The 72,089-nt window shown below is 36.5% G+C and overlaps 3 protein-coding genes, 1 non-coding gene and 3 pseudogenes across 5 annotated transcripts; 3 read left to right on the forward strand and 4 right to left on the reverse strand.

The window, feature by feature from the left end:
- The window catches only part of LOC116111108, a 7,548-nt pseudogene extending 7,001 nt beyond the window's left edge, over window positions 1–547 (reverse strand).
- Window positions 548–3,497: 2,950 nt separating this feature from the next.
- Window positions 3,498–10,987, reverse strand: LOC116111110 (annotated as a pseudogene).
- Window positions 10,988–32,081: 21,094 nt separating this feature from the next.
- LOC116111111 lies at window positions 32,082–35,537 on the forward strand (annotated as a pseudogene).
- A 5,037-nt stretch (window positions 35,538–40,574) lies between these two features.
- LOC116111116 (splicing factor U2af small subunit B-like) lies at window positions 40,575–43,813 on the reverse strand. Of its 2 annotated transcripts, XR_004125003.1 has the most exons (6): window positions 43,440–43,813; window positions 43,231–43,312; window positions 42,234–42,360; window positions 41,694–42,148; window positions 41,541–41,573; window positions 40,575–40,808 (listed from the first exon to the last, which is right to left on the reverse strand). XR_004125003.1 is itself a non-coding variant. In XM_031397316.1 (5 exons), exons 1-4 carry the CDS (start codon window positions 43,761–43,763, stop codon window positions 41,737–41,739), a joined length of 945 nt encoding a protein of 314 aa, XP_031253176.1. In that variant the 5' UTR covers window positions 43,764–43,813; the 3' UTR covers window positions 40,575–40,808; window positions 41,694–41,736. The 2 variants fall into 2 exon arrangements, 1 of the variants encoding a protein (XP_031253176.1); XM_031397316.1 differs by lacking the exon at window positions 41,541–41,573.
- Window positions 43,814–43,896: 83 nt separating this feature from the next.
- On the forward strand, window positions 43,897–43,979 carry TRNAL-UAA. Its single transcript has one exon. It is a non-coding gene; the product is annotated as a tRNA-Leu (tRNA).
- A 4,277-nt stretch (window positions 43,980–48,256) lies between these two features.
- Window positions 48,257–49,932, reverse strand: LOC116111112 (zinc finger BED domain-containing protein RICESLEEPER 2-like). The gene is made up of 4 exons (XM_031397313.1): window positions 49,613–49,932; window positions 49,306–49,555; window positions 48,988–49,224; window positions 48,257–48,901 (listed from the first exon to the last, which is right to left on the reverse strand). Exons 1-4 carry the CDS (start codon window positions 49,930–49,932, stop codon window positions 48,257–48,259), a joined length of 1,452 nt encoding a protein of 483 aa, XP_031253173.1.
- Window positions 49,933–53,700: 3,768 nt separating this feature from the next.
- Window positions 53,701–54,365, forward strand: LOC116111104. Its single transcript, XM_031397311.1, has one exon. The coding sequence runs from the start codon at window positions 53,886–53,888 to the stop codon at window positions 54,345–54,347; it is 462 nt and encodes a 153-aa protein (XP_031253171.1). The 5' UTR covers window positions 53,701–53,885; the 3' UTR covers window positions 54,348–54,365.
- Window positions 54,366–72,089: the final 17,724 nt, after the last annotated feature.

The raw sequence follows: 72,089 nt of genomic DNA on the forward strand, positions 1-72,089 counted from the left end.
TAATGTTTATTCACATCATACTATCCTATTTACAAATTATAAGATAATAAAACACACAGAGCCATAGTAATTTTAGGAATTGAAGACGATTATATATTACAAGCCAGTGGATAACACGGAGAAGCAAGTACTTCAGTAGGTGATATAATCCATCTGGGCACCAATTCCAATAGCGCAACCAACAATACAAGCAACAACAAACCTATTACAAACAGTTAACCCATTTGAAACATTTAAAAATCCAAAACATAACACATCAAAATTCTAAAGAACTTGAGCAAATGGTAAGCAAACAACTTATTAAACAACATTGCATCGATAATGAGTCAGTGCCATCTTGTATACAACCCCGTTAACACTTTACCAGGTAAAATAGATCCAGCAATTGCCAGTACAAAAATATGTAACTAAAACAGCAACCTGCGTACAATACACAAATGAGTTCTTGAAATATTTGGATTTACTGAATTTAACTTGTGTTAAAAAGACTAAGTACTTACCGGTTTACCGAAGGAATAAAAGCGTGTAAAGGAATAGCCAAATCCATCTTTGGCAATGTATAAGCAACGACAATAATAGTTTGGTCTCTACTGAAGCTGCAAAATTTGCAGTGGCTGGTGTGTTGCTTTTGTTTCAAAGTAGATGATTATGGACAAAATAGTGCACCTCACCACTGGTTCTTGAAACTAACACTGAGACTCCTGAAATAATTGAACATAGTTAAGTAAGCACCATCCCCTCTAAAATCACAAACTAAAATCACAATGCAGAATAAAAAGAAATCAAAACAAATATATAGGTGGGTTTTGTTTGGAAGTTTATTGGTGTCACCATGGAAGAGAGAGGAGTTTTTCTTCAACTTCGATCAAGATCGAGTTGTTTAAATGCTAGGATATAAACGCCTAAAACTAACAAGTCATTAATGGAATCTTTACTCTCAGAGTTTATACAAAGACAATAATACCCTCCGACTGAAACTGACCTAAATTTGACTGGAAAGAGTTTAAAAAAGAAATTAAAGAATTTGTCCGACAAAAACCTTAAAGGGGTTTTTGGTTCACAATTTTTCATTACTTTATTACCGATTCTATCCTAAATGTATATTTATTTTCTTATTTTTATAATATTATTCTATATTATTTAATTCTTTTAAACCCCCTAATTTGTATTCAATTTTTAAACTCTCTAGATTTGTTAATTTAACTAAACACCTCACAAAAAAATTTTAAAAATTAACAAAAACACCCCAGTAACCCACATTTGCTAGATTCCGACCACCACCATCAGAAGCTGGCCAAAATCTGGTATAATGACGCACTACCAGTTGGATCTGACCGATATTACGTCGATCTAGCCTTTTCTGGTTAGATCTATGATGAATTTGGCCGGAAAAGGCCAAATCTACAGCCAAAGATCTGGTCGTGGTCGTAGCTAATCGTTGACGACCAAATGCGACCAAATCTAACCGTAGATCTGGCTTTTTTCGGTTAGATCCATCGTGGATTTCACTGAAAAAGGTCATATAGACGCACAACCGATCAGATCCAGCTGGTCGTACGCCGATAAGGCGACTCCAACCACCCTTTAGCGGTAGTGACCGGCTGTCGGTATTTAATGGGTGGATGAGGGTGTTTTTATTAATTTTTAATATTTTATTATAAGAGTGTTTAGTAAATAAACAAACATATGAAAGTATTTTTGTTAATTTATAAATGGTAAATTATAATACCCATTTAATTTTATTTTTTTCAAAATATTATTATAAAAATATTAAAATAATGATATTGCACAGTCACCGCCAAATAGTCGTAAATTGCACGACAATCGCCATATATACAGAAGACAAGGCCATCGTCATGGTCGGAATTTTAAAAACCAACCATTTCACGTTACACAAAAAAGAAATTAAAATCTTTTAAAAATATTACAGTAACAAAAACCCGTACCCAACAAACCCATGTAAGCACCAGACTTTACGCCAGTAAACCAATTGGCTTGACAGTTCCAAGCGGTAGGTTTNTATAGTCTAATTGTTTTTGTTTTTCTCTTTTTGGAAAGTATGATTGTTAATTTGTGGTATTAGTGTTTAAGATTGATTTTTAGCTTTCTGATTAAGTCAACGCTCAACTTCTGCTTAGTTAGGTGCCGTTATGGGGCTTAATTGTTTTTTATTATTATTATTATTATAATATATATATTGTTAAATATGAGACTGATTTCATAATGTTGGGGTTGCATTTAGTTGTTAATTGAATATTTGAAATTAATTTATGATGTAGAAAGTAAAGCATTCACTCCCAACTGTATCCATCTTGAGCAGCTAAAATGGAATAAGCTTGCTTATAGGGTGATACCAGTCAAGTCATAAAGTACTTTTGAAACTGTCAACTGGTTTGTTCATTATGAGTTTTGTTGTTTGACCTTTACCTTTTTGGATTACAAATTTTGCCTGTGGATACTTAACTGTCAACATGCGTAGATGGTGGTGATGGTTATGATGATGATGATGGTGATGAATTTTGATGCTAGTGTGTGAAGCTCAATCAACATGGAGACAGATCAAAGAAAAAACACTTACATCAAATGTTTCGTTATTAATTAGTATGTATTTTGACATTTAATATATAAATACAACATCATGTTTGGATTTGAACTTTGAATTGTTGTCAAATACTTAAATTATGTTAGGATTGTTGTTGAATTTGAACTTTGAATCATATTGGATTGGACAGTAATTAAGTTACTATTGTCTCATTAAAAAATAGAAATCTTAAAAAAAAAAAAAAAGTTTTTTTAAAAATGTGTTGCCATCATCATGATGTGTGATGACATCACTAGTCCAACCGACGGTTCAACCAGTTGGACCGATTGAACCGTGACCCGATCATCAGAGCGGGTTGCCCTCCAATCCGGTTTTTAAAACAATGCTCACAACCAAACATATTAATATAACATATTCACAAATTTATTACAACCAATCAAACACATTTCCTTAAACATTCCCAATAATCTTTAAAGTAATCTAATTTTCTATTAATATAACATTCTTAGTAATATAACATTTTCTAAATCAAATACACCCTAAGAGTATGGAGCAAGTTAATGCCCATAAACAATGACCGTATAAAAAGGTACGAGATGAAGACAATGAGAAGAGAAAGATACTACCAAAGGAAAGAGAGAAATCTATATAGAAACCATCAATTACTGTCACTGTACTATTTTGTCTATGTTTCCAACATATACTCCATTCAGTCTTATACTTTTTATAACTAAACGGGAATACAATCCACCATCTTATTTTGAGCTAGTATAAATTTTGCTCAAACATATTGAATTATGACAGATCATAAACGGCAATTAGATTTTGGGTGTCTTTGTAAAGTTCTGAAAATCATGTGGATTATAGAGAATTGGTGATGGGAAACCCAAGGGGCAAAAATTCCCTCCCCCAGCAGAACTGAAAGCCTCCCAGCAGACATTCCACAACCCTTTTGCTAATAAGCATATGGTAATATTCTCCATGGAACAAGTCTACAGTATTCTGCCCATATTTCTCTATACTTCTCTGCACAGCGAACTTCATCTCTTCTCTCTCTCCATATTAGCAGAATAAGAAGATAAATAGGGTAAAAATAAGGAACCGCTGAACTGCAAAAGGAGTGAATTTCAGAGCGGAAATTGCATACTAGTTAAATCTATAAGACTGTCATTGTATAAAGTTAAAAAATTTGAAATTTACCTTATCCCACAAGGTAAAACGAAGGGACAACGCCAGCAAATAGTCCCCAAGGTAATTACAGTGCCTCGCCATTCCCTTCAAAAATTATCACAGTATATAATGCGGCATCAAGAACTTGGACTGTACCACCATTCAAGAGATATGAAAGGCTACCCTCTACAACGTGCCTAAAGTCAAACCTACGGATGTCTATATCCCTAAAGGTTATCTTCAAGTGGACTCCGTAGTCTTTCTAAACAGAGATCCAAGAAGGTGTCTCAGGTATCACAAAATAATGACACCTACATTCAATGTTAATACTTATATTTCATAGATTAGGAGATTTCGAGCATGGCCCATGGGTCTGCATTTCATCCATTTCTTATGTTGCAAGCAGGCATTAGACCTCTTAAGTTGAAGTGCACATTTACAATTTTTTCTGTATTTGATAGAAAACGCATGCCAAGCATTATGATCCATTTCCAAGAAAGGAATCCAACTCACTTGGGGGTAAAAGCCTGTAAGGTTAAGACACAGCTTTGCATCTAATTTGATCGGAAAGAGGAACTAAGCATTAAAGATGACTGGACTACTTCAAGCCCAATACAAGAGAAATGCTACCGAAAACACATATGACTAGGAGTCTTCAAGACAACCAACAATTTCCTAATATAGATAAGGGGAAAAAAATGTCTGTTGTCCCTTCTACCGATACCAATCCCTAACAAGGAGGAACTCTACATTGTTCAGAGAATCATTAGTACTGACACCAGATCCAACTTGCAAGCACGAGTTCCTAGCAGAAATGCCACAGCATTGAGCTGCCAACTCCATGCAAATGATAACTGTAAACAATAGAATAAGAATGCAGAACAGGATAAAATTGCAGGTTCACCATGAGAGAACAGACTTTGACCGTTTAAAATTCGATAAATTCTTGGTTCACATCCAAGTCCTTTAGAAAGATGCTCTAACCACGTCTTAAAGAGCCCCAATGGGTTAGCTTTCCACTCGGATTATGAAACTTTCATTGAGAATTATTTAACAACAACTAGCATTAAATGAAGTATCTAACTGCATTAACTCTTCATTCATTCCAATTTCTTTGATCCTTTCTGATTGCTGTTTAGACTCAATTAAAAAATTACTTTGGCTTTGATACCATTGATATTAAAAGATGAAATTACAAGGATGTATTGGAAACTCACCAATACCAGAAGCAAGCAACTTGCCCCCAATAACCTTTGGAGGCTTACCCAAATGTGTGCATTGGGATTCTTTTTGAAGATGTGTTTTTGCTTGTTAGCTCCTCTGAAACCAATATCTGCACAGTTTTAATATTAAAGCACAATCTTAGAAAAAAGTTAAGTCAGGTTGAAGCAACAAAGTATGAACTATACGTCATGATATTTACCCAATCAAAAACACTAAACAATTTGCTACAAACCACACAGTTGTAAGCTCCCCTGTTATGCAAAGCCACCAACACTGTAACAAGAAAAAGACATCAATTCATGGAAACCAATTGATATAATATGAAATAACCAGAGTCATATATATGGACACAATTATATTTGTACAAAACCATTCATGTTTCTTTGAGATTCTGGATTGACCATTATTAATAATTGCACAAGGAGCTCAAAAAAAAGTCTGACCAGGCTTAAATCAATGTCTAAGGTTACCATGAATGTGAATTGAGCTCTTACAGATAAATTCGATTGAGAGGCCTCTTCAATCACATTTTCAAGCAGAATTACTCCTGAACTCAACAGAAAGAGAAGTGAGTGATTGGATTGGCCCAAAAATTGATGCTGACATACAAGTTGGACCTGTATTACTCCAAATACTTTGGAAGGTATGGAATTGAGTCACTCCATTTCTGTTATTCTAAGGGAGTCCTAAATTAATGATATGAACTACAGTTCGCCCAGATGATATTATGGAGCCACATGATTTACAGTAACATGATAGACATAACAAACAAGATACTATAAGACACAATATTGCTCAATTTCTGATTTAGAGGATCTAACAAGAGTGGCAACTACCAACCATACTCATTGCAATGGAAACACTGATTAGGATAGAAATACAACACAGTTATATTCCAATGGAATAGGAAACCATCAATGGTGCCCGACAACACTTCAAGATCCCAATCTAGTGTTCTCTGACTGCTTGAAATCAAGTTCTAATCCTTACACCATGCCTCCCGTCTAGTTTTGCTAGTCCAATCCATCTTTTTGCAACTGAGGGGCAGCTAGTTGTTGACAAAATATGGCAATAATCTCAATAAAGCTGTTCCAATTCAAATCTTCAAGTTCACAGAGTTGGGGATTGGCTCTCACTGATCAATATCTACTTTGTTGCTTTGGAATCCCAAATTGTGGTAAGGAAGAGTTTGAAGAGTGTATACATAGTCTTCAAATAACTCTTTCATGGTTTCGCAATATGGCTTGTCTAGATACAACTGGTAGTGATCAACCATGCATATGAGCGGCCAACAAAATAATCTACATCTTGAGGCATAACCAATTGAACAGCTATTTCAAATACAATGTCTCTCCATGATTTCATCCAAGCATTGCACTTGAATACAACTACCATGGGAAAATTTTGAGTAGTAGAGAGCCAATAATTATATCTTGGTTTACCTAAGTGTTTCTAAGATCATTATGGTTTTCAAGGGATATGAGATCCAGAAGATGTCGGAACCTCTCTCTAGATGCCATTCCTGACTTGAAATGATTTCCAATTATTTGTTCTGTGGGTGTGTGTGTGCAGAGGGGAATCAATAGAGTAATCTACATAGAGTAAAAAATCCAGATCCTTCCTAGAAATTTTCAAATAACAATATATACTTATGCATTGATATTTTTACCACTGCAAGATATATGACGCAAAAGACTTTCAGTAGACATATCAGGACTTTAAAATAGTAATGACAAAGAGAATCAAGAAAATTTATGCCTAATTTGAGAAGTGATCTTTGTTTTGTGAAACAAAGGAGTCCATTTTATATTTGTAAATTTGCAATGCCCTTTGTTTATAATCAAAAGATTGATCAAGCATACAAAGAATATACAGTGCATATACATACGAGAAAGTCTTAAGAACTAAAATTTGAAATATAGATATAAAAGAGAGAGAGAGAGAGAGAGAGAGAGAGAGAGGAAGACGATGCTTTCATTCTCTATTTAACAGTTCATGCCTGGATGCTAAAGTGAAAGAAATCTAGACTAGATCAGAAGAACATACAAGAAAATATTAATAATTAAATTTTTCAAAAAAATAGAAAAGATAAAATGAAAGATGATGATTTCATGCTTTAGTTATAGTAACATGCCTGGATACTAAAAGTGAAAGGAATCCAGACTAGATCCCCAAATACCAACATGAAGCCTAATCTCTCAGCAATTATGTCCCACCTGTAAAAGCAACCATTTACAAACAGATCAGATATGTAACTTAAATCATATAAAAATGACCAGCCTACAACTTCAAAATATTCAATAGAACTTAACGGACTAGAATAGTGAAACTTCGCTTGTTGGATCTATAAGATGGATTTATCCAAATAAAGGAAAAAGATATTGCATTACTTGATTTACACTATATATTTTTTTAATTTCTTTTCTTTTTTCTTCTTTATTTACCCATTTATACTCCCTTATGATCATATGGCTGGCATAGCAAACCAGTAAATATTGATTGTAAGAGCAATAATTAATGCAGTAAAGCCTGCCAATTTCAAGAATATACAGCAACAGAAATCAAAATAAATAATTGTCATTACTGCTTCAATATATTGTCAAGCACATGAACGGCATACCATAATCAGAAGACAGAAGAAGAGTTTTCTATGATGAATATAGTAACCAACTATGTTCACTTTGAAACTACAGCTTGAAAATACTTTGATGATCACACCAAAGGGATACTAGTAATTCACTTACGTGGAGGTCATGTACTCTCATGAACAAAGTAGTCCAGGATGTACAACTGGAACAAAATATAGAAAGAACGGATACTTAACAACTACTAATGCATGTAAATATTGAAAAAGAAATGTGTATTACTTAGCATCACACAATTCCCCACAGAATAGCTGGTAGAGGATCATTGATTGAGATAAGGTGCCATTCTGTAAACTTTTGCCAGAACTGATAAATTGATAAGAGCCATCCCATCATTCCAGCTCTAACAAAGAAGAATCTACAGAGGATAACCATTATCATTAGAATTGAACAGCATGTCCAAATATATTTTACATCTCAATCAATAAAAGAGATTTAGAATGTTACAGTAACCATCGTCATAGGAATATCAAATACTTTAAACCATCCTAATCAAGTTTAGGAAATACGATAATTCTCATCTAACATTTAAGCAAAGGCCAAACTATCAATCTCTGCACTGCACTACAGAGTCACCATCCGTTTAATTTGAGAATATAGTCCAGCCTTCCAAAAGAAACTATAATCACATGAGTTCTCAAATTAAGGCTATGAAATAAAATTCTTATAGACAGATCAACAAAAGTTTCCTGAAAGTTGAAGAGGGATTACATACTTGAGATCAATGCCCTAAACTGAGGATTCAGCTGTATTCCAAACCACCTAAAGAAATTATACAAGGTAAAATATCAGGAATTTAAATAAGACGTTAAAAGTGACCAAAACAGACAGAAAGAAAGTATTTGACATGGACACTAACTTTCCATTTTCAGTTACACAAATTAATATTCAGTTAAAAAAAAAAAAAAAAAAAAAAAAAAAAAGGTTCTTTGAAAATGATTAAATTAAATGGGCAGTCGTTGTCTCAAAAACCAGATAGGATATATGATTCAGAGAAACATTTATATGCTTTAGAATATATGTGTAATTGTTAATTATCCAATACCAGTCATGTAAAAGGTTTCGTGACATGAGGCTTCAGGGAAAACACCTATTGTGTGACCTGCACCCAGTAACAAAGATACCCATGTCACCTGGAATAAAACAGAAAAGGCAAATGCAACAACTGATTAGGAAAGCAAAAGAAAGAAAATGTGATTTAATAATAATAAAATTAGAGGGAATCAATTTGGTAGACCCCATAATATTAGCTCAACTACAAGACTTACAGCCATGCAATTAAACTACATTAGGACCAAAATATTGAGTTCAACTAGACTATGAATTGAGAACTTTTTCAGTTAATATATATATATAAATCAGGGCAAAAAGAAATTATATACTGCATGATGTATGCATCTAAAAAGTCAAGAAAGAATACTTTTCCCTCTTAGTAATCAATTAATCAACATGATTGCAAACACAATGGAAGTCTGGTCTCCCAATGTTGAAATAGATAAAGACAGTAAACAAAAGAAACGAAAATTTGATGGTCTATACTGAAGTCATTTTTTCCCATGTCTCTTTAAAGATCAATGAGGCACTCTAGGGGTGTTCAAAAGTGGTTAACCGAACCGGTTAACTGCTTTCTTGAACCGAACCGGTTTAGGGGAAAACCGGTTTTTGGGTCAACCGAAAACCGGTTAACCGCTTTGAAAAACTGGTTAACCTGTTTTCCCCTTAAATTGGATTAAACTTTTTTTTTTTTTTTCCTGAATTATTGTAAACATCAACAACACATATCCAAATAAAAATTAAACATTCATACATATCCATGACCACAACTAACAATACATTAAAATTTGATACAAATAATTTAATTTTTATTTTTTTAATATATAATCCATAAGATTATTATTTTTTTTAATTTAATATAATAATATATTATATTAGTAAACCGTTTTGGTTACCGTTTGCATTTTCACCCAAACCGGAAACCAAACCAAATCCAGTTTTTTGAATTCTTTGAACCGTAACCGAACTGGTTTCTCGGTTCGGTTCGGTTTTTGAATTTTTTGAACACCCCTAGGCACTCAGCATTTTAAGTACCAGCAGAACTTTCTCAATCAACTCATTTTAGCAAAGCACGAATTAATCTTCATATGTTACAATCACCGGTTGAGGTTGGCTCTACGGAGACACCCCAAATTATAATTAAATGATTTGAGTCGGAATGCAAATTCAACCTTCAACAAGTTCATAACATATAATGCTATAAGTTATGATAAGGTAACTTGAAGAAAGATGCTGACACATAAGCATGCATGCACTCAAGAATAATGTTACCAATTAAATGCATAAGTATTTCATTCAACAACTACAAAACAGACAACCACATACCAAACTTCCAGGCACCAAAGAAGAAACTACATCACTTACAAGAAAACAAAACATTAAAGTTGTTGATAGCAGCTCAAGTCCTCTATCTGATATCACCTACAAGATCATCAAATTAGAGCACATGTCTGCACATACACACTTATGCACATATCAACTGAAGTAAACAATCAAAGATTAATTGTTGCCATTGAACTTTCTAGAATGCATTTCAAGTTCACATAAATGACAAATAATACAATAAACCTAATTTAATTAGAAAAAGGACAAAAATATGCACCATCAAAAGTCCAGTCCAATAGGACTGTCCAAACATTTCATTTATACTCAAATTTGAACCTATAATCTTAAGTTTATCACTTTGAAACTTTACCATTTCACCCGACACACCTACTCTGAGTTTCAAAAATACTCATGACACAGCATACAACATTTAAAAATCTGTATTTCAAGCCAGATACACTATCTAAATGTTTATTCACATCATACTATCCTATTTACAAATTATAAGATAATAAAACACACAGAGCCATAAGTAATTTTAGGAATTGAAGACGATTATATATTACAAGCCAGTGGATAAACACGGAGAAGCAAGTACTTACAGTAGGTGATATAATCCATCTGGGCACCAATTCCAAGTAGCGCAACCAACAATACAAGCAACAACAAACCTATTACAAAACAGTTAACCCATTTGAAACATTTAAAAATCCAAAACATAACACATCAAAATTCTAAAGAACTTGAGCAAATGGTAAGCAAACAACTTATTAAAACAAACCATTGCATCGATAATGAAGTCGAGTGCCATCTTGTAATACAACCCCGTTAAACACTTTACCAGGTAAAATAGATCCAGCAATTGCCAAGTACAAAAAATATGTAACTAAAACAGCAACCTGCGTACAATACACAAATGAGTTCTTGAAATAATTTGGATTTACTGAATTTAACTTGTGTTAAAAAGACTAAGTACTTACCGAGTTACCGAAGGAATAAAAGCGTGTAAAGGAATAGCCAAATCCATCTTTGGCAAATGTAGAAGCAACGACAATTAGTTTGGTCTCTACTGAGCTGCAAAATTTGCAGTGGCTGGTGTGTTGCTTTGTTTCAAAGTAGATGATTATGGCAAAATAGTGCACCTCACCACTGGTTCTTGAAACTAACACTGAGACTCCTGAAATAATTGAACATAGTTAAGTAAGCACCATCCCCTCTAAAATCACAAACTAAAATCACAATGCAGAATAAAAAGAAATCAAAACAAATATATAGGTGGGTTTTGTTTGAAGTTTATTGGTGTCACCATGGAAGAGAGAGGAGTTTTTCTTCAACTTCGATCAAGATCGAGTTGTTTAAATGCTAGGATATAACGCCTAAAACTAACAAGTCATTAATGGAATCTTTACTCTCAGAGTTTATACAAAGACAATAATACCCTCCGACTGAAACTGACCTAAATTTGACTGGAAAGAGTTTAAAAAGAAATTAAAGATTTGTCCGACAAAAACCTTAAAGGGGTTTTTGGTTCACAATTTTCATTATTTATTACCGATTCTATCCTAAATGTATTTATTTTCTTATTTTATAATATTATTCTATATTATTTAATTCTTAAACCCCCTAATTTGTATTCAATTTTTAAACTCTCTAGATTTGTTAATTTAACTAAACACCTCACAAAAAAATTTAAAAATTAACAAAAACACCCAGTAACCCACATTTGCTAGATTCCGACCACCACCATCAGAAGCTGGCCAAATCTGGTATAATGACGCACTACCAGTTGATCTGACCGATATTACGTCGATCTAGCCTTTTCTGGTTAGATCTATGATGAATTTGGCCGGAAAAGGCCAATCTACAGCCAAAGATCTGGTCGTGGTCGTAGCTAATCGTTGACGACCAAATGCGACCAAATCTAACCGTAGATCTGGCTTTTTTCGGTTAGATCCATCGTGGATTTCACTGAAAAAGGTCATATAGACGCACAACCGATCAGATCCACTGGTCGTACGCCGATAAGGCGACTCCAACCACCCTTAGCGGTAGTGACCGGCTGTCGGTATTTAATGGGTGGATGGTTGTTTTATTAATTTTTAATTATTTTTTAAAGAGTGTTTAGTAAATAACAAACATATGAAAGTATTTTGTTAATTTAAATGGTAAATTATATACCCATTTAATTTTATTTTTTTCAAATATTATTATAAAAAATTAAAATAATGATATTGCACAGTCACCGCCAAATAGTCGTAAATTGCACGACAATCGCCATATATACAGAAGACAAGGCCATCGTCATGGCGGAATTTTAAAAACCAACCATTTCACGTTACACAAAAAGAAATTAAAATCTTTTAAAAATATTACAGTAACAAAAACCCGTACCCAACAAACACGTAAGCACCAATTATACGCCAGTAAACCAACTGGCTTAAGAGTTCCGCGGTAGGTTTTAAACATCACTTTAACCTAATTTATTTTTCAATAATGCTACAGACACCGAAAAAACTACACCAAAATTGTGTACCGGCCTACGTGTAATACGTCTCTCATTTTTTTACAATTTTTTTCTAGTGAACGGCCTCATCAATTGGACGGCCATTCACTCACATGGACACCCGTCCTATTATATGGACGGGCGTCCATATACAAGGACGGGCGTCCCCATTTAAAGGACGCCCTCCATAATAAATTTTAAAAATAAAAAAAAAAAACTTTGGGGACGGCCGTCCATAATTATGAACGGCCGTCCCTTACGTTTGGACGGGCGTCATTCCTAATGGATGCCCGTCCATACTTAAAAAAAAAAAAAAAAAATGTTTGGACGGGCGTCCATTTCTAATGGACGCCCGTCATTATTTTAGTCTTCCATGAAAGTAGTCTTTCACTTCTTTTTCCATGAATATTTGTTGAACTGTACTATACTGGCAATGTGTTTGAAGTTTTCACTTCTTTTTCCATGAATATTCGTTGAACTGTACTATACTGGCAATGTGTTTGAAAGTCTAAGTCAATGTTTTGAAAGTCTACATGTTAAATCAAAATGGATGCAATAAGTTTCCATGGAGGCAAGTGAAGAAGGTGCAGAACTTCGCTCGTCTACTTCTTCGTCTTCATTCACTGTGTTTTTTTGGGGAGGCAAAAGTTTAGATTTTTGGGGAAGTCAGCAGCGATGAAGAGAATAAGGATAGCTACAGAACTCCAACCAGGATGCAAACTACTATACTGGGCCGGAGGACGTCAAAAAGTTGGCTGATGATGTGCAGGAGATACTGCATGAGATTGCTATCACTGGAAAAATTTTACAAAAACATAAGTAATGGACGGGCGTCCATTCCTTACAGACGCCTGTCCCATCCAAAGTTTTTCTTTAATTTGTAGAAACTAAAATAATGGACGGGCGTCCATTTCTAATGGACGCCCATCCAAACATTTTTTTTTTTTTTTAAGTATGGACGGGCGTCCATTAGGAATGGACGCCCGTCCAAACGTAAGGGACGGCCGTCCATAATTTATGGACGATCGTCCCCAAAGTTTTTTTTTTTTATTTTCAAAATTTATTTATGGACGGGCGTCCTTTAAATAGGGACGCCCGTCCCTTGTATATATGGACGCCCGTCCATGTGAGTGAATGGCCGTCCAAATTTGATGGACGGCCGTTCACTAGAAAAAAATTATAAAAAAAATAAGAGACGTGTTACACGTAGGCCGGTACACGATTTCGGTGTAATTTTTTCGGTGTCCGTAGCATTATTGTTTATTTTTCCCCTTGTCATTAAATGCTAAATTTTTTCCTCTTGATTTATTAAAAAAAAAATATATTTCTTTTATAATATTTACAATTTTGACCTTATTTAAATTCATATTGAATCCACTTAAATTTAAAAAAAAAAAATGTCCATATTATGTAATATTTATATTTTAAACCCATTTAATTTCATATCGATCTTATAAAATTTTGTTGTAAATTTATTAACTTAAATATTTTGAACCCACGAAAAATCCTGTCTACGCCCCGTTTATAAATGCAAAATATAAAAATGTTGAGGAATTCTTTGCACTATATAGAGGAATGAGATTTCACTTATCAGATTGGAAAGATGGATGTGCACCTGGAAACAAAGAGGAATTTTTCAATATGAAACATTCATCTGCAAGGAATGTTATTGAGTGATGTTTTGGTTTACTTAAGAATCAATGGGCTATTCTACGTAGTCCATCTTGTTATCCAAAAAACACACAATGCCGCATAATATTAATTATTGTGTGTTGTCTACTGCATAATCTTATTAGAAGAGTAGACCCATTAGAGAATGAAGTTATTGAACAATGAAACTAATAATGAGGATACCATAGGCACAATTGAATCTTCTGATAAGTGGACAAATTGGAGGAATGATTTGGCAGAGAACATGCTTAATGAATGGCGTGGGAAGATGGGTTCATAGAATTTAGGATTTGGCATATTATTAATTGTTATTAGTTTAGAGTTTCAAGTGTTCAATAATCTTTTCTCAACGTTATCTTGTTATTAACTTATGGATTGTGATTACTTTTTAATGAATTAGTTGCTTTCCTCATGTTTCTTTTTGGTTTTGATATATCGGTTATTATTCTAGTTTCAAGTGTGGTCGATCGTTGATAGTGATTATGTTTGGGATGTAAATTTAGTTACAATCTCTTTACTTAATAATTTATTAAATATTCTTTAACTTGGGGAAATATTGCAGTCCCACATGGAGACTAAAAAATGGAGAAACAAGTCATGCCCCATATCCTTATAAGAGTTTAGTTAATATATTTGGAACTGATTGTGCAACTGGATGTGGGCAGCAACCTCGGGTGATATGGTTAAATAAATACGGAAAAGCCTAATGATGTATGATCTTGAGGTTGATGATGATTGTTCTCCAATGTCAATCACCAAACCTGGTAGTTCCCGAAGACCAACGAGGAAGATCAAGTAACAACCTCATTGTTGGAATGGAAAAGGCTGTAACGTCTTTATGCTTAGTTGAACCACCTGGACAAGCAAACTGTTTAGAGGTGTTATGCCTAAAAAATCAGGACTAATGTAAGCTTACATCAGCGAGCATCAATCAGAGTTCATGAAAGCTTTGCACCATTCAAGAGCTGTCACGTCGCCCCAAGACTGATAGGATACGGCTGTCACCAACCCAACAGATCCAGGTTTTGTCTACAAGTAAATGGGGACCACACACCTGTCCAAACCCTAAATAATTTTAGGATATTTCCTAAGTTATCAGTCAATGGGAGGCAAGAAAGGAATTGCACGACACCTAACCACTTGTAGATTTGTAATCATTACCTTGAATTCAACAGCTATAAATAAAGGACTCCCCCTCACAAAATCGAGATCGATCATTCTCTGATTTTCACAATATTCAACAGCAAAGACAACCTACGGGAAAGAGACTGACTTGATATTCTCTGTATTCAGTCATTGTACCTATGTTCGTTGTTCGTTGTTCGCTATACATGACCTCTTATAACACTTATATATAAAAGAAACAGTAGATATAGGAATTGCTTTAAGCATCTGAACCACTATAAAAATCCTCTGTCTTATTTATTATTCAGTCTTTGCATTCAATAGTATTGTCCAACCTTGCCCCAACTCTAAAATCATATCACGCGTAATTTCTAAGGCCAACTTAGCACTTTGCACGTGCGAGGTCGTTGGTGTCAAAATCAAGCATCAACAGTTTGGCGCTAGAAGGAGGGCTCGATTTCACATCAGCTCTTCATCTAGTATTCTAATCAATCAGTTCTATCTACGAACTTATGGCTCAAGGTCTTGAAACTGAGTGTACTAGCACCAATAACTAGGAGACCTCCCGAGTACAGAAGATTACTCCTCTCGAAGTAACTCCACCTCCCCAAAGTACTGCGGTGGGCAACCCCTCGACCTCTCAACTAGATTCGATTGTTATGGATTATTTGGAAAGGTTTAACAACACCCTCCAAACGATGAGCCAAAGGCAAGGTCGTTTCGATCAGGTCGTGCCGCCTAATTCTAATAAGACGGTGTCGCCTCCAAAAATGCATGTAGCTCGCACTAAAGCGCAAAAACGAGCAAAAGCTCATACTATACGCATTACAGCGTGTAAAGATGAGGGAAAGCAGTGAAAGATGGAATGCATAGAGAATGATGCATGTGATACTATAACATGTATATTCATATTTTGCAAAAATTTTCAATCAAATTAAAAAACAAGTAAGGTATAACTTGTTACCTTAAGTCCTTAGCAACCTTGGAGATTTTTAATTTCAAGAGAAATTAAACAAAAGAGTATCCACACTAAGGTAAAAGAAGAATTAGGCCAAGAGAGATATTTAGGGTTCTTAGAAATTTTGATCTCTATCTTAAAATTGGTATGTCATTTTCTTTATATATGTAGCCTTGTAAACAGTTCAATAATTATTTTGGACTTCCTTAAACAATTCTATAATTGTTTTGGAGTTGTAAATAATTCTATAATTATTATAAAGTTATTAAACTTCTTTAAATAATAACATTGGATTAATATTTAATACGATTAACAATTTAACTCTTAAATTGTTTATATAACAATTTAACCCTTAAAATGTTCATATGTTTACAATTACAACTCATTGTTAAATTCAATTTAATATAAAGAAAATCATTAATTATGAATTAGAATTCCATTTAATTCCAATTAGCAATTTAACTCTTAAATTATTCATAATAACTAATATAACCCTCCATTGAATCTAATTCAATGATAATAATATAAATAACTTTATTACCCTTGGTAGGTGCTAGCCAACCTTGGATAATCAACTCTCTTTGGCTATTTCTCCATTCTCCTTAGTTTTTATGTGTGACCTCTTAAGTTCACTGTCGCCTAGCCGTAGGCCCAATCTCATAGTCTATTCTGATATGTTTTGTCATAACTCTTTATGAACAAAACCTTCATCGATTATGGTAGGCATCTAGTAATGCTCCATAACCCCTAAGTCACAATGAAGATATACTCCAACGAACCCTTTTATAATCATACGTGCTGTTTAATCAAATCCTTCTGTTGTCTAATCCCAATTAAGAATGGACTCATGGTATGTCAAAATCCTTATCTTAATTTTATATCAAATTGACGATTAATACATATGGAACATGTCACCATGAAACAACCTTTTAGGTAACATTTTATATACCTCGGTCGGAGATTTCTCTTTTCCAACGTATCTTGACATTTGTCTAGGAAATTGATATCAATCTATACCAAGTCAACGGATCCCATCTTGACTATCACTTGTCCTCACACATAAACAACACATGGCCAAATCGGCTTATGAACACATGGCATAATTAGCCTCGTGTTTATACACCATATGAACCATATGCGTTTATGCAGAATCCAACCGTGATATCTTAGGTCTAAGGATTAATAATACACTAGTACGATCTTATGATGAATCATTGACTACATTTTAAATGTCCATGTGATTTATCATAAATGGTCATATTCGATAAACAGTTCACTAACCGCTTATCTATCCTAATGCCCTTGTGATATAACTTTTATAATCACCCACACTAATGTCATCACATGATATTCTATGGAGGCATTCAGTATGTCAGCTATGTAATATTATTGCCTAATTAATATTACCTATGTAAGGAATACTTAGATGATTTTGATCTTTTAAAGATTTGTATCATCCAGACATTTCACATGTAATACATATATATAAATGAAGCAATAAACCACATGTGAAATAAGAATACTTTCTTCTATTGATAAGATAAAAAAAAAATATATACAAAATATATACACTAACATATATATACAAAACATAATACCTTGGAACTGAAGACATGATTGGTTTCTAAAGCATACACTAACAAGCAGGTGGCTGAGTATGAGCCAAAAGGCTCTAAAGGGCCAGCAAATACTGGTTACGAAACAAGGAGAATACCTGTATGTAATACTTTCTTTCTATCTAGTATACTCATAAAATAATCAATAAAACTCATTAAAAATATATATAAGAAAATACACATATAAACGAGTAATAAAGTATGGACCCATATTTAATTTTTCTCTATATACAAATATTTACAAAATATACTCAAAACAGCAACTTGACAGTTTAGCCCATCCCTTCCACCACGTGACGCTCTGAGTAACCGCAACTCACCTATTACCTGCAAAAACATTGAAAACAACGGAGTGAGCACTAATTGCTCAGTAATTAAATCCGCTATGCTACCCTTCTCTCTCCATTGCTTATATCCTGAATTTTCTTTCCTTACAACTCATTTCCCGAGTATTCTCTATTCTTTCTCTGTTCTTCTCTCTGTTCTTTCTCTATTCTTTCTCATCCTTTCTCTGTTTGCTCACTGTTTTTCTCTCAATTTTCTAATTTTTCACTACTCACGATAATGAGTATGGTATTATGCATATTTATGATGCAAATGCACAAATGGATAGATTATGCATTTTCTTTTCTATTTTTCTTATTCTGTTTTCTGTTTCTTATTCTTTATTCCTTTCTTTCTTTTCTAATCTTTCTTTATATTCTTTCCTTTCTTTCTTTCTTTCTTTTCTATTCTTTCTTTCTTTCTTTCTTTCTTTCTTTCTATATTTTCTTTCTTGACGATCGAACTCGGTTGAGGCATGGATTTGGAGCTTTGGCCGTGTGAGTGAATTTTCTAATTCTAGGTACAGTCCTCATCCACACGCACTTCTAACGGACTGTACAATTCTTTTATTCTGAGGCCGCTCACTAAAGGCGGCGTGCATGTGAGACTATGTCACTTACGGGCTCCCCATCGTAACAACCTTCTCTTCTTTTTATCTTTTTATACTTCTTTAACTAAAATTTCATATTTGAATATCTTAATATTCTCATTTCTTTCTATTTTCTCTTTAACATATTTTAGTGCTTTTTCATGCCCTTATGGAGATATATACATGTAGATAGTTTCATGCTTATAATTCTAAATGCAAATGTTTAAATGCAAGGATGCCATGTAGCATAAAAAAAAAAAAAAGTTTCTCTCTACCATCTACACACTCATATCAATTCATAAATGAATAAAACTCATGCATACACTTCTCTTGGACATTTCATCAAACATATTGCATGCATAATCAAACTCTAATTTGACTACAATTATATCTCTTTCTCAAGCCACCAATATTTGGAGTAAAACTCCCTTAAACAATTACAAAACCTGTCCAAAACAATACACTCCCAAAAATTCTACTCAACTCTTTCTAACTTCAACCAAACTTCAATTAATCATCATACAACCAAAACCACTTCTCATGGTTAAATTCTATTCATCAATAATAATCAAACTCATCAATAATTCACCAATTTCATCAACAATTCTCAAAATCATAAGTATATACATATATGTAAAATCTTTACACACTTGATTTCTCAAATCATAACTTGGGTGGGATTTACTTACCTTTGATATGAGCAATCCAACCCTTTAAGAATCTTCTTTGATCAAACTCTCTTCTTCTTAAATCCTATGAGCACGAACCATCAAAATTCAACACTTTAAAAATGAAATCACTTCTTAGTGCAAGGATCTTACCTAAAGTTGCTTGGGATTGAAAATCCACTCAAAAATACCCAAAATCTATGAATTTCTTTTGAAAAAGAAGTGAAGAAATTGAGAGGATTTAGAGGAGAAGTGGCATGAAAATGGGTTGAAGAGTGGCTACAGTTTCACTCTTCAATCCTTGATATAACATAAAATTATATATAGTTTCCCATTTTGCCCTTGCACTTTCTTTAAAATTCCATCTATGTCCCTTAGTCAATTACCATAATGCCCTCATTTTTATTGCATTCTCCATGAAATTATATCTCTTTTCACTCTCCACTTTTTCAACTAATTTTGATTGAAAAGATCATTTTATCCTTAATGCAAGTTTAAGGCATTTTCTTCACATTTTCTTAAAAATAACTTTAGTAAAAATCAACTAAAGGTATAAGAGCATAAATTAAATTACGTACCTCTATGTGGGCATTACACTGTAGCTTTGCAACTTGGTGGTATGTCGTATGGTGAGTCATCTCACGCCACATCGCAAGGGCACCCCCACAAGAGTGCTCGGCAAGGAGATTCCCACTATCGCTACAATGATGGTTCCAACTATCACCGCGAGAGAAATACTTACTGTCCGTAGGTTGGTTCTGACCATTGCGGAGGTCGGGAGAACTCCCCAAGCCATTCAATGCTTCACAGGGCTCCAGCTAGCATGGGTCAAGGTATGCCGAAGGCTCTGGCCAAGGCAGGAAAGAGTCAGATCTGCGGTCTTTCCTTAATCACAATTATGGGGAGCACACCCACATTGCAGAGAGTGATCCTCAAGTGGCTTCGCTTCCTTAGACAGAGGAATTATAGTGAGCTCTAGATCAACTTAGGGCTCAGAAAAATGAGCAAGGGCAGGTCGCTGAGACATCTCCCTTTTCTCCAACAGTTTTGACTGCTCCTCTCCCGTCAAGATTTAGAATGCTTGACATGAGAGCATTTGATGGGAATTCTGATCTACGGGATCATCTCTATGAGGTTAACGATCTCATGGAGCTTCACCAAGTTTCCAACTTCACGAAATGTCGCTGCCTAGTAGTGACTCTGACTGCCGATGCTAAACATTGGTTCAGATCACTTCCACTATGGTCTATCAACTCATGGTAGCAGATGAGTTTGTTATTCTTAAGACACTTCCAAGCCAATCGAAAGATCTCAATGCCGTTCAGCTACCTCAGCAACATACGGTAGGAGAGGAATGAGTCCATCTAGTCCTATATTGACAGGTTCCACAGGGAGCTGAATAAGGTGGCTAATACAATTGAGGATTCAGTTCGAACTTTCATTATTGCTGGAGTTCGCCCGCAAACAAACCTGTGGAAGAAACCGCAATTTGAGGATGATATTTCCCTCACTCGCGTCTACAACCTCACAGAGAAATATCTCAGAATAAAGAATTCAGTGGTTGTTTTGAATCACCACAACCCCAGTCCATCGACCAACACTCCCAGTCAGAGGGAGGAAAACCGGGGAGAGAGTAGTAGAAGATCTTATCGCAAATGGGCTAATGACGATCAGAGGAAGGGAAAGAAACAATGGTTTAAGCCTAAGAAATCCTATGCTCAAGTTCCTCGTCGCAATCACGATCAGAATTTGTATACTCCACTTAATGCATTGGTTTCAGCTATTCAAGACAATTCAGAAGAAATGAATCTACTCGGAGAGCCAAAGCCAATGAAAAATCCCACTTCTAAAAGAAACAACAAGAAGTATTGATGCTATCATTGGGATAATGGGCACCATACTGATGAATGTTGAGCTCTTAAGCAGGCTATTGAAGACCTCATTCAAAAAGGGCACTTCAAGGAGTATATTTATGGTTCAACTCCCACTTGGGAAAAGGACCAAAAGGGCAATGGAAATAAACGTCGTGGTCGCAAGGGTCTCCATCTAGTAGGGACTATCTTTGAGGGACTGCATATCATGGGAAACTCCCGAGGTGCTCAGGAAAAGTACGCTTGAGAGGCTCAACATGATCCCATGAGTGTCCTAAGCACGGTGCAGCGACCTGCTAAGGTGCGCAGAGAGAAGGAGATTAATTTCTCTGAGAAAGACGTGTATGATTACATCACCCTCATGAGGATGCATTCGTCATCACGGCTAAAATGGGGAGGTGTGAAGTCCACAGAATGTTGGTGGATAATAGGAGTGCCATGAACATCCTGTTTCAGCAAGCATTTGAGGAAATGCAGTTAGAGAAGACATATCTGAAGCCTATCTCTATCCCCCTTTATGGCTTTACGGGGGATCATCTTATTCCTAGAGAAACAATTACACATCCTGTCACTTTGGGTGAGACCCACAAAGTGACTAAGATGACAGAATTTATGGTAGTAGACTATCCATCAGCTTTCAACGGCATCTTGGGATAACCTCTACTACGAAACTTTAAAGCTATCATCTATATCTACTATCTGAAGATGAAGTTTCCTACTCCAATAAGGCATGTGGAAGTTAAGGGGTCTTAGCGTGAATCTCGCGAATACTGTGTTAGAGTAGTGCAGATGGCATGCAAAGGGAAATGGAAGTCTATGGGCATTCCTGAACAAGCAATGGCGATCAGTAGGATCGAACCACAACCCGATCCAGTGGAAGACAGTATTGATCCTCATATTCAAGAGGAGCATTCTGAAAGCATTATGCACAATCATAAAACTTAGAATTAAATGCTCAATACGAATTAACAACAAATTAAATCAAGACATATTCATAAATTGGCTACATCTTAGCCCTAGAAAAGAAAGTTAGTTCATAATGAAAATAACAAACCCATCATTCTCATCAATGACATCAATTCAAGAAAAAGATAAACTTCTCTAATCGGTGAACGAGAGCTTTCAGGATCTCGATCTCCAACTTGGTAGCCGTCTTCCTCTCCTTCCAAAAGTCCCCTTTTATTTCTTCAAAAATCTCTTTTATATCCCTGGGGTTCTTGGTCGTTCTTAGAAAAAAGATTAGAAAACTTAACCCATTCAGATTCGGATTAGGGTAATGAATTAACACAAACCCGTGACCCATCGCCGCGGCGGTAAGAATGGTCGCCATGGCGATCGTTCTTTATGTCCAAGGCATCTGTAATCTTCAGAATTTGAACAAGTCATCAACACAAACATTGTAACTCTCTGAATAAGCTTTCCAACGCCACTAGAATCATCAAATTCTGATTTCCACAGCTCAAGTTATGATAGAAACATCAAGGCATACTCGTGATGAAAGATTTCCAGATTTTCCGTAACATCTTCGACGTGCCACAACTTCATCATTTCGACCCTGATTCTTGTGCCGTTTGTTCCTACGCGTATCAACATCATTCTTTTTCCTTCAACAACCTGTTTGAGCCTGAAAACACTCAACATGCACCTGTGATCCCATAACTGGTATTTATGAAAGAAATAGTCCAAATTCCATACTTTAAGCACATTTTTCCATAAATAAACCAATTAAAACACTAACAAAATATAAACATTCAAGCTCTTATCATATTCCCACAATGGGCCTGTTGAGACTTTATCTGAGGTTTTGGTCGACCAGAATGAGTTGAGAATCGAAAACAATTTCAGTCCTCAGTTTGCAACTGATTTAATGAGCTTCCTTAGACAAAATATAGATGTTTTTGCATGGACTCATACTGACATAGTCGAGATCAGCTAGGATGTTATATGTCATGCACTTAACATCGACAATGAATTCAGACCTGTTCGCCAAAAGAGAAGAGCTATAGACTCAGAACGTTATGATGCTCTTAAGGTTAAGGTGGACAAGCTTTTTTCAATCGGGTTCATTCGGGAGGCTCATTACCCTAGTTGGGTTGTTAATCCTATTTTGGTGAAGAAACCCAATGGTAAGTGGCGAACTTGTGTTGATTTCACAGATCTCAACAAAGTCTGTCCGAAGGATAGTTTCCCTTTGCTCAAAATTGATCAACTCGTTGACGCCACTTCCGAGCACGAGCTGTTAAGCTCATGGATGCCTATTCGGGGTATAATCAGATCTCGATGTTCATGTCTGACGAGGAGCATACCTCATTTGTCACAAATCAAGGACTGTATTGTTATAAAGTTATGCCCTTCGGTCTGAAGAATGTTGGGGCAACCTACTAGCATTTGGCTAACAATATGTTTTCTGAGCAGATCAAGAAATCAATGGAGGTCTATGTCGATGACATGCTGGTCAAGTCGCATGTCACTTCAGATCACATAGTTCACCTCACGGAAATGTTCGATATACTCCGGAGATATAAATTAAAACTTAACCCTCTTAAGTGTTTATTCAGAGTATTCTCAAGAAAATTCCTAGGGTATATAGTTAACTACCGGGGAATTGAAGTCAACCCCAAGAAGATCCAAGCTCTTCTAGATATGAAAAGTCCTGCCAATTGAAAACAAGATCAGAGCTTTAATGGAAAAATAGCGGCTCTCAGTCGCTTCATATCAAGAGCAACAGATCGTTGTTTGTCGTTCTTCAATATACTTAGAGCCAACAAGAGATTTGAATGGACTCTAGAGTGTGAGCGAGCCTTCTAGAGCATTAAAGAGGATCTCGGAAAACCACCTCTTCTGTCCAAGCCTTTTCCTAAGGAAATTTTATTTCTCTACCTGTTCATCTCTCAGTATGCGGTCAGTGCAGCTCTCATTCGGGAAGAGGGCAAAATTCAATGGCCAATGTATTACACGAGTAAATGACTGTTGGACGTCGAGACATGGTATTCAAAGATGGAACGATTAGCTTATATCTTGCTAATCGCTTCCAAGAAGCTGCGACCTTACTTCTATGCCCACACCATTCATGTCCTGAGCAATTATCCACTCATACAAGTCCTTTAGAAGCCAAAGGCTTCGAGTAAGTTGCTAAAGTGGGCTATCGAACTAAGTTAATTTGATCTGCATTATAGATCGAAAGCAGCAATCAAAGGACAAGTTGTTGTTGATTTTATTTCAAAGTTTTCATATCAGCCAGATCAGGAACCCAAACAGCTAGCTAATAAAGGTATCCACGAAACCGTTCAGAACTTGTCAACTTGGAGTCTCTATGTTGACGGGTCTTCTAACAGAAGAAGAGTTGGAGTTGGAGTTGGAGTTGGAGCTGGAGCTGGAGCTGGAGTTAGTCTTCTGGTCATCAGTCTTGAGGGAACTTGCATTTATAGAGCCCTTAGGTTTAGATTCAAAGCTACAAATAATGAGACCGAGTATCAAGTGTTATTTGTTGGTCTACGACTAGCAAGAGAGATAGGGTCAGATATGATCGACATCAATAGCGACTTCCAACTGGTAGTCAATTAGATTCTGCGAGAGTATCAAGCCAAAGAAAAGAATATGATCAGTTACTTAAAGAAAGCCAAAGCTGCACTCGAGCCCTTCAAGCATTATACGATCAGGCAAATCCCAAGAGATAATAATTCAATTGTAGATGGTTTGGCAAAGATAGCCTCATTGCTGGACTTCGATGCACCGGATAGTATCCCGGTCAAATACATCAAACTTTCCAACATAAACTCACTCGATCAGGCTGCAGCTACAACTGAATCCGTATCTTGGATGACTCCAATCATTCAGTATCTCAAAGATGGGGTTCTTCTTAACAGCAAGATTGAGGCAAGAATCCTACAGACTGGAGCTGCTTGTTACACTTTCATCAGAGATCAGTTGTATAAACGAGGGTTTAGCACTCCCCTCCTCCGATGTGTAACAGATGAAGAAGCAGAATACATTATGAGAGAGATACATTAAGGGGTCTGTGGTAATCATACTGCCGCACTATCTCTCGCCAATAAAATTATCCGCCAGGGATATTATTGGCCCCTACTTCATGAAGATGCCTTTAACTTTGTGAAGAAGTGTAACAAGTGTCAAAGATTCGCGAACATCCCACGAGCTCCTTGCCACTAGTTAACAATGATGACTAGTCCTTGGCCATTCTCTATGTGAGGAATCGATCTAATCAGTCCTATGCAATTGGTAAGGGTGGAATCAAATATGCAATGATTGTAGTAGATTATTTCACTAAATGGGTCGAAGTAGAACCTTTGGTCGCGATCACCACCAAGAAGCTTAAAGACTCCGTCTTCAAGAACATAGTGTGCCGTTATGGAATTCCTCATACACTTATCTCTGATAATGGGAAACAGTTCGACAATGAGGATTTCAAGCAGTTTTGCGAATAGTTGGGGATTCATAAGAAATTTGTCTCAATAGCAAGACCGCAAGCTAATGGTCAAGTTAAAGTTGTCAACAAAACTATTAAGCACACATTGAAGGCCAAGGTTAGCGCAGTCAAGGGCAATTGGGCCGATGACCTTTTAAAAGTTCTATGGGCATATAGAACAACTCCGAAGACCTCTACTTCAGAAACACCCTTCTCGTTAGCATATGGTTGTGAGGTAATGGTTCTAGTAGAAGTAGGGGCTGGTTCACTTTGGAGGGAATTTTACAATGAGTCAGACAATGAAGCATTTTTGCGTGCCAGTCTAGACTTAGTTGAAAAACACCGTAACAAAGCTTGGTTAAGGATAGCTTTCTACTAGCAGCAGGCAAAAAGACTCTTCAACTCTAAAGTCATGAGAAGAGACTTTCGGGTTGGTGATCTAGTGTTGAAAGAAGTCCTTCTCTGTACAAGAGAACCAAGTGCAGGGGTTTTGGGACCTAACTTGGAAGGTCCATATCACGTCGCTAAGGTCATACGACCTGAAACGTATCACCTCAAAAGGCTTAATGGTTCTGAAGTACCACAAGCTTGGAATGCTAAACATCTGCGTCCTTATTATCAGTAATTCCAAACTCATGTATAGCTTATGCAATCGGTTCTACTTGTAAATTTTCCTTGTTGGCAATGTTGTGAATAAGATTATTCCATTTCTTCTTAAGAATTACTTGTGTTGTAATCTCAAGTTTTAATAATCTTATTGCTTACAGTGTTTTACCATCAGAAAAGTTGTATTTGTTTTGTGAAGTACTTGAATTATAAAAGTGTTATCACAATTAGTCAAAAGTCTGTTTATATATATTGCAAAATGTATTCAATGGACAACCAAGAGCTACAATGAAAGCAAAAAGAAAGTATAAAAGACTATTTCTGAGCAGACAGAAAAGAGGTCGATCACTGGTCTTGAACCTCAGAATCCCTAGCTTCAGTTGCTACGACCTTTGGGTCGTATGCTTGATCTTTAGGGACTTCTGTTTCTTGTTGATCTTCCTCTTAAGCGGATTCTTGATCTTCTTGCTCATCAGTAGACATCAGTGAAGCAAGAGACTTGATGCTCCTCGAGGAGATTGGAAATGTCCAAGTTGGGGTTGTTCGGTCGCAGGCTGTGAATAGTTTGCACCTCCCAATTAGTAGTTTTCCTTTCCACCTCGAGATTTAGTTGCTTCATCTACTCTGTTAGCAAAGCGATCCGCCCATGAGTTATCTCGAGATCTATCTCTCTCTTATCTTCTTCTAAGTTTTCCCACAACTCAGTTCGAGTCTTTTCTATCGCTTTCTCGTGCTCTAAGCTTTCCTACAACTTTTTTTCTCTTTGGCCTAGCTCTTTAGTGAGCTTCGCTATTGTTATTTGAAGCTCTTTGACGTCAATATCCTTCTTCAGAAGCTCGTTCTTTTGAACTCTACTATTCACAGAGTAGAGTTCCTTTTTGTCAGATATCTGTTCGCTTGAACCTAAGCGGTGTTAGCAGCTTCGTTCGAAGTTACAAGAGCTTGCTTCAACTTAACAACCTCTTCCATCATTTCATAAAACTTGCAGAGGAGTTGATCTTCATTTTTTTATGAGTCACATTCAGAGCGAACAAAGACTGCAGAGAAAGGAATAAAGAGTTAGTTTTTTTAAAACTGAGGAACCGACCTATATGAAAGAGTTCTCAAAGAGAAAAAGTTGTCTTACCTGACTTTGCATTCGAAGAGCGGTGACCACTAGATTAGTAGGTCGGGAGATCACATACCTATCAAAGGTTATGGCCAACTGACATTTTAGAAGGGTAGAGACCACCGGCCTTAGATGGTCTGGTAGTTGCCCTAAGAAGCCAATACGAACGGTCGTGCCTCGATGTGGCAGGGACCTCTTCGGCTTGTTCCTCACCAGTTTCCTCCTGAGTGGTCATGGTCGCACCTTCTTTACCTTGCGAAGTCTCGAGAGTGGTCGAAGTCCCAGAAGCGTCTTTTGAGGTGGCCCTCGAAGTGAAGAGTTGATAGGGCTATAACCTATCTGGCAGTATCCTAAAGCCTTTAGATTCAGATTCTACGATGGGTTTTGTTTTTCTATTCTTCATCTTTAAGGCCGTTGTTTTCTTCCTCGTTGAACGAACCGCAACAGGCTGGGGAGCTTCTTCATGTCGCTCCATAAGTGTTGGCATTAGCTTGTGTACCCGTTACAAGGATATCGCTAGAGGTCACTCCAACTATTCCAGTCGGATTTAGTCTAGGGAAGATGAATCCCATAGACTTCTTTAACGGCTTTGTCTTCTTCGGTTGCATGGCTGCTGCATGGCATACGAACACATCAGCAAAATGAGTCTAATTTTATAAAAAGACTTGAGTCTTTTTTATTAAGAAATACTTACGAGCTGAATTGTCTAAGTGTGTGTCATGAGAAAAAAATTCGTACTTTCAGAGATTTTCTGTCATCACGAGCAGTCTTGCATCACAACTGTGGTCAGGCAGTCGACCAAATGCTTCGATACGACTGCGATCAGCTAGCACTGACAATCTAATCGTTTTGTTTTCTACAAAGGAAAAAATGAGTTTGTTAGCTTATTGACTAAAAAAGAATTAAGGATAAAGGGTGAACGACTTGAAAATTAAAAAGAAAACCTAGTCAGTTTTGTAAATTTACAGACACCATCGTACTCGAAGAAAAAAAATTTGGTTTCATAAGCCCCTGCGTTGCTGGGGTAACCAAATATCCCTTCTTTGATCGTTGATTGTTTGGAGAGGTAGTACGAATCTTTATCTTTACTCTTATTTAGGATATAGGTGCAAGCGAGCTCTTGCGCCGTTGGCTTCCCGAGGTCATGCTTGTCAAATGCTATATACGTAATGACAACTATCATATATACATTTGGTGTCAGCTGGAATGGCGAGACCTGAAAGTGGTCGATGATCAACCTGATGTAGGGGTGGAGGGGTATCCTCACTCCACATTTGAAAATGGCTTCCAAGATCACAGCTATTCCCTTAGGAGGATCTTGAGCAATGTGCGACCTGTGTTGATACATGTCCATATTTATCACGTATTGATCTATTGCATTCTGGATCTCTTGTGCTGAGGCGGTAGATCGTATCACCTTTCCAGGACCTGCCAAGGTGTCCGATGGTTACGAGCTCCCCTCTCCAGCTGTTCTCGTCTCAAGGATCTCCATTGCCCTTTGAGTCTGTAAAGGTGTGACATGTAAGGGTGATGTACGTGACTCAGAAAAGTAAAAGAATCCCAGTTTCTCTTCCATAGCCGTCAAAGCCCTAAAAACCCTAAAAACTCTTAAGAATAATCTTCTAAAGATTTGTGCCCTAAGTTTTGAATCTTATAAGTGTTTCTTTCGAACACTGCCCAGAAATGTTCATCACCTAAGTCGACCAAACACCCATGACTACCATGACTGTAAAAAGCAAGCTTTTTTGACACGAATGAAAAAAGAGAAAAAGACGAAATTTCATTACCTCTTGGTTGCGGGGAACAAGTACTCTGCTGTAGCGTTGAGTTCGCATTAACTAGAAGAATGAACTTATGTTTTAGAGCTTGAAAACATTGTTTTTTTGTCTTTGAAAAATCCGAGTTCTCTGAAAACTTAGGGTAAGCTTAGGGTTTATAAGGTGGAAGATGACACTTGGCATTCTTTTATAAGTGACGTTTGGGCGGGAACGCACTCCTAGCCATAGATTATGACCACGTGTCGTCAATCCACGTGAAGAGTAACCCCCACGCTTCGTGAAAATCAACTGGCACATTTCTTTATCAAAATTGCCAAGCACCGACGTGATTATCTCCTCCACATTAAATGCGCCCTCGTCCGCATTTATTGCTCCAGAAGGGAATGTCGTTTCAGTATGGCTTGCATTTAATGCTTATGGCTGACACTTATTGTGCAGAGACATGTCTATCAGATAAGGTTTGTCTTATTGACCGAGCCAGCTATCAAGCGTAACAGATAACCTTTGAAGAGGTCATTCGAAAAAGATATTTGCTTAACATGTCAGATTTGAACACCGAACAAGATGGTTTTTCAATTTTCAATAGCAAAATGTTCTAAGTGTTTTCAAGTCATGAATAACAATGGAGGTTTGAAACACATTTCGATAGCACTGGACAAGATCAAGCTTAGGTCGTTAGACCTTTGTGAATGATCAAGTCAAGTCGCTAGTGCTACTCCAAAAATCTAGATCACGACCTACACTCAATTCTCTGGTTAGATCAAGCAATCAACTTTAGGTCGTTTGCGACGATGTGACCATTCTTAGCTTTCAGCTCGAGCAAACATTTCTAAAGACAAGTCAGGGCGTGGCATAATCATGAAATTCTCAAGATCCAATTCCTTGAATCTTAAGAACATGGAAGCTTATGTTATGCCTAAAAAATCAGGGTTGATATAAGCTTACATCAGTGAGCACCAATCAGAGTTCAGGAAGGCTTTGCGTCATCCAGGAGCTACCATGTCGCCCCAAGACATATAGGATATGGTTGTCACCAACCCAACATATTCAGGTTTTGTCTACAAGTGAATAGGGACCGCACACCTATCCTAGCCCTAGATAATTTTAGGATATTTCCTAAGTTATCAGCCAATGGGAGGCAATGAAGGAATTGCACATCACCTACCCACTTGCAGATTTGTAATCATTACCTTGAATTCAACAGCTATAAATAGAGGACTCCCCCTCACAAAATCGAGATCGATCATTCTCTGATTTTCACAATATTCAATAGCAAAGGCAACTTACGGAAAGAGACTGACTTGATATTCTCTCTGAATACTCAGTCATTGTACCTCTGTTCACTGTTCGCTATATGCGACCTATTATAACACTTATATATAAAAGAAACAGTGGACGTAAGAATCGCTTTAAGCATCCAAACCACTATAAAAATTTTGTCTTATTTATTATTCAGTATTTGCATTCAATAGTATTGTCCAACCTTTTCCCAACTCTAAAATGATATCATGTGTAATTTCTAAAGCCAACTTAGCACTTTGCACGAGGTCGTTGGTGTCAAAATCAAACATCAACAAGTGGTAAAAAAGATATGAGTGACATTGTTGAGTAGCTTGCTTTTACGTATAATGTATATATGTTAATTTATGTCAGGTATATGTATTATTATTCTTTCAATATTGATCATTAATATAATATGTGATTAAACAAAATGCTCATGATTTTCCTTTGGAGATCTTTGCTTCAAAGGATCTTAGAGCATCTCCAATGGTGCTCTTTATTTTAAAGAGCATATTTCACATAAATAAAGAACATTTTTATTAATTTCTAAATATAAAGAACAATTTTTTTATTCAAATCCAATGGACTTTTTAAATTATACTTAATAAATAAGAGAGAAACTTATTGGGAAAGGGAATTAATAATAAAATGCATAGAAACTTGTAATTTATTAAATAAAATAGGGATAGAAAGTGAAATTTAACTTTCTAGATGTAGAGAGCTAAACTCACTCTTTAATTTATATTTAAATAATAAAGATTACATTAGACTCTTATTTTTATAGATAAACTCTTTATAATAAAGAGTTTGAGTCATATAAAGAGTCATTTGGAGATACTCTTATATTCAGTTTTTACTTGTTCATTTTGGTATGCCATCTTTATCACGTGAAGAGTAGCCATGGTCTGTGGGTTTTAGGAAAAAAAAAATTGAATTAATAGAATAGAAAAAAAAAAAAAAATAACTATCATACTGTACAGGAAGTATGGATTTCATGGTGTTCTTTAAAAGACGAAAAAAAAATAACATTGTTAGCCATGGATTTCATCCAGCAAATTTAAGATGGAAAATGAATTAAATTGATCCAAGAAGATGTGTGGGGCTAAAAAAAAACAAATTTAATTTAGTTGTAGAAAGAAAATTAATGAACAAAACATAATGCTGTTAATGTATTACAAAATTTTAAATAATTCAATTATTAATGAGATTTACAAATAAATTTGGATAACACTACTCTTTTGTATTTACTTTTACTCATAGACGGTGGTTAGATGTAGTTTTGTAGGTGTCATGATAATTCTTTAGAAGATTAATTGTAATTTCATATAAGATAATCCGGCTTGGACCTATCAAAGCCCAGTCTCAGCCCCGGGTATGGCTGGGTTAGGTCGAGTTATGTTTTTGCATCCCTAGCTTAGATGCCTTAGCTATAACATACTTACTTAGTTACTTTGCCACTGAATGACCAGTTATTTCAAAATATTAAGAACAGAGTTGGATATTATTAGCTTCCTATAAACAATTACTTTTACTTTTTATTTTTTATTTTTTATTTTTTATTTTTTAAGCATTAAATTTATTTTTATATTCATACTAGTTTCTTCTAGAAGAACTCAAACAAAATAAACATAAAAAAATATTCTCTCCTCTGTCCGCCATGCCAAATATGGAGTTTTGGGGTAACACACTCGATCAGAAATTGTTTGTAGTATTCGTTCATTTTATGTTGTTTTAATCTTAAAGTTTGTGGTTGCTTGACGAGAAATGTGGGAACATCAATCAAGTCAAACTCGTACTAGAATCTAATAGTCATTTAAGTTATATTTACGCCTTTTAATTAACCCTAATTTTGTTTTTTATAATGTGGTTTTGATGAAAATCAACACAATTTAGGGTTTGATGTTTTGAATCTTTTTATTTTACTTTTTCACTTTCTTATTTTTGAGATGAAGGAGGGTACTGTGGACAATATCACCATCTTTGTAATTTAATATGTTTGGCTTTGATTGGATTCAGAAATTTAATATACTTTAGTGATCTTTAGACCTTTTTTCTTTCTGAACTGTTAAGCATTCTTACAAGTGATTTATTTTTGTAATTTTTCAGATATTTTCATTCGTTCTTGATTTTTTTTTTTTTTTTTTTAAATTATCATGTTACTGCATAATTTTGTAAAATTTTTGTTGTATTTGTGAGTTCTGCGTTTTAGTTTGTGTGGAATAATGTTCACTATTTATTTTTTATACTGTCTATCCGATATAGATTTAAAAATGTGATTAAATAAGCATTCAGATTGCAAGATACGCCGGCATTTTGTTTTCTACAATGTGTTTTGTGTTGTGTGGGTTGCCCTTTGATTTGATATTCTACTTATTCTGTACCTTTTGGTTTTTTCTTATGTTCAGGTGTTGAGGTAAAAAGTGGACAGCCGCAGAAGATTAGTCCCGGTGATCGCAGGGTCGTGCATCTTTCGCAGGTTATAATTGATTGTTTATGAATTTCTTTTTGTTGGCTGTTTCAATTTTGTGAGTTAACCGTATACATAGTTGATTCTGCTTAAATTGCTGCTCACAGGCTTCCCTGGGTGAGGTCAAGAAGGATAAAGGAAATGGGCATGTATGTCTATATCTGAAAGTTGATGATAAGAAGCTGGTTCTTGGAACACTTTCTACTCTGAAATTACCTCAGTTGAGTTTTGACCTGGTTCTTGAAAAAGATTTTGAGCTGTCTCATAATTGGAAAAATGGAAGTGTCTACTTCACCGGTTATAAAGTTAAAATGGACGAAGGATATCCTTTCTACTCAACTTGTTTGTTCTAAAGCATTCTTCCTGGATTTTATTTTTTCTTGTGGTATGCATCTATTGGTACTAGAATATGCTTGTTTTTCATCTATGTTGCCTCCTTGACTTTTCTTTCTTTTTGTCCCCACAACTGTTGCTGACAGTGATGATTCTGGTAAGTCAGTGTAACAATGTCCTTTTGTTTGTTTTCTTTATGCTTATTGAATAACTTTAGTTTTTGGAAATAGTATGCTCATTCCTTAAATTGTTACTCGCAGATTCTGATGAAGATGTAAAGGAGATTTTGTCTAGTAACAATGGTGAACGTAATGCTCATTTTGTATCTTTTCTTGTTGTGGAACTTTAATCATGTAAATTTGAGAATCCTTGTTTTGTTTTTGTTTTTTTGTAGGAAAATCTGAGTTACAGGCCAAATCTGTTTCTGAAAAGCCTAATGTCACTAAGGCTAGTGCGTCCACTGCTAAGAAGAGCGTAAAGGAAGTTAAACCCAATCAAAAGTTTGATGATAATGATTCTGACGATAGTGATTCGAAAGATTCATCCACTGATGATGATGAGACCGGTGATGACGAGGTATTTTATTAACTAGACCTCATACTCATAATTTTTATGGCACCTTAAGTAAATTCTTATTCTAATTAGACTGCAAATGATGTTGCTGAAGATAATCTTGTAAAATTTTTAGAAGATTCTTATGGACATTCTCTGTAGCTATTAGCTAATGAAGATTGGTTTGGACTCAACTACAGTAATGCCTTTCCAACTTGCATATGTCATATACATGGATTGATGCTATACAACATGTTTTTGTTTAGTATTTAAAATTTTGAAATATGATTGTTAAGATGGACTTGAGGATACACTAGTATTACTCCCACAACTTGATGGTTAACTCATTTTAGTTTGTCCACTATGAATTATAACTGCTTTTATACATTCATCTTCAGATATGTGTTTCATGACTATATATAACTGGCATGTGGCAATGTATATAGCTTTAACTGCTTGTTCTTCTTCTCTATCTCTACCCTTTTTCTCATTTTTTAGAAAAAAAGTTTGACCTATCCCTGTGCTTTGTTCTTCAGCATCGTTTACCCCATTCATAATAATCACTGAATAAATGGATCGTTGGTTCTAATAGATGTAAACATATAGAGTATTGGCCTATGATTATTTATTTATTTATTGCTTCTACTGATTCTATCCAGCAATGTGTTTAATCATTCTGCAGTTAGGAACATTTAGTTTAGCCTTCTTTTTCTTTCTTTAAATTTTTTGATAAAGTTGAAAGTTTGATCTTATTCTTATGCTTTAGTTACTTTATGTCCATATTTTCACCTGCTAAATATTACCATTGCTAATATCATGTTGACAAAATTTGAGCTGGCTGCACAGGACCATTTTTGTTACTCTTTTATTTGGAATTCTGATTTCATGCTTTACCAGATTTAGACACAAATATGGGATGAGAAACTCTTTACATCTAGCTACTTGCTATGTACTTTATGCATAGGTATAGAAATTTTTTTAGATGGGGCCGATGTGGATACTATAATCTACAATGCAAATTGATTACCACTATTTTCCTTTTCTAGTTTGATATAGAAAATGCTCACATATTGAATTTGACTGTAGCATTTATATGATACGTGAATTTCAAAATTTATTATTTTACATCTTTCCAAATTTCACTCTATTTAGCGCACATGGTGTACAATCACTTAAAATTTAATTTGCTTAAGTTGGCCTTGTCTGTTTATTGGTTTGTTTATGCTATGATGATTTGTGGAGGCACTGATCAGTTTCGTTCAGGATCCAAATCAGATTGAAGGTAAAGTGACAAGAGTGGTGATGAACATGATGAAAGTGATAAAGACAGTGATGAGAGTGAGAGTGATGATGAGGGTGGGACACCAAAGAAGGTGAGGACCTACCAGTGCTATCGGCATACTTTATTTGGTTGTTATCCAGTATTTGTAATGTACTAACTGTATTTATTTCTTACTCTTGAAGGCTGAACCAAGCAGAAGAGACCTGCAGAATCTGCCACAAAAACCCCTGTTCCTGACAAGAAGACTAAATTCATCACACCTCAAAAGACTGATTACTTTATCATTTGTGTTATTGCTATGTGTCGCTTTTGCTTTGTTTTTTATTTTGATGGGTTATATATTCATTTTGTTGTTTGCCCATCAATACTCACTCAAATGGGTCAATTGTTGTATTCGGTTGCAGGATGGTCATCTTTAGCACCTCCTCCACCTATTATTTTGACAAACCAGATTAACTCTCATTTGGTGTTTGTATTAATTATTCAGTTAGTTGGCCTAACCTTCTTTCAGTAGACATCCTTTGGTCTATCTCTATCTATTAATCTTTTTATTTATTTAAATTGTTATGAATATAAGATTCACACCTATAGCTCATTGGATCAAATGAATACGGGATTCTATGGTTTTATGGGGTAGTAGGATGTTTATCTTTAGTATCTTCCTCGTATTATATAATTAACCAGATTAGTTCATTACATGCGTTTGTATCAATTTCTTTGTATTGGCCTACTCTTCTTTTCGTAGTGTTCTTTGGTGTATCTCTATCTGTTAATTTGTGTGTGTGTGTGTTTTTTTTTTTTTTTGTTATTGTTACAATATAGTGTGCTGACATGAATACAATCTGCACAAGCATTAGCATCTGACATGCGGTCAAGAGATAACAATGGTTGATTTGACAACCACCGCAGAAGGCAAGAAAGGGGTTGTTCACACTGCTACTCCTCACCCTTCAAAGCAGGCTCGGAAAACGCCTGCTAATAGCAGCCTATCAAGCAGCAAACTCAAAAATCAGCGGGGTCATTCTCTGCAAGTCTTGCAACAGGTAATCTTACCCATTAAGCTCATGAAATTTTCTATAGTTTCAAGTAATCACATTTTGTTTAATTCTTGCAGGTCATTTACCACGGAGGTGGATTGCAAGCTCATACAAAGGCTAAGCACAGTGCTACTGCATGAATGGTGTTTAAATAGCTTTCTGCATTGATCTCATTGTGAGATGAATGTTATGGAGAAAGAAGAGTGAGAAATAGGCTAGTGAATCGAATAGCGGTAGTCATTTCGTTGGGATTTATGATTTTGGGGGGACTTGGTTTTGTTGAAACTAATCAGAGGTCTTTGAGACTTTAAAAACTTACATGGTAGTTAAACCCGAACCTGAATTAACATGCTCTTTTTGAAAAGCACAAGCCAAGGCTGAGAGTGGTGATTTCTTAAAGCATTTGAATTTGCGTTGATAAGATACGTAAAAGAACCAGATTCGAATATTTAGGTATGAAGAGTGAGCCTTGCTCTAGCTTCAGCTTGGTTTGATAAATAGAGTCAGAATTTTGTTCCAAAGTTTGAAATAAAAAATGAAAAATAACTTAAATATGAATTAATACTGTCAGAAATTTGATTTCATAAATTTTGTAGAGCAATTTAAACTACTGAATTTGATTTTGGGTTTAAACAATGATATCTTAATTTTTCTTTTTTTAATATTAATACTATGTAAATGCACATGTTAAGCAGTAGTCTTTTAAATTTTGTAATACTATATAAATAATTTTTTAAAGAAAATTAGTTCTTGAAAAGAAAAGCATGGTGTTAAAATTTTATATTAGTTCAATGCATGATAAACCTATGCGGTGCACTGTGCTCAGGTCTATTTCGCTCAATTTAGTGCAACCTTGCCAAGCTTATAGTACTCACCAATCCGTTAAAATCAACCAAACATGGGCTAGATAGTAAATAATAGTTTTAACGAGTTAATTCCTTTTTAGTGACTGTGGTTTCAGTTCACTACTGTTTAAGGTCAATTATTTTAAATACTAGAGTTTGGGTCAGTGTTTTAAAACCCAACTTCAGGTGAAACCCAACAGAGTGGTTGGGTCTCGGGTTGATCGATGGGTCAAACTGGTGTCCAAAGGAAATCTAACATAAATACTCTTGAAAATTGCATGTAATTCCTTATATGTTTAAAATCTCGCAAAAACGCCTCAAACACCATCGTCGGCTTCGGCAAATAGGACACTTTTTTGGCAACAACAACACTCCCAATCACTATGAAAACATTCCCCTCAGTCTCCTGACCAAAACTCATCTTATCCCCCTCTTGTTGGCCTCCCTAATCTTCGACAACAACGAGTGTTTTTCAATAACATAGTTTTGCGATTTTCGGTCAATCCACTCATTGAAAATCACCAACGTTGCCACTATCACACTCATCAGCTATTGCTTTTCAAAAGCCTTAATATTCTAGCCTTCAATTGTTCATGGATTTTTAAGGTTTTCAATGAGTAGGAAAATTTGTAACCCGACTCGGTGAAGGCCTCGAGTCCTAGTTCAATCGGTCAGGTTGGGTCGGGTTTTAAGACACTGGTTTTGGTCCTTACATTTCAAACTACTATTGTATTAGTTTTTTGACTCGATAAAAGGTTAATTGACTATTAAATTTATATTGAAATGATAAAAGTACCGTCTTTTAAAGTTATTAAACATTAATATAAAATGCATTTTTTTTAAATTTGTAATAGAATTATATATATATATTGCACATTTGAAAATCAAAATTATGTACAGGTGATGAATTTAGTATATAATGTGTTAATTTCATTTAATATTGTTTGTGTAAGTAATTTTTCATTTTTGTTTCTAAAAAGGCATTTGCTTCATTTCATTAAAATTTAGCAACTAACAAACCTTTTATTAAGTTAAAGAACTAAGAGGACTAAGATGATAGTATTTTCAAATGAGAAGGACCAAAACTCTAGGGCGCGTATGGTAGATTATTTGGAAAATGTTATTCTAAGAAAGTGACTTAACTTGAGTTGAGTTAGATTAAATCTGAATAGTTGTGTGGTACATTTTTTTTTAAATATTTAGATTATTATTATTTATTTATTTTATTTTTTGGTAAAGGGTAATTGTATAAAGAATAAAAGAAAGAGGATCCAAGTCAAAGTTCATTGGACAAGCCCAAGAAACAAATCAAACCAAAACCAGCAGAATAGACATGGATTTATAATTCAAAAGAACCACCAAACTTGCCTCAAAGAGGGCTATACAAGAAGGAGAGAATCAGCACAATAACAATGCAGGCCTTTTGATAAAGAAGACCAACAGCACAAGCTGTACATCAAAATCAGCCACCAAAGAAGACCCAAAAAAATCAAGCATAGCAGCTGCAAAAACCCTGCACATAAACGCAACCAAACAGGAGGAGAAAAGGCAACAGCAGGCATCAACTCTACAGACAACTTCCCAGCGCAGACTGCTCCCTGGTCTACAACCAGATAATCTAAAAGCCAAACTAATCTCCATACCAGCCAGATAGAGTGAATAAAAGCACCCTGCACCAGACCTAGCAATATGATAGAATTCCAAAACACCTGTCCTATCACACGCCCCAAGCCAGCACCCTATAGGCTTGGGGACTTAGGTTCTGCCACTATTCAACCCCTTTTACAAAATACAACCACACTTAGAACCCCACTCTCCATAGTTTTCGGGCTACTTTTGAGGGGAATAAAGAGGGCTTGCTTCTCTCTAATAACATCAAACTCCCAATATCAGGAGAGAGGGGACTGATAACAGAATAACTATCCACCAGAAAAATGGTTACTCCATGAGGTATTAACCTGCAAAAAGAAACACAGTAGAAAAGAAAAGGTGGGTGAGTAAAAGAGGACAGCCGACCACTGGCCACCACCATCAGATGATAGTCAGCAGTTGCCAAAATGACGCACGACCAGTCGGATCTGGCTGGTCGTGTACTGTTATGATTGTTTTATGCTAAATCTCTAGCCATCGTTAACGGATGAATCTAGCTAGAATCTGGTCGTCAATGGTCATATCGATGCACGATCAGTCAGATCTAACCGGTCGTGCATTGTTTTGGCCACAGCGGTCAAAGGTGGTAGTCTTGAATGGGTTAATTTTCATATTAGAAGAAGTGAAAGATAATTGTTTTTAGGACCACAGCGGTCAGTGGTGGTTGTTGGCAAGCGATGGTAGTCTTGGATTGATTAATTTTCAAATTAAGAGTAAAATATAATTGTTTTTAGTTGAATAGAGTTGAAAAAATGTTTTGAGTTGAATAGAATAGGATAATAAAAAACAAGAATGATTCCAATAAGTAAACATTTAATCTAAATAGGATAACCGAAATATAGTTAAAAAGAGTAAAACAAAACACTCAAACAGGGGCCTAGTTTTTGAAATCATTGTTCTTTAAACTCTAGTAAACTGAAACCACCACGAGGATTAAAAAGGAATTGACTCTATTGTTAACCAATTAAGGTTGTCCAAAGTCCAAACCCGTGAACTAGGGGTCTTGAACTCTTGATGAGTCACATTGGACTAATTTTTTTTTTTTCGTCCTGTAGTGAAGTTAACTGGATAGGACTGGTTGGTGCTAACATTTGATTAATTTATAATAAATTATTTAAATAGAACTATAATTATAAAAAAAATCTAAAAACTTAAATAAAATAATAATTAACATTTTTAATATAAATTTTAGAAATTAAAAAAATTTAGAGGTGGCTGACGGGTTATTGGACGACAATTGTCAGAGTTGACACAACATACTGCCTAAATGATTGAATAGATCGTTTGCCAATTTACATTACAATGGTTACGGGGAGACCGTCTTCGTCAGAAAAAGATTCGACAAATTAATCAGCGACCTACCTAATGGTGTCGTCAGACACACTATCGAAAATGGCAGCAATGACCAGCACTGGTAAAAATATATTAAAATAATATTGAAATAAAGTAAATAGCTTTTTAACATTTATGTAAAAGTTTTAATGTTGTAGTTTATGAAACGAATGGGGGATGGGGATTAGATTTAAGACAAAAGAGCAGACTTTTTCAAAAATTTCGTAGTCCCTCCTCAAAATCAAGCCAAACATTGGACCTTATATGAATGTTTATTAACTGAATTTAAGACAGAAGAGCAGACTTTTTAAAAAAATTTGATCATTGGGTAGCTTCACCAGAATATTAGGAAATCGTTCAGCTAAACAATAATATTTTTAAGAAGATAATATTTAACTTGACTTATCGAAATTATTAAGACATAATCTTATTGACATCAGCAATCATATCCAAAAAATCAATTTCTCAAAGGATAAACAGTATTGTTATCTTCAGATACTTTGTGATTTATTTTCATGGCAATATTTATGAAGAGATTTAAATCAGTAAAAAGAAGAAACCATAAAATGAGTGCCAGACAAGTATTTCCATGGCCATAGCATAAAATTCTGTGACAAGGTACAACACAATCCCATACGAAAACGTTTTAACATTGCATTTAAATAACTTAAAAACTTAACATCCCTAAATATCAATCTATTCTTCAAACAGCAAGATCATACAATCCGTAGCTCATTTTCTTGAAGTTAGGTCCACTAGCCTCTGAATACTTCCACAATGTAGCATTACAATCCTGTAAACATGCTCTGCAGACAACGACACCAACCTGTATACAAATATTATGGTAAGCTGCAGAAAAAATGAGCCGATCCTGGGTAGCAGGAAAACCTGAACCTGCAAAACTCATAACTTAGGTAAGACCACCAATTTCAAAGGAAATAATACAGACAGCACAGGGTTCTTCAGTTTAGATCCCACCGGATTTTATTAACCAGGACTGCCTGTCAATCAACTTTATCATACAAGGACACTGACAAAATTGCACAGATACACTATCCCACTCATTCCCTTCACTTGGAGACACAGTAGGAAAACTAAGACCAACATTCTGACTGGAAAAATTTCTGACCATGTATCAAGATATCAGAGAGATTGAATGGCTAAGACAAGTTCAATTTTAAAATTTAGAATGAAAAAAAAACTTCCGAAACAACCTCCAATTGTTTGTGCACCATTAACAAAATCACTTCTGAAAGATCACTTTTCCTACTTAAAGCTATAACAGAACGGTCAGCAAAACTTGCGACTGAGGTAAACACCAAATATACAAATGAAGTGGACAAAAACAATTTTGAGAAAACATAAAGGCAAACAGCAGTAGCTGAACCTTTAACCACCAGAGACATGCACCATGCAATTGTCTTTGGCGGGACAAAAAAAAGAACACCTGGAAGGTTATGGTACATGCAAAAAATCACTTTTGTATAATTATTTTTTCTTTATTCATTTTCCTTCAAATTAAAATAAGGCAGGAAAATCAAGAAAAAATGGAATTTACTTTCAACAACACGACAGTGAACCTGTACTCCACCTGCACAGTGGAAATGGGCAATAAGCCATATTTTCTAAATGGTCTTATTCAAAAAGAAAAGCTGCACTCCTGTACGTACTAATTAAACTTTAGAAGCTAAAATAGAGCATAGGAACAAACCAGACAAACTCTCCAATCAAGTCAGTAGTTGTTTTCACCACTGTCACTGCTGCTGAGGATCACTATATTGACCATCATCAGTTGCAAAGCCGTTGTTGTTCCTGTCATCGTCGTCGTTACTATTATCAATCTTATGACCAGATTCTGCCTCCTCCTTTTCCCTGTTCCATTGCTCAATCTTAGCCCTTCTTTCAGCACTACTTTCTCTAACTGGACTCCTATTCCTCCTCAACCCTGGGCTTCTGCTTCGTCCCCCCTTACGTCCAGGACTTCGGCTTCTAGGCCTCCTGCCCCTATCATGGTAGCGATGATCTCTTTCATCATCACGTCTACCTGAACCACGGCCTCCATGTGCGCGCTCCTCATAACCACGATGTTTATGTGGACTACGACTCCTGCTTCGACTGCGGCTGCGCCTTCTCCTATTTCTCCCAAACAGTCGCCTCCTCAAGTCCCTAAATTGATTCAAAAACAGCATTTAGATACCACCATATCACCAATGTCAAAGCTTAAAAAGGGGAAAAATAAATAGAAACCAACCTGCTAATCTTCTTCAAATGCATGAAGTTACAGTAGCCACCTCGATTGCATACGTTTTCCTCATACTGCCTACAAGTGGCTTCTCGAAAATCAGTCACTGGGGAGAAATCAACAATGATGGGACGCCCTGATAATACAAAAAATTCAACGTAAAAAAAGTGATCGATTACACAGGTACAACTTTTGACACTGAAAATTATGGCAACAAGAAGAGTAAAACCAAGAGAACAAATTATGCATAACAGTGGCCTGAGCTCCATGAGAAAATTTCAATCTACGATTACGGTTACGATTAAATGGCCAACAAATTCACCAGAAAAAAAGATCATGTTAATACTAAAGAAGCTCTGTTAATAGAATCTTTTAACTTAGCGACATCATTGATCATAGTCTCATCCGTAATAGTGCATGGAAATCCACCACTGAAGGACAAAACAATCATTTACAATGATCACAATGAATAAATTTATAAAAAAAAAAAAAAAAAATTGAGGGTTGGTTGACGCAACCCAAAAAATGGTAAATAAATGGGGGTTACCAAGGAACGACAAAAACATGATGAAAATGGTAACTAACGTTTGAATAATGAACCCAACATCAACATGTCCAACATTATTGAAAATGGTAACTAAAGTTTGAATAATGAAACCCAACATCAAAATATCCAAGATTATTGAAACATTGAGAGACTCAGCCCCAAAACACTGAAAAGGAAAACATGCGCCCATATGAGCACTACGGACACTCTCATCCTAGGCTATATTTGACTGTTAATGAGAATGCTCTCATTCACTTTCAATTTCACAAGTTCTTTCCTGACCGAAGGCAACTGTAATCAAAGTGATCACACTACATAAAACCTTCGGTCAATAATATTAGGAACATATTCTAGAGTAATTACAATTAAGAACAAATTCTTGGGCCATGAAAAGACGAAACAATATTCATCTAATACATTGTAAACTCAAGCACAAGAAATCAAGATCAAAGATGTAACCTGCATAAAACCTTCCATTGAGATTTCGAAGCGCGTTGGCAGCATGCTCTTCCTCTCTGAACTGAACATACACATTACCCACCTGCACAAAAACAAGAACCTGACCTTCAACTACCAACAAAAATTAAAAAATAAATAAACAAAATATTAAAAAAACAAAGAAAGAAAGAAATTGATTAAAAAAAAAACATAAGAAAAAGAAAAATAACCATGTGGTCCGCCAAATTGTCACAAATGTTCAAGCTCTCGATCTCGCCGTACTTGCTAAGCTCCTCAAATAAATCCTCATAAAAATCCTCGAAGTGGTCTTGGATCTTGCGGGGGTCAAGAGCTTGGCCTTGGGGGTCAACGCCGGGAGTGATCATGTCAGGGCGTTGGTACATGTTGGAGAGAAGGAGAGTGGGGCTAATACTAGGTTTAGTGTGAAGCCTGGAGCACCGATCTCCATGACGGCAAGCTCCGATCTTGAAATAGAACGGACAGTTAACTCTATCCTTCTCTGTTCCGAAGATAGATGCTAAGTGCTCCGCCATCCCGCTTCTGTAAACTAACCAATTCAACGATCTGATTTATCTAGGGTTTCAATTTAGCTGTGAATTTGTATTTATAGACAGATGTATCAAAATAAATAGATAAATATAATATAAAGTAAGGAAAAACAAATCAGCAGGTTTGCCCGAGAGGTTAAGGGGGAAGACTTAAGATCTTCTGCACATAAGTGCGCGTGGGTTCGAACCCCACAGCCTGCATTTTTATTTTTTATTAAATGTTGATATATTTAATTATAGATCGGGAATTATAATATAATTCTTCTATTATTTATCAAGTGGGTAAACCCAAAAAATAAAAGGTTTTCTTCCCTTTGTAATAGCATGAGATTTCTTTAAAGTTCATAATTTTTTTCTTTTTGATTTGATAACTAGGGTGTCTAAGTCAGCTTGTGCGTATTTCAACTGATCCTCTAAGACCTTAGAATCGTCAGTCGTATAAAAGGTCAAATGATCACCCTTATTAGAGGTTGTGAAAACTCAAACTCGGAAGACCATGTTAGATCTTCTTTTTGCTCTTTGTAATATTAAGGGGACTCAAACTCGAGAGACCATATTAGATTCTTAGATCCTCCTTTATTCTTTTACTATTATGGCACTAAGTGGTGGTTAAAGTTTTATCATTTTCCTTGGGAGAATTGTGTTTCTAACATTTTATTTTTAACAATTTTTTTTTCTCCGGTTGCTGAGTTTTTTGTTTTTTTTTTTTTTTTTTTTTTTTTTTAAGAAGTAAAATTTGCTAAATGTTAGTTTACTATTGTCAGATATAATAAAAGGCCTAAGGCCCGATTCAAATAATCTTAGCATGGCCCAATTAAGTGGGTTTTGGGCTTGGGTTATTGAATTATGGGTGAATGATTTGACAAAAGGAAAGTGATTTTTATCTCTACATAATTGATCATTAACCTATATTAAGTATACCCTCTTTATATTTTAAAAGATTTTTTTTAAACCCTATTTAATACCAAAATTACCGTTTCAGACTTAAATATATTTTTTTTTATCTCATTTTCCCAATTTTTTGAGATTTAGATTATTTCCTATTTTATTTTGTCTAATTTAGTAAAGATCCATTGAAATATGACAATTATAATATAAGATGGTAAATATCTATATATCTATATATATTTTTTCCTTTTAAGTCTCCTAAACTCAAGATATTTCTTCTTAATTACAACATAGATTATCTATATTTTCTACACTTTTTCCATCACCTAACAACTATTAAGTATAAAGTTATGTATTCTTAAAAGAATTCCAACCAGTCCATTGTAATGGAGATAATTTGTTAAATGGGAAGTCTTGCCATTCTTTTTAGTTGGATTAATTTATAACTTTAAGTTCATGAAGAACAAATATATTTGAAGTGTATTATTGTAAAGAAAAAAGAATGATGAAGATATCAAATTTGGATTTAATTGAAAATTTGAAGTATGATGGAGAAGTGAAAAGTGATAATTTTTTATGTTTTTCTTTTTTAAAAGCAATTTAAAAGATAAACTATGAGTTTTAGATGTTATAAAAAAGAATAAATAAAAGGAAAATATAAAATAGTGTACTTAAAATCTAATATCCTTAATAATAATTTTACATAAGGTTAAACCAGTAAAACAATATTTAATTGGGGGCTATGATACAAAAGGTGAGGGCTGAAAATGACCACCCATAATAAAGTGGCTCAAACCAAGAGACAAAGTGACAAAGTCAACCTATATTGTAACTACTATGTACAGTTATAATTAGGGGCGTAGTCAGAATTTTGACTAAATAGATTCAAAATATTTAAGTTAATAAATTGATAATAAAACATTATGAGATCAATATGAATTTAAATAGGGTTAAAATTATAAATAATATAAAATATAAAGCTCTTTTTTTTTTAAAGTTTAAATAGGTTCAATATGAATTTAAATATGGTCAAAATTGTAAATACAATAAAATATAAAGTTTTTTTTTTTTTTTTTTTTCAAAGTTTGAATAGGTTCAATTGAACTAATACGTTATATTGTGGCTACCTTGGTTATAATTCACCTAAAAATAACTAAAACTTCAATTTTATACAGATAATTTATACGTAAACTTAGGACTGTAAACAAACCGAGCCGAGTCAAGTTTTCGACTTATCGAGCTCAGCTCGTTTGCTACAGGGTCAAGCTCGAGCCTGGGAAATGCGACTCGAACTCGAGCTCGATAGAGTTCGAGTCGAGCTCCAATCGAGCTCAAGCTCGTTAAGGTTTAACCGAGCCAATTTCCCCCCTACTTACAACCTTCTTTCTTTACATCCAATGTTGAATTTACCTTCAGTTTATCGCATATGGAATCAAGCATTCCATGTTCCTTCACAAAAAAATAACATAAATAAGCACAATTCAAACTTCATAAACAGGTATGTCCCAAGAATTGAAATTTTAAACAATTGAAATCCAAATGCCAACTCAAAAGACATCAATCTTTAACAAGTATCAATAGAAACCAATCTTAAATTAATATAGAATATGGTTAAACAGATGACATTGAAACCTTTCCATATCCCTAGTTCTGATGGCATTGGCTTAAAAAAATTGTTTGTGTAATTAATAAGCTCCTCAAAATAGAACAATCTCACTCCTTTTGATTCAGGAATGCTACTCTTCAGGTAATGTAGTTCTAAGGACACAGCCACTGGTTGTCGTTCCAACAATAATACCAACACTTGATGGCTTTATTGGTTCTCTATTGATTGGTCACTGTTTGTTTCTGTATTGTTTGGTTTGTAGATTCCACTAAAGAAAGACACACAGAGATACATTAATTTCAAATAAAGCAACACTACAACAGTTCATTTAGTTCAATGTATATAGTTGAATTAATTTCAAATAAAGCAACACTACAGTTGGAAGCTCATGAGACTGAAAAGATAGGGTAACAGAATCCTCCAGCATTGTATAGTACTGAAGTTTCGCAATTCTAAATAAATTATCTTTTCACTACACTTTTGATTAGAAGCAGACCTACGGAGCTTAAATAAAGTAATAAACAAGCATGATCAAAGAACATGATGGGACCCCAGCAAACACAATCAAAATACACACACAGCACACCCAACAATCAAAGAACAAACACGATCAACAAAATGTATATTGATTCAAAGTTAAACAAGTCCTGGTGAGTCACAATCAGACCCAACCAACAGCAAAAACAAAGAGAGGATAGTCCTATCAGAACATTATCCTCAAATCATAACTACAACATTCAAAGCAGATCAAAACATGGAAGCAAACCCAGAAAAGACTAATCAAAACAGTCAAGCAAATGAACTTAATTTCCTTATCAATCCAAACCATGCGCAAAAACTAACCTCAAAAAGCATAAAACAAAAATTCAAAAGTAATCAAAATTAGTTAAAAGAGTTGTTGATATAAACATAAATAAATGTATCTGAAGTTGACAGGATTTGATCGTCAGGCTTTCTATTTAGCTTCTTCTTTGCATTTTTCTTTTCTTTTCCACCGTAAGGAAACCAACCCATCACTTAAACTTCAGTCCTTAACCTCCAGAGTTTCACTCTAGAGAAAGAACAAAAGCAAACCAAACACCACTCAAGACACAGAGACAGCATAGAGAGAGAGTTAAAATAATTTAGTTAGTATTAACCATGACAGTTAGTATTTCCAACCATATTAACCATGACAGTTTCTGACTTTGCAAAATGCATATTACTTTACAAAATCAAAAAACAGTTCTGTATATATACAAATAACAGTCCAAGATATGAAAATACAGTCCAGCAATCAAAATAACTATCTACCAATAGTCTGCAATAAGGCTGTCTTCAACCAAAACCACCATTTCCCCCTAGTTGTATAAAATGTTCAATTTAGTAAGTATTTTTTAAGGTAACTATGACAAGAGAAAAATATGCATAATCATGAAACAAAAGCAAAATGAATCAAACTTTTACCTATGTATGCCTCCTACCATAGCCAAACCATGCACTGAATCCCAGGAACTTACGGGATAGGAAGGCTGGTCTCCAACGGTTGCTGCTCTTCCTGAAAATGACAAAGGAGGAGTAATTGAAGTTTAGTTAGTATAAATATAAAGTAATAATTAAATTTAATAAAAACAATATTCAATACAAGTATATAACCTACTTTGCATCCTTTCTTTACCCCATTCAAAGTCCGGCACCAATCACATCCACATAAGAGCATCTCCACCGTGTCGGGAGACAACGACGATCGGTACATGTCAATAACCCTATTGCCGGCGCTGAAAGCAAACTCAAAAGCAACCGTAGTGATAGGGATAACTAATATGTCACAAGCCATGGTAGACAAGATAGGGAACTTTATTGAATTTGCCTTCCACCACGTCAAAGCATCAAACGCCGCAGGGTCCTCCACACATTTATGGCATCCCTCTCCAAAGTAACAGTCTAATTCTGATTTAGTTGGCTCAACCGTCTCAGCCACATCCAGAAACTCACTAAAATCATCCTAATCCTCCGCCCTCTCTGCCATGACCCCCGACCCCTCACCAACAACCTCAACTCCATCCCCTATAGATGTAGAAGCACGGGCAACAGTCAATGCTTTACTGGCATCAGCATACTCCCTATATACCTCATACAAGGCATCTCGAACAACATCAATATTTGCCCGCGCTTCACGCTCAGGATACATCTTGGGGAACGACCATTGAATCACCCTCATCTTCAATCTGGGGTCCAAAACAGCAGCCACTGCCATTAATAGATTACATTCTCCCCAATATTTGTCAAACTTTTCTTTCATTTTCCAAATCATGGACTGTATAAACTCATCTTCATCCTGACTCTTACTATCCAACATAATTTTGATTGTACAAACTTGTTTTAGAAACAAGTTTGATGTCGGATAATCACTCCCTAATATGAGATTCGTTGCACCAGTAAACACCTTTAAAATTGAACAAATTTTCTCAACTTTGTCCCAATCCTCCTCCTTGGGACAATAATGATAACTCAAATCCCTCTCCTTCAAACAAGGAAAAAAAGGTCTAAATTTCACTATCGTTGCCAACATATCATATTTTGAATTCCACCATGTTTTGTAATCAAGAATAAGCTTGCGAAATGGTAATCGCCACTGCTGAATATCAGGCTACCACAGATGTCCTCAATAATATGTCTAATCTGATAAAGACCATATTGAACAACCAGGTTCAAGATGTGTGCACAACACCTCACATGAAACATCTTACCCCCACATATGAGCTTCCCCGTAGCTTGGAAATTATCTTTCAACACTTTTACTGCAACATCATTACTTGAAGCATTATCCACCGAGATCGTGTGGACCTTAGCTTTAATTCCCCACTCTATCAAACACTTGAAAATTGCATCAACAATGGCAACACCAGAACGGGGAGGAGGGAAATGAATAAAGTTCAACACCCGTCTATTCAACTTCCAATTATCATCAATCTAATGCCCAATCAACACCATGTATTCCATCCTCTAGTTGCCTGAATGTCATAGATCTATGGTCAGACTTATCTTCCTAACACCCTTCAATATGGTCTGCAACTTCTGCCTCTCATTTTCAAACACTTTTATACAATCATTCTTACAAGTATTACGGGAAATCGGAGTCCATTGAGGAATCCCGTACTTCATCATATTGTTCAACCCCTCTGCCTTCACAATAGAAAACGGATGCTCATGCATCAATACCCAATGTGCAATAAGCTCCCTCATCTTAAGCATATCAAATTGGCCTCGTAGAGCAGGCAAGACAGTAAAGGCACCCTGAGAACTGGAAGCGGGGAAATTTATTTATTATTGCCTCAAGTTAGCTGTTCTCTTCGCACACCTCTTCAAATGTCTATTGAATTGTGTAGTGCTTCCAGTGGCAGTCATTTTCAGCTTTGTTTTACAATGAATGCACTCTTCCTTCCTTATACCACCAGGGAGAACCACCTCCCTAAATTCTAACCACACAGCTAATGTCTTGGCTCTCTTCTTCCTTTGTAGTGGATTATCATTGTCTTCTACATTTTCGGAGCTACTCACATTTTGCTCCGTACCACCTGTGCTTGTGTAAATGTTACGCCGATCGACTGCTCTTACTGTAACATGATCGTCGACATCATCCAATGTAGGGGTGCTTGAGGAACTGTCTCTCGAGGCCATACCTACAATTGAAAAATAAGACACCATTAATAATGAGTAAAAAAAGATCTAAAAGCATTTTAAGAAAAGATCTAAAACCAATTCAAGTAGGCATTTTTTTGTATACTTAAAGCATCACAATATGTAACTACATTATGGTCTCCCGAGGCTTTCAGCTAATTGTCAGAAGCTTGTCTGATAAAATTAATAAAAATTCCTACTAGTTAATGGACATTTCATGAATTGTATTTGTTTCAATGTACAGGTTCACTACACGACAAGATTTGCTGATGGAATAGTCTTTGACAGCAGCTACAAAAGATCTAGACCTCTCACTATGTGCATTGGAGTTGGCAAGGTACAAAATTTATCTCAGTTAGTCAACAATTAATCAACTCCAATCTACATGTCAATCTCTAGAGTGTCATATTACCTTTTCACCCTGTTTCTATAAGCTTTTCAATTTTAAATCGGATAAATTTAGTGTGTATAAAACAGTAAAGCAAAATCATTACTATAAATGTGATAATCATCCTTTGGAATGTAGCGTGAAATCAATGAACAAACAACTCAAAAGCAAACATAAATTCAAAAGCAAAACAACTCATAAGCATAATAATAAGCTTGCGAAATTACTGTGTAAAATCAATGAACTAGTTAATCCTCTGGAATGCAGCATGAAAGGGATGAAAGAAGAGATGTAAAACTCACCGGTGGCTGTAATAACACGGGATGAAGCCTGTCAGTTTCACGGTGGTGCGATTTCGACATTTAGGGGTTTACACTTCAGTCGATTTGGAGGAGAAGAGTTAGCAAACCTAGTTTCAAGCTTTGAGGGATGAAATTGCAGTTTGTGTGAGTGTTTTTACGATTGGGCTCCTTGGGGAGATCAACGACAGCGACGAAGATGACTGATTTCACGGCGAGGTCACTGGTTCCAGGGTTAGGGTTCTTCGTTGGGTTTGCGATTTGGGAATTGGGGGAAATGAAATTGATTTGGGGTAAAATTTGGTGTTTTACGATTTTGCCCTTTGGGGGGGGGCGGGGGTAAGTGTCAGTTTTTTAAAAAAATTTCACTGCTATATAACAATTAAGTACCTCATGGTTTATAAAACTCACCAAAGCACCTTCCATACACGAGCCAGCCCAGGCTCGCGAGCCCACGAGCCGAGCCACCCCATGTTCGAACTCGACTCAGTTAATGAACCAAGTTCGAGCCGAGTCGACTCGATAATTGTCGAGTCGAGCTCCAAACGAGCTTCGGACAAGTCGAGCCGAGCTAGCTCGCGAGCGACTCGACTCGTCTGACAGTCCTACGTAAACTGTCAGATAAAATAGATAAGGTGACTAAACGATTATTACACATAACTTAAGTAGGTAAGAACATGCCACAACCCCTAGAACATGGTTAGTTAATTCTCCAAAGTCAAGGCTTTATAAAACTTCAAGGGTAAGCTAAAGTCCAAGTACGTTCAATGACTTATACAAATTCACCAAAATCTGGTCCCATAAAAGTTTTTTATTAGCTTTCATAATTAACTTAAACATCGGAGATGCCACACCAACAACCGCATCGATGCCTTTTCTGACCTAGTTGTTAGCTTTTTATAATATAGGTAGACAAATTTCGTACTCAAATTGATGGTAAACATGCTAGCTCGGTGTTTCGCTTGAACACTTGATGCTAGAAAGATGGCCTTAGTTTACTCACAGAGAACAATCTTTCATTCTCAAGCCTTTTTAAGTTTTCTTTCTTTTTTCTTAAAAAAAAGTTAGTCGTAAAACTCTAGTGAGTCAACATCAGCCTATGGGTGAAGCAAGAAACTTGGCAGCAGCTTCCAGGCAAACTGAAATAAGTCTTGAAGCTTCAGACCCAACCTCGCGGAGCGGAGAAAATGGTGAACGGATAATTTACCCAACAAAGTAAAAAAAATACAACAAGACAAAGGAAAGGCTAAAGTTATGGATTTTTCAAAATATAATATAGAAGAAGTGTTGAGCCCTCATGTTTTGATGTGCCAAAACTAATAAAAAATATTGTTAAAAGAACTGACAATGTGCAAAGATATGTCGTAAGTCATAACCAAAACAAAAATGTTGAATTTCCAGGTAGAATGACCGTTCACGTAGATAGAACACCTGTTCCATTCAATATTTCTGAAAAATAATTTTCAATCAAGCCGTTCAAATTTGGAACGACCTCGTTCCATGACCCCGTTCATGGTTCTGCCCAAAATGAAGGAAACATCCACTCGAGCTGAAACTCAAGTCATTGTGGAACGACCAAATCAAACGACCATTCCAGCAAGCCATTCCAAACATTTGAAAGACTTATTCAAAAAGGCTAACACACATCTGCGAGTTGGACATCCTTTGCGATCTAAAGAAGGAATGACCATTCCTCCAACCTGTTCTACATGAACGATGTTGTTCCATTACCTCGTTTATAGCTTTGGAAACTTGACACTTTTTGCGATCTGAAGAGGAACACTCATTTCATGAAGAAGAATGCACGTTCCAAGCTTAAGTCAAGATTTTGGACTTAGAACTTTGGAGCTCAAGTCAAGATTGGGGGAACTTCAAGTCTAGCAAGAACGACCTCGATAAACGCACGTTCCTAGAATTCTTCAAAGTCGTTCCGGGAAGGAATGACACAATTCCAAGAAATCTTTCAAGGTTTTGAAATATTTAGACATAAAGAGATCCAAGATGGAACGCCCATTCACAATAGGGGAACGATCATTCCAAATCATAAGATTAAAAAAAAAAAAAAGTGATTGTTGGTGTCAAAACGCTAGTTCTCGATGTTGGAACGCTCGTTCCTCTAGGTTCTGTAGCTTTGTGCATTAAATGAAGCAACGACTCTAATTTTCTAAGGGTTGGTGAAGACTTAAACAGGGCGATTTATTTGCAAAAAAGAAAAGAGAGAATAGTGCAATATCCAACATTCAATCTTGCAAACCCTAGAGCTCATTCTTGATAAAAAAAATCTCTCATTTGTACTAAAACTAATATCTTTAGAGAGAAACTTTGAACCCATTATGTACTAAACTTATGTCATGCCTTAAAGTTTTGTTAATCCTTATACAATTATTTTGTTAATTTTGGCATATCAAAACACACTAGGGTCCAACAATATATAGATATAAACCCTAATGCCCTTTTTCACATCTAGTTCATGTTAATGTTTGGTTTTAAATAGATTTGAAATCTCTTTGTTCATAAATGCGTTCAATATTTGTAGTGGGAACGAATTCCTAAAATGAGAAAGGAGTGGAAAAAAAATAAATTGTAATTTTATTATTGTAATTATGTTTTGGTTTTAACAATAATTCGGTTCTAATAAATTATGCAATTTAGTCAAGTTCAAAGAACACAGGAGAACGAAAAACGAGGAAATGAAAAAGTAATAATGAGATATGTGTCTTTTAAACAAGTAATGAAAGGATTATATTTATATTAGAATTATAACATTTTAAAAATATTTAGTGAAACTTATTTAGAATTTTCAAAAATATTACTCTTGGAGATTTATTTTATATGCAGTCGATAACATCATAACTCTCCTCTCCTGGTAAAATTTGAGTCGCCGACAAGGCAACAGTATGAGTTGTGCCCTCAAACTCATAGAATACGCTAGAACCCATCATATATATCTTTCTGGTTCTACAAATGCTTCTCACACTTACTAGAAAAGTAGAAGGAATCAAACTTAAGGCTGCCATTACACACAAGAAGACAAGGTTACACGTGGCAAGTTATGTATACCAATTACCGGGTGGCAGAGCTTTCTAGCAACACCTCAAGCCCTCAATTCCAGCAACTTCTAGTATCTAAAGGACTTTGCTTACCATTACTATAAATACCATCAACCCTATCCCTATCCCTATCCAAGCCACGTGAGAAGTTTGAGAGAAAAGTCAGCGGTTTGCCCAATACAGTCACACTAGCTATCTACCATTTTGGAAGTAAAAATGAAACCCATTGATGACAAGAAAGAAACGGTGACAATCCGCGCTGTGAGTCACGATGAAGAAGGTCGAAAGAGAGTTGAAAAGACGGAGCTAAACACGCACAACATCGACACTATCAAATACGTGGAGAAGAAACTCATAGACAAGGGCGTGCAGCGCATGGATCGCCACCCCGCCAACGGGATAGGGATCGGCAGGCCTCCGCCGAAGTCCGGGCACGGTGGGAAGTACACGTGGGAGGGTCCGGATGACCTGGCGGAGAGCGAGTTGAACGCGGCTCCGCCTGCTATTGACGAGAAAGATCCGAACTATCTCGATGAAGAGGCTGAGGAGAAGATTCTGAGAGAAGAAAAGAGTGAGGTGGCGGGGTTCGTTGTTGGGGATGTGGATGTGGCGAAATTGGCGGAGGAAAGGGAAGGAGTGGCGAGGGTTGAGATTGATCCTCACTTGAAGGTTAAGTGATTGTGATTAAAGGAAACGATGATGATCTTTAGTGTTTTTATGAGTTGTTTGTTTCGTAATGTTAAACCTGAGAAACGGATTGTAAGAAAGATAAATAATTTATCTTCAAACACGTTTCTTCAACTGTGTTCTAAATTATTTCGTATGTTGTTGACTGTATGAAGGGATTAAAGCTCAATATTTTCTTGTTCAATTGGAGGGAAGAATGAAAATCCTCAACTTAATGGGCCTCGCAATGAACACCTTCTTTTTTTTCTAAGTTAACAGCAATCAAGTTTTTTATAAACGAGGCCTTGATTTTTTAAGAAATGGGGTGGTTTGAAATACATATAGAAGCTTTAAATCTATTTTATATTTTTGTCTTCCTCCTAAATTTTAATAAATTATCGAAGTCTTTTTTAATTATTTAATGAAAATATATTATATTTATTTGTTCAGTGAAAATATATTATTGAAAACATATAAAAAATATCATAAAATAGGATAAATTTAATAAAAAAATAAGTTTTAAATATGAAATTATAGAAAAAGAATATAAACAAAAACTTAATTATGCATTGAGGATTGAAAGAGTATTCTTTTAGAATATAAAATAAAAAGGGTAAATTTAACTGTAGAGATACTAATAGGTTGGTGGAGTTAAACCATTTTCCATGCACTAGAAATTGTGTAGTTCCAGCAAAAAGGCCAGACCCATTGTTGGCCCAATGTTACTTTGCAAATTTGCGTTACTCGCACTAAGATTTGGCAATATACAAAGTATTCTTTAACCGCAAACCAAAAAAAAAAAAAAAAATGGTTTAATCAAAGTAATATAAACTGGTTTAATCAAAGTAGCGAATAAATCACACCTTTGAAAGAATGTTTCTTATAATACAAGCAATAGGTTGTTAAAATATTTCTCTTTCGTGAACATTATCTGGTAGTTCAATTATATTACGTTTGGATTGAATAGTTAGACCAACCAATCGAATTTGAATTACCTACAGAGCTTTCCCATCAGTAGATTGAGGCATCAAAATTACCTGAATCTATTTTTATTCATCCTTATGTTACATGTGCAAATTCATTAACAAACTGATGTATCTACTTTCAATTTCGTTTATTTAAAGTTTTAAGGATTATAGAGAATACATAAATAGTTTATATTAAAAAAAATTTGTATATATATATTATTAGTTTTGTAATGCCTGAATTTCCTAAAGGCATAAATATAATTATGTTTATCGGATATTACTTGCATGTTAAGTAAATAATCCAAGAGAAGAGATATTCTCCCAAATAAAAAGCAAAATCAATATTAAAGGAGGAATCTAGAGAATTAAAGAAGTGAATATTGCTATGATCCAATATAGAAGAGCCAATGTTGATATAGAAATCTGCACCAACCAACGAGATCCGATCGACCTTGTCGGGATCGAAACTGATGTGTGCGTGATTACGGGTAATCAGCGATGAGTGAATGATAATGTCAGAAAGTAAATGATAAAGATAACTTTTAAAGTGGTTCGGTGAAGTTAAACTGCCTACGTCTACTGTGTTTTTGTATATGTTGTGAGAGCTTACAATGTAGTTTTAATCCAGAATTCGTATCCCCATCCTCATCGTTTTAGGGGGTTTATATATAAGATTTACGTAAAGAAAAGAGCGAAATTAAGGGGATTACAAATGATTTGAATCACAATTCCGATATCCTTGCGATTGAGCTCCATGATCGCACAACGATAACTGTTGATCTAGTCATTCCCGCGATATCCGGGATCTAAAGTAATCTGGGGATTGATTGATTGATTCCTGGGATTGTCTGCGATTAGCTTGTGCTAGGTTGAGCTACGGCTCGACGAGCTTATGCTGCGTCGATCAATCATAGTTTTCGAGATCATTCTAGGCCGAGCTATATCCTCGCATTGGCTCGAGCTTGACGGAAAAACTCAGAACACAAAAAGTCAGGGTATAAATGTAATTTTCGCGTGGTCGTGTCACATTAAATGCGACAGTCTTTGTCAGTTACGTTTCGTTGCGTGTGGGCAATAACAGCTGTTCAGGCATGAAGTTGAGGCGTCGTGCGACGACGGTTATCATTTTCAACGGTTCGTTGCACCTTGTGGATGGTCGACACATGGCCATGTCCAAGGGCTGAGATCGTTCAACGAATGAAGGGCTAGGATCAGTTGTGAGTCAATGGTCGAGATTGAACTCTGCCCTTTCGTCTTCCATGCAAAAATCACTATAAAAGGTGCCAAATATTCATGATAGCCACTCTAAAAGTTCTTCCACCCTCTCGCTTTTCTTTGCTGTTGCTCTTACGTCGTCGTGGTGGTCTTTCTTACGAGTTCTCAGCGCTCTTCTTTATTCCGGTAAGACTTCTTTCTCTTCCTTGCTCATTTTTCTGACTTTTGTGCTAAAGGGTGGCTGATGTAGTGGCCGCATTGGATGTTTTAAGGTCTTAATATGGTTTTTGGGGTGTATTTCTGGCAGTCTCGGGTTTTAAAGGGGTTTAATTGCAATGGCCGCCGGTGTCCTGGGTAGGTCGCATGACTTTGTTATGTTGCACAAGCTATTTTGGGTGCCTAAGATGGAAGCGAACGTGGAATGGTCGCCGAGTTCTTCAGGCTCTAACACATGTTCGCTTCTTTTTTCAGGTACCTAGAGTCGAATTAGAACCATGTCCTCGTCTAGCAGTCGCACAATAGATCGAATGTTCGATTCACCGATTGGTTTGGTAGCACTAGGGGATGTGTCTCTCGAGATATCCAAAGAGTTTGTCGCTAGAAGCTCACACCCTGATGCTGTAGGCTTGTTGGACCGTGCTGCAATCCAACTGGCTCATTCCCCACTGTTTCCAGCTCACAGGCTACAAAAAGAGCCACAATCCTCGATCACCCTTGGGGATCTTGAACGCATCAGGGCGACCTATGTGCCGCAGCTCAACCTGATGGCCCCGTGAGAACACTATTAGAGTCATGAAAATGACTCTATTTTGGTGATAAAAAGACCCTATGTCTAATTAAAATGAAATCATATTGAGATAATTAAAGAATTTATGAATTTATTCATGAAAATCGCATCATAATATTTTTCTTATGAATTTAACATGTTTGAAATGATTTTTGGAAAGGGTATGAGTTGATATTAGGTTGTGGTTTATGGATTAGGGTTGATTTTGTCTCATTTATGTTGTTTAGGGGGTAAACTGTCAAATTTATAGGGATTGATTTTGTCACTTTTCAATTGTGCAGGGCCAAAGCGATATTTTTCACTTTGTGCATAAAAAGAAAGTGAAGGGTCGCAAATCTAGAGCGTCATTCATCCATCCACAATGATCACCGCCGTGACTCTTCCTTTCCCTTTTCCGGCGACGTCCGGCGACCTTTCGTATTCCCCTTGCATCGATCATCATCATCTCGTCGATACCACCGCGATCACACGTTTTGCCGTCGCGACTCTTCGCATTCCAGTCGACGTTAGGCCATTTTTCAGCAACCTCTGGCGACGCTTCACTTCCCTGGTGGCCGATCTTCCTTCCCTACACTCAGATCTATCCATTCCAAGCTTTAGCTACAGCCAAAAACGCTGGAATCTACCATCGCCACCGTCGCGCCTCTTCGCCTTCCAGCCGCAATCTCTCCTATTTCCGATGAACTTTCATCTCCTCAACACCTGATCTGAACTCCCCATCACCTAAGCTTTCCATTGGTACATTCGGATCCCATTTCTGCCACCATTTGCCTGAAGACCTACCGAAAAACTAACGTATTCCGGCGAGTGCGACTGTTCGTATTCCGGGTTGTCCGTTGGTCATTGTCACCCCTTCTTTGCATCATATCGCTGTTGATTACTTCCTTTCCACCACGATCAACTTCGTTTCCACCGCTTCAGCCTCCGTCGACACCACTATGAGCGGCTAAGTTCCCAGTTGTCTGTTACGGTGTAGGCGGGATCGAGATTGACTCCACTACTCTCCTCATTAGCTCTCGACTAGTTGGATGAGCCCGATTGTAGGACATTTGGTAGTATTGTGTTTCGAATTATATTTGTTTTCATTTCATGTTTGATTTCGATACTTTAATATGGTTTGAGCATTATTTGTGATGAATATAGTTGTCCATTGTGATTAAATGTTTTCATAGAACTTATTGAATGATAGACGTTAGTTTGAGATAATTTAATGATGAATATTACTTTTCATTACTTCACATCGATTGTAATTAAGTTGTGTTCGGATTTAATGTCATTTCTACTGTTGTTGTGTTTATTGTGAAGTGGGTTGATTGGATGATACGTGTTGACAAATTGTATTTGTTAATCACGTACCAACTAGTGGTATTGTTTTGTAGTGTTTGTGGCCATCAATGATAGTCTTTAACCAATCGAACTTAAGTGATCGGATGAGACAGGATAGATTATACTTAGAGTGCCGGCAAGCCATTTCATTGATTTACCCTGCCCTGTAGGCTTAGGGGATCGTAGAGGGTGAAGGAGAATTGTGTGAGTTGGTCTCATGTCGAACCAAAACCGTAGCAGCAACGTTTTTATTATAAAGTCTTCATTAGTTTAAATTTCAAGCTTTTTTTATTTGCATTTAGTTTGTTTAGTTTAATTAATCAAAATTGCCAATTTCATTTTCACTACTCAAATATACATTAGGTTGTTAGTCTTGCTCTCTGTGGATTCGACCCTGCTTACCGCTAACTACAGTATTTAGGTTTAAATTTGTGATTGTGACAACCGGTTCGACAAACACTCTCGGAAGAACCCTCCAGCTGGATCGGTGGCAATTTTCGAGACTCTCCTCAGATGCGGGGTATCCATTCCCTCGCACCCTTTCATCGATAAAGTGTTGAGGCGATTCGACATTGCTCCTCTTCAACTGACGGCCAATTCTTACTTGATCATTACCGAGGTATACATCACGTATATGATCGCTAAGCTAGGCGAGCCGTCTGTCGAAGAGTTTGTCCACTTGTACAGGCTCAAAAAGGGACAAGGCCAGATGTACTACCTTTCCAAGGTGAGGAAAGTACGTTTCAACGGGCTGGTCGATGTCCCGAAGAAAGTTCCACATTGGGATTCCCAATTCTTCTTCTACGAAGCTAGAACAAGTGGTGTCTTTGCTCTGGAAGTGAGTAAGGCTTTGGTTGCTCGCGTACGTGAGGACAAGTTTTGAGCTTTGCTTCATTGTCTAACCAAATTACTTTATATTGTAGTTAACATCGAGCAGAACTATCTCCCAGTGGCGAGCTTGCGTTTCAGCGATTTTCCTGACAATTCGCGTAACGTCCACGTGCTTATTACGCTTCCTCACCTAAAGGCATGCGATTTTTGTAGGGACAAGGCCAGATTTTTAGCGCTTTTGGAAAAAGGTAAGTTGTTGCTTGCTCGCATTTGGTTTCCTGCACAAATTGATTGCTAACTCGTTTCCCTTTTTCCTTGCAGAAATGTGGGCCGAAAAACCCAAAAGCTTTAAGAAGAAAACGATGACCTCGGCGGCTGTCCAAAAGGCGTCGGCTGCTCTAGTGACAAAACAGCCTATGGATGCTATCAGCACGAAATGCGTCGGAGGCGAGCTTGTAGAGGGCCCAAGCACGAAAAAATCTGCGACTGCCTCTGAGGCGATTGGTGAGAAGAGCGTCACTAGCCCCTAAGAAAACGTCCGAGCCAACTGTAGGCTCAGGAAAAGGTAAAGCACCCGAGCAGTAAGATGGCTTGGGGAAAAAGAAGGTGACTGAGCCTTATGGGGGCTCGAGCAAAAAGGTCGCCATGCATGCTGGCGACCTTCAGAAAAGCGCAGCCCAAAGCACAACCAAGAAGTAGTCCGCTCCTACGGGTGCAACAGTTGCTCCAAGGGGGAGTAGACCTTGCTCGTCCAAGCTAAAGGATTGGGAGACGAGCGAAGCGACCGAGGCAAATTTTGACACTTTGATCGACCAACTCCCTAATCATATCGGTGTTGGGGCCGTAGTGGCCAGAGATTAGGTCACCTCGCAAACATTCGCAACTGTTAGGGACTCGACTCCCGCCCAAATATTAGCCTTAACCTACAGCTACGCGGCTAAGATACTGGTAGTTCGCTTCCCTTTTTTGAATGCTATTTTTATTTCTTGCTCGCTTCTCACCTTTTCATTTTTAGGTTGCCATGGCCAGTAGACTCTTGTACGAAAAATACGGCCAAATCTTGGAGGGAACTCACAAGGGATGGATGCTGGCGGAGATAGTAACGGACGATGCCTTGGCCAATGCCAAGGTTGCAGAGAAGGAGATGGAGGCTAGGCAAGCCAAGCTTGAGCACCTTAAAGAGGAATTTGCGGCCTTTGGGGTCAAGGAAAGGGAGTTCCTTGGCAAACTCAAGGTGAGCGAGGTTGCTCGGAGTAAGGCTAAAGCTAAGGCAGCAGAGGCTGACCAGAGTTTGGCTCAACAACCAGGAGCCAACAATAAGCTAAACTCTGAGCTTTCCTTGGCTTAGAAAGTAGCAACGAGCTGGGAGGCCAAATTCAAGCAAGTTTCGCTCGACCTTACCCAAGAAACAGTAGGTCGACAAAATGCCAAAGCTGAGGCCGAGCAACTCAGGCTTAGGATTGAGGAGTTAAACGAAGCCGTCATTACCTGATCTTGAGAGATGTCGGTCTCCCTCGTGCGAAAATTATGGGAGGCTCATCCATCAATCGACTTTTCTTTCCTTCCGCGAGCTTATCAGAAAGAAGTCGAAATGATGAAGGTCGAGGCTTAGGGGGTGACCTATATGTACTCAGATGACTCTGGGAATGTTGGCGAGGGCCAGGAAGAGGTCGAGGAAGGTGGCAAGGAGGCTATGCCCAAGCTGGAGGTCGAAGACCCGGTTCCTCTAACCACAGTCCTCTAGAGCAAGGTTCCCAAACACGAGGTTGAAGACGAACGCCCTGCTCCCCCATTAGCCTGAAGAATCTTAGTCTTTTTTTGTTTTATTTTTTTTATTGCCCAAATGTAATTAAACTTCTAGTCAATGAAAGAACATTTTTTAATTTTTCTCTTTTGAGTAATGATTGTTTCATTTCTGCGGAGTCATTTAATTCATCCTAATCGGACTTTAGGACCCGAATTTTGCTCCAAGTCATGCGTAGTTCGCTTTTTTAGGAGATTTTCAGTTTTCTTGCCAAAAAATCTTTATGCGACATTTGGCATCGATTTCGGACTCGTCGTCCTTTTTGGCCTTTCATCGTAGACTTAAGGCCAATTTTTTCCGAAGTGCTTTTTCTTGGATTTTTCCAAGTTTAACTTCGTCAACCTGGGATTTTCAATCCCGATTTATGTGAGGAAATCTGATGCGATAATAAACTTTGATTTTGGACTTTATTGTCCCTTTCGAGGTCTTTGGTTGCCGGCTTAGAGCCAATTTCCTTCGACGTGTTTTTTCCTTGATTTTAAATTCAAGTTTAACTTCGTCGATTTATGATGTTTTATTCTCAAAGAGTTGGATTTTGGCGTGGCTTTTTTAAGGTAAGCTGCCTTTCCTGGACTCTTGACTCTAAGTTTTCTTTTGGAATTTCATCACTTAGGTCGCGATTTATTGATCTGTAGTTAATTGTAGACGAACTAAAAAATGTAAATTATGAACAAAGCAAGTACTGAATAATACCTCTCTTATTGATCAAGTGTTTCGGTTGTAAATAGCCTTACAACAAATGCAGTTCATAGAAATAAATAAAACCCAAGCTGCTTACTGGTAATAGCTTCGCAAGTGCTCAACGTTCCAAGCTCGCATTATTGCTTCGCCGTTGAGGCATTCTAGGTGGAAAGATCCTGGTGCTAGCTTTTTGGAGATCTAGAAAGGACCTTCCCACCTGGGTCCAAGTGCCCCCAAGTTCAGGTTTTAGGTACCTTGGACGACCTTCCTGAGAACCAAATCGTCTACTTCAAAGTCTCTATTTCTGACTTTGGTATTGAAATACCACTTGGCCCGCTATTGATAAGAGGCAAGTCTTAACTGAGATTTGGCCCGATATTCTTCGATTAGGTCTAACCTCAAGCGGAGTAGGTCTTCGTTGGCTTCTTCTTCAAAGATTTTTCTTTAGAATGAATTGATTCTTACTTCGACCAGGACCATTGCTTCACATCCATAAGACAAAGAAAACGGGGTCTCACCCGTCGAGTTTCTGGCAGTCGTTCTGTAAGACCATAGAGCTTCCGAAAGCTCATCGGCCCACCTCCTTTTAAGGTTGTCGAGCTTCTTCTTTATGGTATGCTTGATTACTTTGTTCACAGCCTCTACTTGTCCGTTGGCTTGAGGTCGGTAGACGGTTGTGAAACTCTTTTTGATACCAAGTCTCTCGCAGAAGGTCTTGAAATCTTTGCTGTCGAACTGCTTCCCATTGTCGATTATTTTTGTGTGGGGAATTCCAAACCGACAAATGATGCTCTTATAGACAAAATCTTTCAGACTATTCGACGTTATGATTGCCAATGGCTCAGCTTCCGCCTACTTGGTAAAGTAATCTACGGCAACAACCGCGAACTTAATGCCCCCTTTTCCGTGAGGCAAGGGGCCAATAAGGTCAATGCCTCATATCGCGAATGGCCAAGAGCTTGTTAGAGTGGTCAATTCTTGCGGGGGAGCTCGCAAAAATGTCTACAAATCTCTAGCATCTGTCACATCTGCAGACATAGTCCGTCGCATCATCATAAACTGTTGGCCAATAGTATCCTTGGCGGAGCACCTTGTAAGTTAGAGATCTTCCCCCTACGTGGTTTTCGTAAATGCCCTAATGTATCTCTCTTAGGACATAATTTGCATCTTCATCGGGCTGGTACATTGGGATCTGGTTATATCACGAGTACGCATCCATAAAGCTAAGTAGTGCATTTTCTACCGTCGCATCTACAAGTTGGTCGATCCATGGTAGTGGAAAGTTATCTTTCGGACAAGCTTTGTTTAGATCCGTGAAGTCGACGCAAGTCCACCACTTGCCATTCAACTTCTTGACTAGGACTGGGTTGGCGAGTCAGTTCGGGTACCTGACTTCCTAGATGAAGTTGATTTCTAGGAGCTTGTCGACTTCATCTTTGAGCACTTGAGAGCGCTCTGCATCCATGACCCTTCTTTTCGGTCTTATGGGCTGAGCCTCTAGGTCGAGGTTTAACTTGTAGCATATCACCTTGGGGCTGATCCCAACCTTATCAGCGTATACCCACACGAATACATCAAGGTTCTTCTTCAAGAACTCGACTAGATTATCGGCCATCACTCTGCTCAAGCTGCTGTCGATCTTCAGTATGCGAGTTGGATCCTCCTTTCTAATACTTACTCCTATCAGATCCTCAGTTAGTCCCGCAGTGGATTCCTCTTTGTGGCTACGAAGATCTATAGAGTCTTCTAGTGGTCCGGGGTTTGGCTTGGATTCTGCAATGATCATGGTCTTTAGGTGCGGCCATTTTTATGCGGCGTTTATGGCCCGATTATAACATTCCCGTGATTCTTTTGTGTAGCTCCTGATTGTCGCGACTCTCCTAAGAGTCAAAAATCTCATTGCTTGGCAGCGCACCGACGTGACGACGCTTAAATCATCTAGGATTGGCCTTCCAAGGATGACGTTATACGTGGTCAAGCAGTCCATCACCAGGAATTTGTCATCACAGTTTTGACCTTCGATTCGACCCTCAAAGTTACAGGGAGGTCGATAGCACCTTTGGGAACTAGGCTGTCCCTGGTGAACTCATAGAGCGGCAAAAGGCACGCTCGCAGACTCCTTTCAGTGAATCTCATTCCTCGGAAGGCTCCCAAGAAAATAATATTTGTCACGCTCCCGTTATCGACCATAACCCTTAATACTCTTACGTTGTCAATCCTGGCCGTGATTACAATTGCGTCATGATTATGACGAGGGGATGTTTTGCACTCATCGACTGTGAACCCCAATACCTTGCTTTCCTGTTTGGGCCGTTTGGACGGCATCTGTTTGCAACTCATTATTCGGGGGACCGAGTTCCCGAGCATATTGCTCGCGAGCTCACCTCGAGCTTCTCGCTATATTTGGTCCTCCGTAGATCATATTCACGAAAACCTCATTGGGGTTCAACAGAACCTGTTGAGCTGGTCAGGGGTCTATGTCTGACCTAGGACCTGGTAACTTTGCTCATCAAGATTTTCTCGAGCTGGTTTTGCCTTAACAAATTCTTTCAAATGACATCTTCTTATCATGTCCTCAATGGCTTCCTTCAAAGCCCGAAAGTCATTCATATTGTGCTCGACATCTTTGTGATACTGGCAATATTTTTGCCGATCTCTTTCTCCTGGAGCCCCCTTCATTCTTTCTAGAACGGGCAGCCTCTTCGCCTCTTGGGATACTCATAGATGTGGGCGATGTCTTGAGTAAGGAGGTGTACTTTGCATACAACGGGAAATGTTGCCTGTCTTCGCGGTTATCTACCCTCTGTTTCTTTGGGAATCTATTGCGATCCTTGTCGTTGCGGTCTTGGCCCCCACGCTTATCCGAGAGGCGATCTTGTCTCTTGTTCGGGGCCCCCCGCGTCGAGCTCCTAGCTAGTGCCGTTAATGAGCTCTCTACTTGTTGGTATTTTGCGACCATCTGGTAGAATTTGGCCAGGCTCACATGGTCTTCGCTCTGGAGTTCTTTCCACAGCTTTGTGTTAGGTCTGATCCCTACGATCAAAAGAGTCTGAATAGATTCTTTAGGGGCATCAGCGACCTTTGCCTACTCGTTCTGGAACCTCGTTAAATACGAGGTTAGTGATTCGTCTCACTCTTGGCGAATGTTGCTCAAGTAGCTGAGTGGCATTGCAAACTGTCTCTGTGCCTGAAACTGCTGCAAATATAGCATAGAGAATTGTTGCTAGGAGTTGATGGAGTTCGTCTTGAGCCGTTTGTACCACCTCTTGGCATCTCCAACTAACGTGACTGCGAAGCACTGGCATTTTGCTAAGTCATTGACCTAGTGTAGCTCCATCAGGTCATTAAAGTTGTCGAGGTGATCTCTAGGGTCCCCCTTCCTGTTGAACTTGCTTTTTGGTGCCTTGAATCCTTGTGGGAGCAGGGCCTGGCGAACTTCCTCCGTAAAGGAGGAACTTACTATCTCTTCTGCCAAGTTGTTCTGGCTAGCCTTTAGATCGTCGAGCATCATCTGCATGAAATCCAAGCCTTCATTTTGCTTCCCCTGGTTGGCTTTGTTAAGCTGTACCTTGAGCAAGTCGGTTTGCAAGTCTGTCGTTTGCAAAGCTCCTCCGATGCATGCATTGATACGCGAGGTCGAGTCATGATGGCTAGGTTAATAGGTGTTATCATGCTTGTCGGTGCATTGCTCGCGACGTCGATCATAACCGAAATGTAGATCATTGGTAGATTGACGCACATGGCTCGCTTCGCGAGCCTGCAAAGATCGATCTTGTCTTGGGCGTGGGTTAAAACCAGCGCCGTTGACATTGGGGATACTGCCGAGCTTCTCGGTGGTGTTTGTCGCCTTTGCTTTCCCTCAACAATTGCTTCCCTGACTGCCTCCTAGGGTTTGTTTACCCACGAGACTCTCGCTCATGTGTGAGGAGCTGCCTGCGAGGTTGGCGGTGTTGATCACCCCCTAGCGGTGACAAAACGGACTGTCGACTTACAGAATTCATACATGTTGGGATAACGTTGGTGAAACGCGGCTAGTCAGGGTTCTAGGCGACTAGTTGTTGGTTCTTCAGCTCAGCCACGTTCTGTTGCACCACCTATACAACCATTGTTCTAATCATCTCCATCAGCTGGCCGTTCTCAGGATTTGATGTCCCTGCCCCCTGATTGTTTGACCGGTGGTTGGCGTCTAGTGTCTTCCTGTTGCACCTCTTAGAGGGCGGTTTCTATGTTCTCGTGATTTTCGGTGGTAGTTCTTGATCTGGTGAACATTATTTTGGTCATAGGACAGGTAAATCGCGGTGAATGTTTGTCGGGATCTTTGAAATAGTGGCGGAGGCCCTCTTTCTAGCGTCAAAATGTTGATACATAAATCTTCACCAACCAGCGAGATCCGATCAACCTTGTCAGGATCAAAACTGATGTGTGCGTGATTACGGGTAATCAACGATGAGTGAATGATAATGCTAGAAAGCAAATGACAAAGAGAACTTTTAAAGTGGTTCGGCGAAGTTAAACCACCTACAACCACTGTGTTTTTTGTATATGTTGTGAGAGCTTACAATGTAGTTTTAATCTAGAATTTGTATCCCCCTCCTCATCTTTTTAGGGGGTTTATATACAAGATTTACATAAAGGAAACAAGCGAAATTAAAGGGATTACAAATTATTTGAATCACAATTCCGATATCCTTGCGATTAAACGCCATGATAGCGCAACAATAACTGTCGATCCAGTCATTCCCGTGATATCCGAGATCCTATAGATTGATTGATTAATTCCTGGGATTGTCCGCGACTAGCTTGTGCTGGGTCGAGCTACGGCTCGACGAGCTTATACTGGGTCGATCAATCATAGTTGTCGAGATCATTCTGGACCGAGCTATATCCTCGCGTTGACTCGAGCTTGGCGAAAAAACCACACACAATAGCTAGCATTCCAAGCGAGAAGATCTTCACGGACCCAAGCGCTAGACTGTAATCTTGTATATTTGGCAGATTAATTGTTAGGGGTAAAACTATTTTTACAGTTTTATCTCTCTTCAGTCGTATATAAGCTATTTGTTTATTTTTCTACAATGTTGATTGTTTGTACAAATTAACTTACTTGAATTTTTTGCAATATTATGACATATAAGGTGCGTTTGGTTCAAGAAATATTGGATTACTGGAAAGTTAGATTACCTTTAAGTTTATTCGGAATCTTTAGTAAAATGTGTTTGGTTAGTTGGAATAAATTAGTAGGTATATTTTATTAATATGTTTGGTTATGATGAATAAATTGTTGGGTATATTATTTAAATTATTGAATTGTCCTCTAATTAAATATTATTATATATTATTTTTTAATATTAATTATTATAACCCCCTACATTTAAAAACTTAGCAAAAACAATCTTATAATAAAAGTTTGAAAAATCAACAAAGCATCCCTACAATCCAGCGACTGTCGGCCGCCGGCAACCACCGCTGGCCGCTGGCAGTCGGCAACCTAATGGCACACGGAAGGCAGGAAATGACCTTCGTGCACCGTATGGCCCAAATTTCCTAAAGGCATAAATATAATTATATTTATCGGACATTATTTGCATGTTAAGTAAATAATCCAAGAGAAGAGATATTCTCCCAAATAAAAAGCAAAATCAATATTAAAGGAGGAATCTAGAGAATTAAAGAAGTGAATATTGCTATGATCCAATATAGAATAGCCAGCATTCCAAGCGAGAAGATCTTCGTGGACCCAAGTGCTAGAGTGTAATCTTGTAAATTTCTATATGAGCATTACAAAAATAGTAAAAAACGTTTCTTTCGTTTTGTGTCGGTAGAAAATGGAAGTGCCAACCTAGCTAGTAATTTCCTGCTGTTCCCACATGTTAGAAAATATTATTTAAATAACCTAAGTTTAATACTTGGTTAATTGACATTGAAATTGAAATTATCAATTGACCATAGAAGCATAATCATATGGCCTTAATGTATACAGTGGATGCCAGCGCAAGACGACTGGATGGATTACTAGTGACTGAATTATGTAATTACAATGATCTAGTTTCCAATATTTAGTTGCTTTTAGATGCAATAATTAAAGTGACTTCATTTCATCTGTCACTATCCTGTTTTCTGATCTACCATTATTTTTTCTGAATAGTCGGTAATGGACATAAATGTCCCAAACCATTTATAATATGATTTATGTCGGTGCATAAAATACCTCTTACTAAAATAGTCTTCAAGGATTTCCATGCGCGGTATAACTCAAATTTGGCGGATTAATTGTTAGGGGTAAAACTATTTTTACGGTTTTATCTCTCTTCAGTCGTATATAAGCTATTTGTTTATTTTTCTATAATGTTGATTGTTTGTACAAATTAACTTACTTGAATTTTCTGCAATATTATGACATATAAGGTGCGTTTGGTTTAGGAAATATTAGATTACTGGAAAGTTAGATTACCTTTAAGATTATTCAGAATCTTTAGTAAAATGTGTTTGGTTAGTTAGAATAAATTAGTAGATATGTTTTATTAATATGTTTGGTTATGATGAATAAATTAGTGGGTATATTATTTAAATTACTGAATTGTCCTCTAATTAAATATTATTATTATATTATTTTTTAATAGTGATTATTATAACCTCCTGTATTTAAAAACTTAGCAAAAACAACACCATAATAAAAGTTTGGAAAATCAACAACCCAGCCACTGTCGACCGCCGACAACCATCACCGACCGCCGGCAGTCGACAACCTAATGGCACATGGAAGGCAGGAAATGATCTCCGTGCGCCGTATGGCCATTTTCGGCCAAAGATCTAGTCGTTGATGGTTAGATCTAATCTGTCTGTCAACAGCTATAGACGTGGTTGTTAATGACCATCAATCTTGCCAGATCTGTCACGATCTAGCTATTTCCGATGGTAGTGGCAACTGGCCACTACGATGGTTGCCAGTGGCAGACGACGGCAGGTGGGTGGGGGTGGTGGCTTGGGTGGGCTACAATTTATTTTGAATTCAAGGGTAATTTTGTCTAAAAAGTTAATTAATTGGGGTGAAATAATAAAAGCAACATTCATGTAAATAAATTTAAAAAGAAGAGCATTATTGTCCTAAAATTTTATTAATAAGGGATAGAATTATAATAAAAAAAAATATTACCCTGGTAATCTTATAATACCTAAGAAAATGGAGGTAATCAGATTACCTCTAATATTACAAATAATAACTACTATTGGTATTTGAAGATTACCGAAATTTTATATTACTTGACAACCAAATATGATAATCAAGTAATATAAGATGACATAATCTCAGTAGTCTTACATTACCCCCAACCAAACGTCCCATAGTATAATCGATAATTAGATTTTTGTTTTCTCTATTACTGAAAAGATGGATTAAGCATCAAAATTGTCCAAATTTGTAATCATTTTGGCCAAATTGATTTTGCAAATAGAAAACTTTTCTTGGGACATGAGAATCAAACTTTTGAAAGATGTTAAGAGAAAGACAAAATAACCTTAGTCTTGGTTGACTTGGTTGCGTCTACAACTAAAACAACAAAACAATAAATAAGAGATCCAAAACATCCACACATATTTTGAGCAAGTAGAGTGGGACTGAAGAGGTGGTAAGTTCGTGCTTTTAAAGGACAGTTGGATTATTGAGATAATTAATTAAAATAAACGGCTAGTTTATCGATCCATCTAAATTGTCAACTCTATATATTGAGATAATGAATGGAAGAAAATAATTAGTAATTAATATCACTTTTAAAAATGTTATCTTTCTAGCTACATCTCTCTTTTCTTTCCTTAACACACTGAGATGAGCGTACAAGTAATGTAGTTTATTAATTAAGTAATTAATGATAGTAAGAATGATTAGGTAAAGCTTAACACTTTCATAATTGAAAACAAGTTTTAAAGAATCCAAAGTGAGAGGGCCCAAATTCAACTAAATTTCTTGAAATATTTTACTTCAATCACTATAATTAATTATCCCATTGATTAAAAAACGTATGTGTCATTAACAAAGAAACTGCAAATCAATGTAGCCAATTTATTGTCATATTGAAAATATTTGTAATTCCTCAATCCTAAATTAGAGTTTTTTTTTTTTTTTTTTTTTTCTCCTGTGAAAATGCTAAGAATTAAACTTATTCACTTCGTTTAGAAAAGTATTATAAACACCATTATAGTTATCAAAAACCCTATAAAAAAATATCCTACAACGCATTACAAAATTGTTAAAAAAATCTGATAAGAGGTTTTTATTAATACTTTCAAAAGAAGTTGATGAGTTCAATCCTGAGTAATCTCACAAGATTCTCTCAAATATCCAAGTAAGTAATTTTGTAGCTAACCAAACATTCATTTTTTTAACAAGCTTGGTGACCGTTATTAAATCCTTTTAGGAAGATAATAACCTTAAAGAAAGGTATTTTTTAACAATGAAGAAGAATGTAGATAAACAAACCTTAAAAATGAAGTTTAAAATTGAATCATTTGGCATGAGATGAGTTTGTAAGGTATGGTGTCTACTTCAACACAGACATATACAAGTTGAGGAATGAATGGATAAATGGTTTTAGTAAGTTAGATAAAACATCATATCATTCACAAGTAGCATCCACACTGGAGCCCGCCATGACTCTACATCCACATAACCTTCTTCCAGACAATCATAATTATAAACGCTTAACAGATGCACTCTTTAATACCCAAAAATAAATAAATACATAAAAATAGAAAAGGGTAATCTGTTGCTAAAGAATGTTATTTTATACACTTCTGCTGAGATTGTTTATTGAATACACAAACTTTTTAAAAATCATAAACAACCCCTTATAATTATTAAAAGCTTCCTTTAAATTATTAAGACCCCCCTTGTGTTAGTAGGTTTTTAATAATTATAAGAAGGTATTTGATGATTTTCGAAAAGTTTGAGTGAACTTTTTTTTTTAATTATATAGGACACTTTTGAGTTCATTTCTCCCCCACAAAAAAAATATAATTATTTGATATTTGAGTTGTTTATTATATATGTTTGAGTTTTTGCAAATAATTCTGATCTGAATTTTAGAAATCATAAAGAATATTAAAGAATCATAAATTCATATACGTAAAAGATATATTTTGTCATTACAAAAAAGAATATATAAAAAATGTTACTTCTTTTATTTTATTTTCAGATAGTGTTTTTAGATAAGTAAAATTTCATATTTTGAAAATATAAAAATTCAAAATTTTTTTTTTTTTTTAAATCAATATACAAAATAATACCAATTCGGATTTCATCGAATTGATCATACATATCGAATAAAAACTTGGTGAAATACCAAAAAAAAAAAATCCATAGAAAAAATAAAACTGTTACTTTCTGTTGATGTTGAAAACAATTTAAAAAAGGAAATAAGAAATCAGTGTAGTTTGAAAATAGATATAAACAACTCATTGATATGTGAAAGGAGATAATTAACACTTTGAGTTTTACTTAATTACTAGTTAATAGCTAATGGTGTCAGTCAGTGTGTTTTAGATTTGGATTATTGACTAACATACAAGTATTAGGTGGTGATTAAGATAGATTAAACACTAATACAAACATTTAATTTTTTTTAATGCATCTGTTAGAAACTATGTCTGCAATATTATATTCTATGCCTACCCAGCAATTTCGTTTTTTCATACCAGTAAAATATTAAAAGAAATTGGTCAAGTTCAGCATATGAAAGACGTTTTTCAGGAAAGATATAAACCAAAATGGAAATGCAGAGGCATAGCGATTAATACGGGTTATATGTCAAGAAGCATCATGAGATTGTTTTATTTACCATAGATTGCTTAATATAAAACATATAAATTGTTGTTAAATATTTTAACCATTATTAATTTATTTTTCTAAATATCAATATTTTAACCAATTTTTTTTTAAAAATATATATTTAATTAGTTTACTCTTTGAAAAAACGACGGAAAAGAAAGGTCTACTGATTTGCCTGTGGAAATGAACATGGTGATTTATTGGTGTTAACGATGAAATACAGCTCAAAAGATGGCACATATGGTTCTTCGGCATCCTCCATGGGCTTTGTGCACGTCCTCTACTTGTGTATAAAATTCCATGTGCCAACTTTGTCATCACC

The sequence above is a fragment of the Pistacia vera genome, unplaced genomic scaffold (assembly GCF_008641045.1).
Source record: "Pistacia vera cultivar Batoury unplaced genomic scaffold, PisVer_v2 Contig626, whole genome shotgun sequence".
NCBI classification, from domain to species: Eukaryota; Viridiplantae; Streptophyta; class Magnoliopsida; order Sapindales; family Anacardiaceae; genus Pistacia; species Pistacia vera.

Excerpts from the sequence above, each read along its gene's own strand:
- LOC116111112 (XM_031397313.1), bottom strand. The coding sequence starts at position 49,932 with ATGGCCTCGAGAGACAGTTCCTCAAGCACCCCTACATTGGATGATGTC. Across the intron at positions 49,225-49,305 it reads TGCAGACCATATTGAAGGGT|ATTGATGATAATTGGAAGTT; the intron begins GTTAGGAAGATA and ends ATTGGGCATTAG. Across the intron at positions 48,902-48,987 it reads GTGGGGGTAAGATGTTTCAT|CCTGATATTCAGCAGTGGCG; the intron begins GTGAGGTGTTGT and ends CATCTGTGGTAG.
- LOC116111104 (XM_031397311.1), top strand. The coding sequence starts at position 53,886 with ATGAAACCCATTGATGACAAGAAAGAAACGGTGACAATCCGCGCTGTG.
- LOC116111116 (XM_031397316.1), bottom strand. The coding sequence starts at position 43,763 with ATGGCGGAGCACTTAGCATCTATCTTCGGAACAGAGAAGGATAGAGTT. Across the intron at positions 43,313-43,439 it reads ACAATTTGGCGGACCACATG|GTGGGTAATGTGTATGTTCA; the intron begins GTTATTTTTCTT and ends GTTTTTGTGCAG. Across the intron at positions 42,361-43,230 it reads CAATGGAAGGTTTTATGCAG|GGCGTCCCATCATTGTTGAT; the intron begins GTTACATCTTTG and ends TTGTATTATCAG.